This window comes from Hyperoodon ampullatus (assembly GCF_949752795.1).
Source record: "Hyperoodon ampullatus genome assembly, chromosome: X".
Taxonomy (NCBI): Eukaryota; Metazoa; Chordata; class Mammalia; order Artiodactyla; family Ziphiidae; genus Hyperoodon; species Hyperoodon ampullatus.
Window position 1 is genome coordinate 36,157,224 of NC_136913.1, and position 72,089 is coordinate 36,229,312.

The window sequence follows — 72,089 nt, forward strand, 5'->3', positions numbered from 1 at the left end:
TGAGTATACCTTTAGATCTTGTTTCCCTCTGTGGGGATTTCTGGAGTCTTCAGAGCAATTTCACACTTACTTTTGCCAAGTAGGCCCTGGACCAGTTTTAATGTTAATTTCTCAGCTTGAGTTTTCTATACGCACAGGTAGCATTAGCTCACACTTCACGTCTACAAGGAACAGAGGCTTAGATTCTTGATTTTGTCATAGATGTCTTTTTTGATTTACCTGCTTAAAGCCCAGACAGACAGCAAGGATCCTTATTGCTGGCGAGCAGTATCATTGTGTTCCCTTTTCATGAACAGGAAAGATTTCTAAGGCTCCAAGCTCTATGAGCGTGCCTCAGTTTGAGCTCTCACTTTGCATGGGCCTGAGGCCACAGTTCCTGTGTGTGGGGAGGGTATTGAAGCCTCTGTCGCAGTCACTGTGCTGAAGCTCTTATGGGACTCCATGGCACCAGCGTGTATTTACTGCCCTGGCTTTCATTTCCCTCTTCTCATCTGGAATTTGGGGGTTTCTCTTTCTTTCAAGGCCAGCTTTGTGCTTTTATAAAATTTGGGGAGGGATAGTACTGTATTTTACCTAGACTTCCTATGTGTTGTAGCAGAAAAGTTTTCTTCAGTTCATAATATTTAAAAACATATTTTGAGTACCTGTGATATTCCAGGCACTATGCCCACTCATATACTGTCATCACTCAGAGCCTATGTACTGTCTCCAACATGTTTCATTTGAAATAACAAATTAGAATATGGGGTGGCCAGCAGCACTGGCTGAAAGCTGATAACAGCAAAGAGATGAGGAAAGAAGCTATTAAAAACAAACACATAGCCAAAGAAACCATGATGTTCTGGAACCAAATAGTGTGAACAAACCAAGTTAGATGTCTGTATCACTTGATAGCATCATCTTATTACATCATAGTACAATAGCTGGTGTTCACAATGGTGTCCCTGCAGAGTTGTCACCGTATCTTTAAAGCATATTGAGATTGTATATCAGCCACTTAAGGAGTGTGAAAGCTCACACAACTAAGGGTGTGGGGTTGGGGATCGTGTGTGGCAGTGGTGGAGAAACTTGAATCGGTTACCAGGGAGAAAGTGGGTGGGAGGTGATCCACTGATGATCATTCAATGGACTTGGGTTGTGTTAATCGTATCTGTCCTACAAAGAAACTTCAGAGGCAGCCTCGTGGATTTCAGGGAACATGGCAAAGCTGCCTTAAAGTCTCAGGCTGCCAGGAAGCCTGGGCTGGTAGCTTAAAATAATAGGCAAGAAGCCCAGCTTCACCTGAGTCCAGAACAGCCTTGGCAATTTGCAAGTGAACTCTCTTCAGGCAATTGGAATGAGACAGACAGAAGGGGTCAAGAGGGAAGGGAAGAATTCCAGAGACCAGAGGATGATTGACCTCAAGGGAGCAAAGATGATACCTGCCAAGGCATTGGCAGCCAGCTAGGACAGTGCCTTCCGTGGCTGGGGCAAGGACCAAAGGAGGACACTCCAGGTCCAGGCTGCTGCAGAAGACATGGGTGGTGCTATTATGAGACTGAGTGGTGCCTGGGGAGAGTGCCGAGCTCCTTACCCAGAGGGAAGTGAAGAGGAAGCAGCCCTGAGACCTAAGTTGGTGACCAGGCTAGGTTGCCTCCAGGTGAACTTTGAAAGTAGGTGAAGGTTATTTCTAGCAACTTCCTTTGCTGCACCAGCTCCTATCTCATAGGGTCCTCTCTTCCTATCCTTAGCTCAGTTCTCTCCTCCTCTCTCTGGCTGTACTAAAGTCCTCCCCGTCTCCACCCCTTCACTGAAACTGTCCTCTCTAACATCACCAATGGATGCCAAATCCAGTGGAAACGTCTCAGTGCTCATCTTATTTGACATGGCGTTGGACAGTGGAACTGTAGTGGGTTGAGGAGAGAATGGGAGGTGAGGGTGTGGAGATGATAGAGGTATTTTATGTATTTTCCTCTGAGAAGGCACAAGAGAAACTTCTACCAGCATATGGAAAATTGGGACACGAACCCTAGGGTCTTGAGTTTAGCTTGGCTTTAGGTGGGGCTGCTTCCTTCCCTAAAACTGGTCCTGGTGGGAGAAGTGAGAAAGACAGTGGTGGGGAACTCTTCCTTCTGGTGAGGACGGGACTCAGAGACTACAGAGATGTTTACTGTGCCCTCCCAGGCCTCGGGTGACATTAAATAATGATTTCTAGTTATGTCAATTACTTCTCATTTTTGTCCGTTACCTTATGAGGCAATAAAATGGATATACATTGTTGAATGTAAGTCATTTGAAGTTGTGAGTTGTTTTGGATTTCAACTCTAAACTCTCACTGAACAAGGTAAGCCACAAGGTTAACCACAGGATCTGTGAGTTGACAGATCTATTCCACTTAGACCTGTCAACTTATATATTTCCGTCATTCCAAAATTATTCATAATAAGTGGGAATTCCCTGGTGGTCCAGTGGTTAGGACGCTGCACTTTCACTGCTGAGGGCCCAGGTTCAATCCCTGGTCGGAAAACTAAGATCCCACAAGCTGCAGGGTGCAGCCAAATAGACAAAGAAACAAACAAAAAACCTCAAAACAAACCAAAAACACAAAATTATTGATAATAGCCATAAAAACTGGAAACAATTGAAATATCCATCAACAAGTGCATGGATAAACAAAATGTGATAATTCATACAATGGAAGTCTACTCAGCAATAAAAAGGAATGAGCTACTGATACATGAGCTACATAACAGCATGGTTTCTATCACTGGATGGATTGTAAAAATGTTGTTATACTGAGTGATAGAAAACTTGCCCAAGTAAATACAGTATGATTCCATTTACCTGACTTTCTAGAATATATAAAACTAATCTATGATGGTAAAAAATCAAGATGATGATTGTCTCTTATTGTTAGGGTTAGGGTTAGGAAAGGAAAGGTATATGAGGGAACTTTCTAGATGACGGCCATGTTCTTTATCTTGATAAGGGTTTGGGTTACACTGTTTTATGCCTTTGTCAGAATTCATCAGATAGCAGTTTAAGGTGTGTGTGTGTGTGTGTGTGTGTGTGTGTGTGTGTGTGTTTCACTGTATATAAATTTAACCTCAAGAGGAAAAAAGCCCCAAATAATGAACTTCAGTTAATGATATGCTTATGGATGTACTGGGGGGAAGTGAACTGACATCTGCAACTCACTTTAAAATGTATTTTTTAAAAAAAAGATGGGCTAATGGGTGGATAAAGGGATAGATATGTAATAAAGCAACTGTAGCAAAAGGTTAATTGTAGAATCTAGGTATTGATATGGGTATTCACTATAAAATTCCTTAAATTTTTCTCTGTTTGAAACATTTTCATATTAAAGAGGAAAAAAAAAGCGCAAACCAATTCAAAACGAGCCTCACTTGGGGGCACTTTGTGTCTGGAATCCTGAGCCCACCCCTGGCTGAGTTGCCATCATTGCCGGACTCAGTGGTGCATGGATCTTCTGCCCCCTCTTCTGTCATCATTACAGTCTAGGTTATTCTTTCCAACCACCTAGGCAACCTGTCTCTTTAAGCCAGTTTTTATTCCTGGACTTGCCTGGGGGTCATCTGTCCTGCCTCCCCTTCTTCCACTGGAGTGGTGGATAACTTACAAATGTACAATTGTTGAATGGAAAATATTGGGAAGCACAATATTTCCTTACAAGCTGCCAATGATTACTCTTGATTGCATGGGGAGAGAGATGCAGGGACTTAGAGCTTGATAAATTGGCAAACGTTACTCCCACTTCTCTCCTTCCTTGCCCCCTCCTCTGAACTCTATTGAATTTGTAATGATGTGATCTTTCACCTCCCCAAATTGTATTGTAAAACCAGAAAACATACATTCTCTGGAATTGACATTCCCATCTCGTGACCTCATTTGGCCAGGGGTTCAGCTACGACTTGCCTGGAGGTTCACATCCCCCTGCGTGGGGTTGAGCTGACACCGCATAACCCATGACCTTCCCACCATTGCAATCTCTTGCACATGGATGTTACACAGAATGCCAAGTGTAGGTCAAAAGAGGCTGCCGGGAAAACATTTTTTTTAAAGCTTCCTTCTTCTCCATGCTTGTCTGCTTGCAAACAGAATGCTGCATTTGATATTTTTCCATTGTTGTCTCAAACCTTTTGTGCAGGAAAATGAGGTATAAATAAATGAACACATAAGTAAATCTTTATTTTGAGGCAGAGAATTGTAAGTTAACCCCTGCCTTAGCATGTAAAGTTGTTTCTATCAAAAGATATAGTTGAGCTAGCTGGAGGACGCGCATTTATTTTATCTAAAATCACTAGAAGAGAAAGCTGTTGGCCCACGTCTCAGTTTCTAAGGTAATCAGAAAGCATTTATGCTGACAGTTAAGATATGGCCTGGAGTACCTCTCCAAGGGTCAGAGTTGGCCTTGGAAGGAAAGCCAGGTTTCAGCAAGGAGGGCCAAATACATCTGCAGTAAGACCAGAGAACAGACATGAAGCCCTGTTTCTGTGGCTGGGCTGATTTGTATTCACTCATTCGATAAATATTTCTTGAGCACCTACTTTGTACCAGGCATTGTTCTTGGGCTCTCAGGTCCTTGTGTATGGTCTGTTATGTGGCGCTGTTAATTCTGTGTAGTTCAATTCTTCTGCCAGACTTTGACCCTTCTGGTTGTGTTTTGTTCTATTCATCCCAGCAGTTTTCTTTCACCTCTGTTGTTTCACTGGGTGAATCATCAGGCCCCTCATGGTTGGTTAAATGCTGATGTTCTGTGACTACGAGCAAAGCTTAGAAATGGCCCAGTGGCAGACCATGGGAAGGTGGCAGGAACAGCAGCCGGGGATCAGGCTCCTGACAGTTGGCAGCTGCTAACTCCTCCTTAAAAAGCCAGGCAGGACCTGATGGTGCCAATCCAAGAGGTGCCAAGCTCTGGAAAGAGATGAACTTCCTTTGCTGTAGCCTTGGATTTTGAATAACTACCTACAGTTGGCTAGTCAGCTGGCATCCCCGTGTGCATATATTGATGGCTTACTCAGGTGGTGGGCTGTGTCCTTTATGCCTGCTGGCCTGGGTGAAATGTCTCAGGTTGACTTGTTGATAGGAATTTGTTGGCAGAGGCTGTGAGACTGTGGCCCTGTGTTCAAATCTGGGGTCGGCTAATGGCCACGCTCCCCAGATGAAAACCCTTTACTCATCCTTATTACTTTGCCATCTCCTTTCTCTGCTTATCTGCTCCAGACTGCCCTACAAAAGCCAGTCAAAAATGATACAAAGGGCAACCATGAACTGGCTGTAAATTACAACCAGAGTAATATTTGAAATTCTTCCTTGAGGACCTAGCTCCTCTTGAAGCCCACTTCATGTGCTTTAAAAAAGTTTTGTAAAAGCTGGTGCCCTTTCTTTTCCCTGAGCTTGTTGAGTCTAAGGATGTATCTGCACCTGTGTACATTTGCGTGTGTTCTAGTGTGAGCATACTAGAGTATGAGGAGTGACTTTTCAAGGTTGTAAGTGTGAAAAAGAGAGGTAGTTCAGCATAAAATAATAGTAACCGTTTGTATCAGTTAGCTTTGGTGTGTAACAGATTAACTGCAAATTTAGTGGCTTAAAGTAACTGCAAATTTAGTGGCTCAAAGTAACAGTTATTGATTTGCTTAAGATTTTGTGGCTCCTGCTTTGAGCTGGCTCAACTGGGACTAGATGGTCTAGGATGACCTCACTCATATGCTTGGAGCCTCAGTGGGGATGGCTGAGACAGTTGGGACTGCTGGGGCTTCTCTGTCCACAGGGTCTCTCATTCTCCAGTAGCCTATGCTGAGCTTCTTCACATGGTAATGAAAATATTCCCAGCAATAAGAAAAAGAAAACCTCAAACTTTTGTTTACATCACTATTTGCCAATATCCCATTAGCCAAAGCAAGTCAAGTGACAAGCTTGGACTCCAGTAGGTGGATTAAAAGACTCAGTTTCTTGATGGGAGGAGCTGCAGAGAATTTGTGGCCATTCTTTATAATCTCTACCACACTGTGTATGATGATATGGGAATAAGCACAGGTTTTTTTTTTTTTTTTTTTTTTTTTTTTTTGTTGCTGTACGTGGGCCTCTCACTGTTGTGGCGTCTCCCGTTGCGGAGCACAGGCTCCGGACGCGCAGGCTCAGCGGCCATGGCTTACGGGCCCAGCCGCTCCGCGGCATGTGGGATCTTCCCAGACCGGGGCACGAACGCACGTCCCCTGCATCGGCAGGCGGACTCTCAACCACTGCGCCACCAGGGAAGCCCAGCACAGGTTTTAGAGATGGAAGACACAGTCAAATCACAGTTCATCTGCTTAATAGCTAAGTGACCTTTGACAATCAGCTACCTCTGCTGAGTCTGCTTTCTTATCTAAGTATGGGGGAAATCACCACATCTACCTCAGTGGATGAAATGAGATCTTTCATTTATCCATTTTTACAATAAGCATGTCCTGAGCCTATGTGCCAGGGCCAGGCTATGCCAGGCTCACCCTCAAAATATCAATGCTTTTACAAATATTGGTAATATTCATTATAATGTCATCTCCATGAAGGTGAGATCTTTGGGGAAGTCATTTAGCTTCTTTCTCACTTTTTTCCTCATCCCCAATAAGAGATAATATTAACAAATTTTATAGGGCTCTTGGAAGAATCAAATGAGAAAATCCTTGCAAAGCAAGTTAGCACTGTGCCTGACTCATAGTAAATGTTTAATAAATGTTAACTTTTGGTATTGCTGTTATTACAACTGCAAGGTTACCTTCCTTCTACAACCGTAAAGCCTTTCTCAAATTAAAAAGACAAAGGTGGGTGCCCTCCTGCCAGTATCACTCTCTCCCCACTGCCTTTCCTCAAGCCCAACCTCCAGGCACGTGGAGAGATAGAACTGGGCTATCAGGAATGTCCCCCTCAGCCGTCCCCAATCCCCAGCCCAGCAAAACAGAGATCAGTGGGGGAGGTTCTGAAAGGCTCTCTTTCCTCCAGTCTCTCTCTCTCCTGGCTGGATCTACAATATAATAATCAAGGCATGAAATCCCAACAGAGACCTGACGGGAGGTTACCCAGCCTCTTCTGTGTATTGAATGGAAAACTGCGTCCTTCTTAACTCAGAATAAGCCTACCGTTAGTCCAAGGCGTCTCAAACTGTAGGGCCCATCGGAATCCCCTGGAGGGCTTGTTAAAACACAGAGTGCTGGGTCCCACCCCAGAGTTTCTGGTTCGGTGGCTCTAGTGTAGGGCTTGAGAATTTGCATGTCTGACAAGGTCCCAGGTTTTGTGGATGCTGCCAGTCTGGATCACACTATGAGTAGCTTTATATCGGTTTGTTTGAGAGCCTTTCAGATAATTAAGGACAGTGAGTGGGTCCTGCACTTCTTTCCTCAGTCACCTCTTCTCCAGGTTAAACATGTTAGGCTCCTCCCTTCTCCTTATTCTGTGTCAGGCTCTGTCCGTACTCCTGAGTATCCAAAGATGGAAAATACTTAGACCCTGTCCTCAGGGAGCTTACACTTAAGTGGAAAAGAGAGAGAAAAAGAATTCACAGCAATGTGACCACAATAAATATTTCCTCTGTGCCTACTATGTGTTGTGATTGTCCCCAAAGGCTGGTGATTCAGCAGTGAGCAAGATGGCAGAGTCCTTGCCTCACAGAGTCTTCAGGCCAGTGGTGGAGACCGACCAGTGAATAGGAAATTATGTCCAAAGTGGTAAGAGTGTGGAGAGAAAAGGTCAGAAAGCTCTGGAAGCACAGCAAGGACCCCAAAGTCCAACATGTGGCCAGAGTGTTGGGGAAGGCTTCCGGGGGCAGGTGATGCTAAGATGAAACATGGAAGATAAATAGGAATGACGCAGGTATGGGATGGGGTGGGTGATTCAGACAGAGGGATGTACAGGAGCCTGGTGCAATTCAGGACTGCTGAGAAGTGCTGTGTGGCCCCAAAGAGGCTGTGCATGGGGTCCTGCGAGGTAAGGTGGGCTGGAGGAGGGATGGTGAGAAGTGACGGTAGAGCAGGGAGAGACTGCCACTTCCCAGGTGGACATTGATAATCCCTGCCTTCACTAAGAGCATCTGGTTTCTTCCCTGAGGGTGGCATTTGACATTATAGAGCCAGACTCCACATCCATTCCACTCTCCATTTGGAAGATGGAAGACAGTTTTGTTCCACATGTTATCTGGACACCTGGAAGCATGACACATGTCGGGGGAGAGTTGGCCCAGGATTAAACATTGTCTGGCGCTCCAGTAGGACATGTCTAGCCCGGGGACCTCATCCCTGCATCAGGGCCAAGTGTGCTATAGTGGGGCATGTATGCACCACAGTGTGTAAGGGGATGCTGGAGTGAGACAGTTAGGAAGAGCTTAAGGGGAATTCTATGGACAAAATCTAGAGGGGAGTAGAAAAGACGAAGTAAATGCAGAATTCAAGACATCCCATGACGCTGTAGTCTAAACTAAAAGCTGGAGAATCTGAGCTCCCTCTTCGACACTGACTTACTGTGTGACCTTGGACAAGTTGCTTAAATTTTCTGCATCTCAGAATCCTCAGCTATGAGAAGAAATAATAAACCCCAATTCACAGGGTCGTTAAGAGACTTAAATGAGGGGCAGCTCCTGGCACAGAGTCAGCAGTCAGGAAACCTGTGCTTCTGTGCTGTGTGTCCGCCCCCGGAATCCAAAGAGAAGGTGGCCCCCATCAGGCTGTGATGCCCAGCTGAAAGAATTGAAATTCCAAGGCTGAAAGAGCATTGATGGCAGGAATGGTTTCCTGCTTTAAACTTCTGCCAAGCTGAGAGTGGCCATGTTCAGTTGTTCTGTGAGCTGGGCTCAGAGGCACGTGGGCGCTGGAAGTCCTGGGGAAGAAGGCTGGTGCTGAGAGCAATGATCTTTGATGGAGAAAGTGCCCCCAATTTCAGAGCAAAGAGCAAAGCTAAGAGTCACTAATGGGAAGACGGAGCCCTGAGCCTTGTACTCAGCAAGAATGTGAAAGGGTTTCTCTTGTCATCTTTAGTGGACTATACCTTGAAGGGCAGTGTGCTACAGTACATTGCAAACTGAGGATAATGATTTCTGCCTCACTTTATACTTTGAAATTACTTCATTGACATCATTTGCTCAGTCATTCAAACCAACATTTATTGAGTGCCTAGGTTGGTGTCAGACCCTCATCATCTTGGGTATTCACCAATAGGCCTTTTAAACTGACTCCCTTTGGGGATTCTCCTTGCCTTCTATTGATGTAAATAACCAGGAGTGACCCTATTTTTCTTTCTACTTTAGCCAGGCCTGGGGAAACTTCCATTTGCATTCCTTCCCCTTTGGTGATGCCTGAATGATTAGCTCGCTGTGGTTAGTCCATTTGGTTGGTTAATGAACTGAGCAGAGAGGTTAAGGTCATAGTTTTGATCCCAGGGGCTGATTTACCTCCCCACATGTGTCCACCATCCCTCCTCCCCTACCCCGAATGTCTATGCTTCCTCCCACTTCCAGGTCTTTGTACAATTTTTTCACTCTACCAAGAATCATCTGGCTCTAGCCTCTAGATATTTTTTTTCATAGATCTTTATTAGAGTATAAATGCTTCACAATACTGTGTTAGTTTCTGTTGTACAACGAAGTGAATCAGCCACATGCATACATATATCCCCATATCCCCTCCCTCTTGCGTCTCCCTCCCACCCTCCCATCCCACCCCACCCCTCTAGGTGGTCACAAAGCACCGAGCTGATCTCCCTGTGCTATGCGGCTGCTTCCCACTAGCTATCTATTTTACATTCGGTAGTGTATATATGTCCATGTCACTCTCTCACTTCGTCCCAGCTTACCCTTGCCAATCCCCATGTCCTCAGGTCCATTCTCTACGTCTGTGTCTTTATTACTGTCCTGCCCCTAAGTTCTTCAGAGCCATTTTTCTTTTTTTTAGATTCCATATATATGTGTTAACATACAGTATTTGTTTTTCTCTTTTTGACTTACTTCACTCTGTATGACAGACTCTAGGTCCACCCACCTCACTACAGATAACACAATTTCATTTCTTTTTATGGCTGAGTCATATTCCATTGTATATATGTGCCACATCTTCTTTATCCATTCATCTGTCAGTGGACACTTAGGTTGCTTCCATGTCCTGGCTATTGTAAATAGTGCTGCAATGAACATTGTGGTACATGACTCTTTTTGAATTATGGTTTTCTCAGGGTATATTCCCAGTAGTGGGATTGCTGGGTCGTATGGTAGTTCTATTTTTAGCTTTTTAAGGAACCTCCATACTGTTCTCCATAGTGGCTGTATCAATTTACATTCCCACCAACAATGCAAGAGGATTCTCTTTTCTCTACACCCTCTCCAGCATTTATTGTTTGTAGATTTTTTGATGATGGCCATTCTGACTGGTGTGAGGTGATACCTCATTGTAGTTTTGATTTGCATTTCTCTAATGATTAGTGGTGTTGAGCATTCTTTCATGTGTTTGTTGCCAATCTGTATATCTTCTTTGGAGAAACGTCTATTTAGGTCTTCTGCCCATTATTGGATTGGGTTGTTTGTTTTTCTGATATTGAGCTACATGAGCTGCTTGTATATTTTGGAGATGAATCCTTTGTCAGTTGCTTCATTTGCAAATATTTTCTCTCATTCTGAGGGTTGTCTTTTCATCCTGTTTATGGTTTCCTTTGCTATGCAAAACCTTTTAAGTTTCATTAGGTCCCATGTGTTTATTTTTGGTTTCATTTCCATTTCTCTAGGAGGTGGGTCAGAAAGGATCTTGCTGTGATTTATGTCATTGAGTGTTCTGCCTATGTTTTCCTCTAAGAGTTTTATAGTGTCTGGCCTTACATTTAGGTCTTTAATCCATTTGGAGTTTATTTTTGTGTATGTTGTTAGGGAGTGTTCTAATTTCATTCTTTTACATGTAGCTGTCCAGTTTTCCCAGCACCACTTATTGAAGAGGCTGTCTTTTCTCCATTGTATATTCTTGCCTCTTTATCAAAGATAAGGTGACCATATGTGCGTGGGTTTATCTCTGTGCTTTCTATCCTGTTCCATTGATCTATCTTTCTGTTTTTGTGCCAGGACCATACTGTCTTGATTACTGTAGCTTTATAGTATAGTCTGAAGTCCGGGACCCTGATTCCTCCAGCTCCATTTTTCTTTCTCAAGATGGCTTTGGCTATTCGGGGTCTTTTGTGTTTCCATACAAATTGTGAAGTTTTTTGTTCTAGTTCTGTGAAAAATGCCATTGGTAGTTCGATAGGGATTGCATTGAATCTGTAGTTTGTTTTGGGTAGTATAGTCATTTTCACAATGTTGATTCTTCCAATCCAAGAACATGGTATATCTCTCCATCTGTTTGTATCATCTTTAATTTCTTTCATCAGTGTCTTATTGTTTTCTGCATACATTTCTTTTGTCTCCTTAGATAGGTTTATTCCTAGGTATTTTATTCTTTTTGTTGCAATGGTAAATGGGAGTGTTTCCTTAATTTCTCTTTCTGATATGTCATTGTTGGTATATAGGAATATCAGAGATTTCTGTGCATTAATTTTGTATACTGCAGCCTTACCAAATTCACTGTTTAGTTCTAGTAGTTTTCTGGTGGCATCTTTAGGATTTTCTATGTATAGTATCATGTCATCTGCAGACAGTGACAGTTTTAGTTCTTCTTTTCCAATTTGATTTCCTTTTATTTCTTTTTCTTCTCTGATTGCCGTGGCTAAGACCTCCAAAACTATGTTGAATAAGAGTGGCGAGAGTGGATATCCTTGTCTTGTTCCTGATCTTAGAGGAAATGCTTTCAGTTTTTCACCACTGAGTATGATGCTTGCTGTGGTTTTGTCATATATGGCCTTTATTATGTTGAGGTGGGTTCCCTGTATGCCCTTTTTCTGGAGAGTTTTTCTCATAAATGGTGTTGAATTTTGTCAAAAGCCTTTTCTGCATCTATTGAGATGATCATATGGTTTTTATTCCTTAATTTGTTAATGTGGTGTATCACATTGATTGATTTGCATATATTGAAGAATCCTTGCATCCCTGGGATAAATCCCACTTGATCATGGTGTATGATCCTTTTAATGTGCTGTTGGATCCTCTTTGCTAGTATTTTTTTTATTTAACAAATTTAATCAGTTATACATATACATATGTTCCCATATCCCTTCCCTCTTGCGTCTCCCTCCCACCCTCCCTATCCCACCCCTCCAGGCGGTCACAAAGCACTGAGCTGATCTCCCTGTGCTATGCGGCTGCTTCCCACTAGCTATCTACCTTACGTTTGGTAGTGTATATATGTCCATGCCGCTCTTTCGCTTTGCTAGTATTTTGTTGAGGATTTTTGCATCTATGTTCATCAGTGATATCGGTCTATAATTTTCTTTTTTTGTGATATCTTTTTCTGGTTTTGGTATCAGGGTGATGGTGGCTTCGTAGAATGAATTTGGGAGTGTTTCTTCCTCTGCAATTTTTTGGAAGAGTTTGAGAAGGATCAGTGTTAGCTCTTCTCTAAATGTTTGATAGAATTCGCCCGTGAAGCCGTCTGGTCCTGGACTTTTGTTTGTTGGAAGATTTTTAATTACGGTTTCAATTTCATTGCTTGTCATAAGTCTGTTTATATTTTCTAAATCTTCCTGGTTCAGTCTTGTAAAATTGTACCTTTTCAAGTATTTGTCTATTTCTTCGTGGTTGTCCATTTTATTGGCATATTGTTGTTTGTAGTAGTCTCTTATAATCCTTTGTATTTCTGCAATGTCAGTTATGATTTCTCCTTTTTCATTTCTAATTTTATTGATCTGTGTCCTCTCCCTTTTTTTCTTGATGAGTCTGGCTAAGGGTTTATCAATTTTGTTTATCTTCTCAAAGAACCAGCTTTTAGTTTTATTGATCTTTGCTATTGTTTTCTTCATTTCTATTTCATTTATTTCTGCTCTGATCTTTATGATTTCATTCCTTCTACTGACTTTGGGTTTTCTTTGTTCTTCTTCCTCTAGTTGTTTTTTTTTTTTTTTTTTTTTTTTTTGCGGTATGTGGGCCTCGCGTTGTTGTGGCCTCTCCCGTTGCGGAGCACAGGCTCTGGACGCGCAGGCTCAACGGCCATGGCTCACGGGCCCAGCCGCTCCGCGGCACGTGGGATCTTCCCGAACCGGGGCACGAACCCGTGTCCCCTGCATCGGCAGGCGGGCTCTCAACCACTGCGCCACCAGGGAAGCCCCCTCTAGTTGTTTTAAGTGTAGGATTAGATTGTTTATTTGAGATTTTTCTTGTTTCTTGAGGTGAGATTGAATTGCTATAAACTTCCCCCTTAGAACTGCTTCTGCTGCGTCCCATAAGTTTTCAGTTGTCATGTTTTCATTGTCATTTGTTTCTACGTAATTTTTGATTTCTTCTTTGATTTCTTCAGTGATCTCTTGGTTATTTAGTAGCACACTGTTTAGCCTCCATGTATTTGTGTTTTTTATGGTTTTTTTTCCTGTAATTGACTTCCACTCTTATAGTGTGGTGGTCAGAAAAGATGCTTGATATGATTTTAATTTTCTTAAATTTTCTGAGGTTTGATTTCTGACTCAAGATGTGATCTATCCTGGAGAATGTTGCATGTGCACTTGAGAAGAAAGTGTATTCTGCCACTTTTGGGTGGAATGTTCTATAAATATCAATTAAATCTATCTGGTGTATTGTGTCATTTAAAGCTTGTGTTTCCTTATTTATTTTCTGTTTGGATGATCTGTCCATTGGTGTAAGTGAGGTGTTAAAGTCCCCTACTATTATTGTGTTACTGTCAATTTCTTCTTTCACGGTTGTTAGCATTTGCCTTATGTATTGAAGGGCTCCTATCTTGGGTGCATAAACATTTATAATTATTATATCTTCTTCTTGGATTGATCCTTTGATCATTATGTAGTGTCCCTCCTTATCTCTCATAAGAGTCTTTATTTTAAAGTCTATTTTATCTGATATGAGTATTGCTACTCCAGCTTTCTTTTGATTTTCATTTGCATGGAATATCTTTTTCCGTCTCTTCACTTTCAGTCTGTAGGTGTCCCTAGGTCTGAAGTGGATCTCTTGTAGAAGGCATATATATGGGTCTTGTTTTTGTATCCATTCAACCAGACTGTTTCTTTGGGTTGGGGCATTTAATCCATTTACATTCAAGGTCATTATCAATATGTATGTTCTTATTACCATTTTCTTAATTGTTTTGGGTTTGTTTTTGTGGGTCTTTTCCTTCTCTTGTGTTTCCCACCTAGAGAAGTTTCTTTAGCATTTGTTGTAGAGCTGGTTTGGTGGTGCTGAATTCTCTTAGCTTTTGCTTGTCTGAAAAGCTTTTAATTTCTCCATCAAATCTGAATGAGATCCTTGCTGGGTAGAAGAATTTTGGTTGTAGGTTTTTCTCTTTCATCACTTTAAGTATATCCTGCCACTCCCTTCTGGCCTGCAGAGTTTCTGCTGAAAAATCTGTTGATAACCTTATGGAGATTCCTTTGTATGTTATTTTTTGTTTTTCCCTTGCTGCTTTTAATATTTTTTCTTTGAATTTAATTTTTGTTAGTTTGATTAATATATGTCTTGGTGTGTTTTTCCTAGGGTTTATCCTGTATGGGACTCTCTGTGCTTCCTGGACTTGGGTGGCTATTTCTTTTCCCATGTTAGGGAAGTTTTCAACTATAATCTCTTCAAATATTTTCTCAGACCCTTTCTTCTTCTCTTCTCCTACTGGGACCCCTATAATTCGAATGTTGGTGCATTTAGTGTTGTTCCAGAGGTCTCTGAGATTGTCTTCAAATTCTTTTCATTCTTTTTTCTTTATTCTGCTCCTTGGCAGTTATTTCCACCATTTTGTCTTCCAGCTCACTTATTCGTTCTTCTGCCTCAATTATTCTGTTATTGATTCATTCTAGTGTATTTTTCATTTCAGTTATTGTGTTGTTCATCTCTGTTTCTTTGTTCTTTAGTTCTTCTAGATCTTTGTTAAACAAATTTCTTGTATTTTCTCAAGGCGTGCCTCCATTCTATTTCCGAGATTTGGGATCATCTTTACTATCATTACTCTGAATTCTTTTTCAGGTAGATTGCCTGTTTCCTCTTAATTTATTTGGTCTTGTAGGTTTTTACCTTGCTCCTTCATCTGTGACTATTTTTTTTTGCCCTCTCATTTTCTAGTTTTTATGAGTGGGATTGTGTTCCTGTCTTACTGGTTGTTTGGCCTGAGGCTTCCAACACTGGAGTTTGTAGGCTGTTGGGTAGAGCTGAGTCTTGGTGCTGAGGTGAGGACCTCCATGAGACATCACTCCAGTGAATATTCCCTGGGGTCTGAGGTTCTCTGTTAGTCCAGTGGTTCGGACTCGGAGCTCCCACCTCAGGAGCTTCACCCGACCCCTGGCAGTTCATTTGGGGGTTCCTCCCATCTCCTTGGGTGTCAGGGTCCCCCACCAGTGGCCGGCAGTCACCCTAGCTGTGGGGAGATGCTAACTTGGCGTCTTCCCACACCACCATCTTGACTCCGCCCCCTCTAGCCCCTAGTTATTGAGATCCAATGTCGTTTCCTCAGCAAAGCCTTACTTGCCCCCCAGACATGGTCAGGTGCCTGAGTTTACATTCTCATGGTGCCCTATACTTCTCTAGTGTGGCATTTATTGGTATTTATAGTTCTGCATTTGTTTTTTTCATATTGCTTAATGTCTGTCTACTTGTGTTAGTTTGGGTAGTGTTCAGCTGCAAGTAATAGAAAACTTGACTGATTGTAGTTTAAATACATGAAGGTTTATTTATCTCCCACAACAAGACAGGATATCCAGCAATGGTCGAATGGCTCAATCATGCCACACAGGACTCAGACTACTTTTCTCTTCTTTCTCTGCTGTCTATAGCAAGTATGTTCCAGTCCTCATGTTTACAAGATGACTGCTGCTTCTCAGGCATAGCATCTGTATTCCAACCAGAGAGAAAGGAGAAGAGGAAAAGTGAGCATCAGTTGACTACCGTTTATGTCTCATGGCCAGAACTAGGTCACATGGCAACTTCTGGTTGCAAAGGAGTCTTAAAAAGTTAAGTTGTTGTTGTTGCTGGTTAGTGTTTACAACCTATAGAATAAAGCCAAGTCAGAGAGAAAGGGTAAGCCAATTAAAGTGGACCAACCTCTAGTGCCTTCCCTACTCCCTTATTGAACTTCAATAAGAGAGGAGGGACCGTGTTTCTTTTGTTCGCCATTGCAGTAGGTCCACCTTGTATAATATCTGTCCCATTGTAGGTACCTGATAAGCATTTTGTTAAATGTTAATAAATGAATTCTAGCAGAGAGCATCTCCCACTCTAGGTCTTAAGAGGGACCAGAAGAGGATAGATAGATCAATGCCATCTTACCACTATGGGTAAGAAGAATTTAAAGTGGACACCATCAGGGGTCCCACTAGCCTTTACATTGCCTTTGCATGAATTAGGAAAAGGCACCCACCCCTTCCTCAAGACACATTGCTGCCATCTACTGGAAAATTATCTTCATAAAATGGTAAATCTACCACACCTATTTTGAATGGTGCCCCCATAGATGCAGTGAGGTCATTCACCAAACAACCTGCACAGCCACATGTGGCCACCTTGCAGGAAACATATGCATGCATTACCAGTAGGGTAGAGGTGGCCAATGAAGAAGCCATCACACCTGCCTCTGGAAGCAGAGGAGGGGGGCCCTTCCTGTGGAACAAGCCTGAAGATTTTATTAGGGCTGATGACAGCTTGCCGTATGTAAAGACTTATTATTCTGAGGTAGCAGGGGTATGGTAAGAAGACCAGAAAGTGTGTTTGAGTTCCGCTCTTCACTTTCTGCCTCTATAATACTGTTAGAATCACTTAATCCTTCTAAATTTCTGTTTCCTCATCTCTAAATTAGAGACAAGAACTCCTGCCTCAAGAGATGTGTTTGAGTATCCAATGAGATAGTGTACATGAAAGGGTTTGGGAATCTGCTCAGTATTAGATAAATGTCAGCAATTGTCAGCATGGAGAGCTGAAAGGAAATACTGAGTGAGTGTTCCAATCTTATCTCTACCACTGCCCAGCTACATGGCCTTGGGCATGTTTCTTAATTTCTCTGGGGCTCAGTCTTCTCATCTGTAAAATAGGTCTGATGATATTAGAATCTACTGCCCAGGAAAGTTGTGAGGATTAAAAATAGTAGTAAGTGTTCATTAAATGTTAACTACTAACTTTAAGGCAATTGTGCCTTGTATGATACTCTGCATTTTACAGGCAGTATTTCATTGAAATTGTTAAATAAGTCACCTTTGACTTTTGAGGTCAAAAGTCACCTTTTTGACTTTTTTTCTGGAAACAAAAACCAGAAAATGAAATGTAACAAGGTTCCTAGGCCTTTTTGCAAAGAGAGTCAAGACTGTGGGAAAAGAGTGAATCAGCATATTTCTGTGGCTCAGGGTCTATTGTGATGTCTCTGCTGTGTGAAAAGGAAACCTCCTTTTGGTAGACCTTCTCCTCCCCTTCCCCACCCCACCCCACCCCACCCCACCCCACCCCACCTCCAGACACTCTTGGCCAAATCTGGACGCTGGTCCTAGTAGGTTGTAGCTAAATTTTCTCACTGAGTTGGTCAGTGAGATTGATTTCATGGAAATTTCATTATTTTACAAAGCAAAAAAGAACCAAAGGGAAGAAGGCCAGCCAGGCAGGCAGGGGAGGTCAGGCGGAATCTTGGTTCTTATGTGCTCTCGTTCTCCTTTCCACACCGTCCTCCACAGCCCCTCTGGGATAGAGCCCTGTGACTGCAGAGGAAATCTGTCAGATACTGGAACAGAGAAACAGTAGGGCAGAGGGTTTTGAAATAGAAAGCAAGCAACAAACTTGTGAATTCAAGTGCTGTTATAATAGCTGGCTTTCTCGTACACAGTCTCCGAGAGCCCAGTGGGTCTGTCTGGTAACAATATTTTATCCTGTCCTCTTTTCCATTTGTCTCCCCTTCACCACTGTAATGACCCTCCCCCTAATCTCTTCAGGGTATAGAATTATGGGGGAAACATGATGTTTTCCCTTCATTTTTTCACATCGCATTTCACTGGAGTAAATAGTACTTCATTTTCCTTCCTTCCGCCCCACAGAAGGAAAGCTATGTTGAGCACCTGAGTTCCTGGGCTTGGCTGCTACGTGGCCTGAAGCTGACATCTTTTGTGCGTGTCATGGTTTATAGCAGAGTGGTTAAAAATCAGCTCCCATTCTGGTGACTAAATTTTATTGACTTTTCCAGGGCCTGTGGTGGGACTGACGTGTCCCCCATTTAATTACTTCCTCCTTTCTGACAGCAGATTGAGTTAACCAGAGGACATGCAGGTGGCTCTGGGGCCAGGGAACTTGGAGTGGCCATGGTGAGGCAGCTGAGAGGGGGCCAGGGTGAGCACAGGCTGGGGATGTAACAACCTGCTGGCAGTTGTGAGCTGTGGTTTTACGGTTGCACTGGGGGCAATAACCAAACAGTGGGGCTTTTGGACTAATTTGAAGAATGCTTTACATAAATCCCAGCTGCTAGCCATATGTCCAACCCGTGTAGAGGGGAGGGTGTATTTCCCTGAGCTCTTGTTTCCTTCCCTGGAAGTCAAGACTAACCAAGCCTCTAAATGCCTAGCCCCAGTCTTTAGGGGAGGTCGGTCGGCCACAAAAGCTTGAGCTGATTTAATCACAACCTAAATTTATATTATGCTTTACCACATTTTCCCTTCCAATAACGTTGTGTCATTTTGCCCTAATAAAACCCCACAGTATAAGCCAGGTAGGAATCCTCCATTTACAGATGAGAACACCGAGGCCCAGAGAGCCTGTGACCAATAATAAAAGCAAACAGGTTGGCACTTACTAGGTGTTGGGCAGGTTTCTAGACCCTTGAGAGATATTAATCCATTTCATGCTTGTATCAGTCCCACAAGGCAGGTACCATTATTATCCCTGCTTCATTGAAGAGGGAACTGGGTCCAGAGACGTTACTTAACTTTCCCATGGTCACACAGCTAGTAAGTAGTGGAGCTGGAATTTAAACCCAGGTAGTGTGGCTCCAGAATCTATATTTATAACCATTATACATGCTGCCAGCCAGCTTGGCAGTGACAGCTGGAATTCACATGCAGGTACTCACATTCCAAGTTCAGGTTTTCCCCTGTGCCACACCCCTCCTCTGAAATTTGCTACTTAAAGATCCTTAATTCCTGAAAGTATTAGGTGCAGGCATCTAGATTTGCACTCTTTTCATCTGGTATTGCAAAGTCTTTCACTTAAATTTATTTGATTAATCCCACCCTACCTACTTACCATGAAATCAGAGGCATACCCAGTCCAAAGGAGCTGTAATGCGTTAGGAAATTACTCCCAAACCAAGACTTTGGAAAAATACAGGTATCTAGGTGTTGGAAGTTGTAAAGCTTGGCAGCCTAATGCCTGGAACAGGTATTTTCTCTCACCTCCTTCCCTGGGAAGACTGGGTGTGGCTGTCACAGGACTGGCTGATTTTGTGAGCAAACGCGCTCCCAACTTTCACACACCCAGAGAGTCGGCCTCTGCCTTTGGGAAAAGGTCACTCCAGGCCTGACTTCCCTGACAAGTATGGGTTTCTTAACTAAGGTGTCTCCACCAGCCTGTGGTAACTGTGAACCAACCAGGCGGAAGGGAGGGAGCTGTTTTCATGCGATAGTATCTTCAGCTGCCCAACTTTCTCGCAAGAGAAAACCAGTAAAAAGCTTTGCTCTGCATTCACTGCTGCCCCAAAGAAAACCTCTGGGTGTGTCCAGATTTTATTATTTCATAGCCAAAACCAAATGTAGACCAAACCCAAATTAGATTTTATGACTCCCACTTTCAGTTCTCAATAGCAATTTTCTTTCCTCATTTGCAAACTAACTCTGTAGCCACGTATTGGGTAACATGAAACAACACAACACAACTTTGGCTGAGAAACCACAAACATTGACTATTAGAAAGAGAAGAGCAAAATGGTTTGGGTCGTAGTCATTGTTAGTCATATTTATTTAATTTGGGGGCAATGGTCTATTCCTCTAGTCTGGATTCCCCCAGAAGCTGACTCTGTGACAAGGATTTGGGTGCATGTAGTTTCTTTGGGAGGTGATTCCAGGAAGTATCACTAAGGGGTGGAGAAGTGAGACAGAGAAGAGAAGGAAACCAACTCATAGTGTCAAAACTGGTTACCACTGTAGGAGACAATCCTGCTGGGGATCCCAGGGAGATGGTATGGAACATGCCTCCACGTCCCACCTGACAGATGGGGAAGCTGGGATCTTTCTCCACCATCTCCTGTTGCTTACTGGCTTAGGGCTGCCCCTATGTGAGTTACCTCCCCAGCACTCTGGCCTCTCCCACCTATGGGCTGAGAGCATCTCATTTGCTTACAGTAAGAAGGCATCAGGCTACATGGGGACAGCGAGTGCCAAGGAGACAAGAGCAGGACACTGACATCATCTGCTGCTCTCTGCTTAGGAGCTGAGCCAGTTTATGAAGGAGAAACGTCTGAGGGCACACAATATATTGGAATTAGGATTCTTTTGGTTGCAGGTGACAAAATTCCAGCTCAACCTAGCTTAAGAACAACAGCAAAAAGTAATATTAGCTCCAGGTGCACAAGAAATGCTGTCAGGGCTCTGCCTTCTGTCCATCTCTTGCTTCTGCTCTCTTCTTTGTTGGCCTTATGGTCTGGCTGGCTGAGAAGAGATTGGAAAAAAGATGGCACCTCTAGGCTTACATGATCCTTATTCCTCGTGATCTCAGAGGAGAAGAGCATGTTTTCCTAACAGCTCTGGTGAAAATCTTGAAGAAGGCTTTGATTGACCTGCTGTGGGTCACGTGCTCATCCCTGTACCAGATGATGTGACCAGGAGGACGGAGCACGCTGACCGAGCAGACTCAGGCCATGTGTTGTGTTGGGGAGGATGGTGTCATGCTACCCAAATATCACGGACCAAGCAGAACATGGGGGACCTGAGGGAGGGGTGGTTCTAGAAGTATGCTGATAAACCACCATTTAAACAAACAAACAAACAGAAACCAAAGGCCCCGATGTATAGCTGATTTCTATGGTGTAGATATTCCCACCATTACTAACTTCAAGCTAGCAACATGATGTCACTAAACATGGGATTGGGAGGAGATGCATACAGTCAGTCCTCATGAGACAGTATGAGCTGGCTCCAGCACTCCACTGAGTGATTCCCACACACAGGGACCCTGGGCAGACAGTGTGGCCACTACGGCTGTAAAAGACAAGGCCAAGGTCTAGCTTGTGGAGCCTTGGTAGCCATGAAGACCCGGGTTAAGAACCCACAAGACAGCTTGCTTTGTTCGGCATGTGTGATGCTTAGGATGGACTAATATACTAAAATCTACATTCTTCCCCCACAGTCTTCGCCTTGCAAGCACTTCCAGGAAACACTTAACTGACAATCTGATGATCTAAAAATAATGTTTAGCAACATGTACTCTACTATGGTGTACACTCCAGAAGGCAGGGCTCTTTGGCTGGTTAGTTTAGTGCTCTATCCTCAAGGTCTAGAAGAGAGCTCAGGATAACACATAGGCACTCAGTATTTGTCAGTTAGGTTGGATTCCCCAACAGCACACATGTACACACCTAGTGAGTCACCAGCCCCTTGCTTGTGATGTTCGAGGCGTGCAGACCTCACTGTGTATCTCAAGGCCGCCTCCACAGGCCTCCCAGACTTTGTCTTCCTAATCCCGGAAGGGCCCACAGTTGGTGACTGATGCCCACAGTCCACATGCCACACTGCTTCCTGGTGTGAGGAAATTGTGACTTTGGCCCTTTGGCCTGTAATTGCCATTTTGTTCTCCTTGCTCCTTGATTTCGCCAGTGTGGTGCTGTTTGTTGTTTTACACCAGGAGGGGCGGCTCTCCCTTCCTGCCTTGGGGCTCAGCCCTTCCCAGGCAGGGGCCGATCGTGACCATGATGGCTCCTCCTCATTAAGTCACAGGAGTGGCTGGGGCTTGTCTGATTAGAGTTTCCTAACACGTTGGTGCAGAGAACTTTCTGCCTTTGCAGTTCTTTTGTTTGAAAATAAAAAGCATAGCTAGGAAGCTGCAAGGTTAGAAAGTTGTTAACTACACACACACACACACACACATACACACACACTCACACCAAACGAGATTTGCTGATAACAGGAGAATGGGAAGGCCTGAAGCTTGAGGGAGCATTTCAAGGTCACAGGCAAGGAGGGGCCTGCGGTGGTGGTGATGGAAAAGATGAATAGACAACAGTTGAATGCATTATTTAGTGTGTTCCACATCGCAAAGCCAAGAATGGTTCCTTTGCACCAGAAGATTTGATGTATCGGGCTGGCTGTCTTCTCAGAGGACACCCCCCAGTCTCCTCTGGAGTTCATGGAGACATGGGTGTCTAGGTGACAACTGTCAGGCAAGAAGCTGCAAGCTGAAGAAGAAAATCGCCTCAGCTAATAGACCGGCGTGCTATTATGTACCTGAAGGTTTAACTGCTATATTACCCTGAAAGAGTCATTTGGAGGGGAGGAAGGAGCTGGCTTTTCCCTGGGCTACATCAGTGAATTCAATTTCTATTGAAGAGAGACTAGCATTTTAAAAACCACGGTGTATGGAGCTTCGAGTCCTTTTCTTCTTTCCGTGAGAAATGATTTAATAATGAACTTACAACTGCAGGGCCTCCAGTCAGCCCCCTGGAGTCTTGAAGAGGGAAGAGGCAGCGTGGAGGGGCTGGTGGCTGGCAGGCTCCATCCTGTTCTGTCCCTGCTCGGGCCCAGGCTCTGTGACTGAGGTTACCCCAGAGCAACTCGGTTCAGACGCGGGTAGAGCCTGAGCGATCATTTTCCTCCCTCCTAAGATTGCCTGGTGCCTCTAATTAACGGTTGTGAATTCCTTAGATGAGGTTGTTATCAGATGGAAAGGGGCTAATTGTACCGGTCACAATAGTTAACCTCTTCCAGAAGGAAGGGTGTGTGTGTGTGTGTGTGTGTGTGTGGGTGTGTCTGTGTGTGTGAGTGCACGCCTTGGTTCTTTCTGCAAATGAGGCAGAAAAGCTTGAGAATCATTGAAATTCTTTGGCATCAAGACACCAGTAAATGAAAGACCGTATTCACTAAGACTTTTTTACCAAGCAAAGAGTGGTCAGCATTTACTGGGCTCTCTCTGTGCCTGTGAGGGCACTAAGCGCTTTACCAGCTTGATCACATTTAACCCTCAGCATTCTTGAGTCTTAAGAGTGATTATTATTATCTTCAGTCTACAGATGGAGAAACCAAGGCTTAGTGAGCTTAGGAGACTTGTCCAAGGCCCCATCCATGCCAGCACATGTGAGGGCCTTTTACATTCAGAAGATCCCACCTAAGCTGAAGGCTGAGCAGGGGAACTTGAGATTCCTTCATTAAGAGGAAAGTAGATGCTCCTGTGCAAGGACCTGGACAGCTTGGCCAGGGCTATCCCGCTCTCCACTCACCCGGGCGACCTCTTGCCTTAACTTCTGCCCCAATTCCTGCCTCTGCCCTGTGTTTTCTTTGGCCCCATTCTTGGACTACACACAATAGCTCTGTTCTACTGCCTTGTGGCTCAAGTATCTGGCCTTCAATTTGCCCACAGGCTGTCACAGGCAGCCCTCCTAAGTTACACATGTGTTGTCTGGTCTCTGCCATGGGCTGGGTGCTGCTGGGAAGCTGAAGAGGCAAAGATAAATGGCATCAAGACATTGCCTTGAGGAAGCTCTCTCTCTAGAGAGAGAATGAGATGTGAAACTACACAATCAACACAGCATGATCAGAATACTACTACTACCAATAATGAAAGAATAACATTAATAACAAAACAACTGTTTTTGGAGTGCTTCCTATGTGGCAGGCCTTGTGCTGAGCACTGGAAACAAGCCTATGATGTAGGTACTATTATTATTTCCACTCTAAAGGTTAGAAAATTAAGGCATACGGAGATTAGATCATTTGCCCAAGGTCATACTTGTAGTAAATGGCAGAGCAGGAATTTAAACTAAGGCACTCTGTCTCCAAAGCTGATTCTATTAACCACTATGCTCTGTTGCACATATATAGACCAGTGAAGAAGCATGTGTATATTATAAAGGAAGCCCAGATGAAGGACAGAAATTCCTTCCTAAGTATAGTGGTTCACTGGAAGAGAAAGAGAAAAGGTATAAATAGGAGGGGGAAGGGCCATGTGTCCAGAACCCTGAAGACACAGACCAGACATTGGGCTTCTGTTTTTGACCTTATGGCCTGTATCTGAGGTTGCGTAACAAATCATTTCAAAGCTTAGTGGCTTAAAGTAACAATAATTGTTTATTATTGCTCATGGTTTCTGTGGATCAGTGATTCAAGAGTGGCTCATTTGCATGGTTTCTGACTCAAGATCTCTCATGAGACTGTATTTATATGTCAGCTGGGGCTGCAGCCATCCAATATAGCTCACTCACATGGCTGGTAAGTTGGTTCTGTAACCAACATTCTTCTCAATATGGGTCACTCCACAGGGCTGCTTGAGTTTCCTCATGACATGGTGGCTGCCTTTCCCAGAGCAAGGGATCCAACAGACCAAGGTAGAAGCCGTAATGCCTTTATGACTTATATGTAAGTCACACAGTGTCATATCTGATATATTCTATTATCTATATACACCAGCTCTGATTCAACATAGGAGGGGACAGAAGGACACAAATAGCAGAAGGCCAAGACCACTGGGAACTATTTTGTAGTCCACCAACCAGAGTTTAAAGTTCTCATGTACTGAATGCAAAAATCTATACAGTCCTTCCATCCCCTACTTGCCTTAGGTTTGCCATTCCAAGCTATAGTCTTAGGATCGAGGGGCTAAGTATTTATGAGGAGACAGTATGTTTGATATCTTAGAAGCCCTATTGTCCTGGACAAAATGGTGACTTTGATGAGGAGGAAAGAAGGGAATACAAGGCTGATGGGGAAGCTGGGAAGAGGGGCTGGAACCGGAGACACCTGTAGGTCTTTAGGTAACTAAGCCAAAGTACCAAACCCCCTGGAGATCTACTATCATTTAGACCACTGGCCAGGCCCATGTTCTGGTCCATAAATCCTATGGGGACAGAATCTATTTAGCCAGATTCTTTTGCTTCCAGATTGGATGTTTGCTTTTTGACTACATGCAGAAAGAAGTCACAAGCAGTGTTTTATGTGGGAGAACTTGGATCCTACTTTCTTTCTTCTACTCTGCATTATGTATATCTGGAAGTATCAAAGCCATTGATGAATAAGTGGCTATTCAATGGTAAGTTAAAATACTATATTGGAAACAAACAGGGATTTAATAGACTCAGTACTTTGTGGCATCCTACTGTGTGCTGGGCTAGATAGCCTGCTAGATATCAGGATAAGGGAAGGAAGGTGGTACTGCCCTTATGGTGCTTGTGAAAGACATGTATTAACCAGATAACAATACAGGTGAATGTCTCATTATGAACCGAGGTAAACACTATAAAGGAAAGGACATGACATCAGGAGATTAAAAATTGAAAACACTACGGAAGTGGTGCTTGAGCTGAGATCTGAAAGATAAATAGGTTAAAAAAATGGGAGGAAGAACATTGCAAGCAGTGGGAACAGCACGTGCAAAATGTGTTTGTGGAACTGAAAGGGCCCTAGTGTGGCTGAAACAGAGGGAGTGAAGGGGGGTATGATGTAAGATGAGGGTGGAGAGGCCATCAGGGACCAGATCACATGTGATCTTATATAGCCACATTAGGGATGTTGGTTGTAATCCTAAACAGTGGGTAGCCATTGAAAGGTTTCAAAGCAGTACAGTGACATGATCAGATTTGTGCTTTGGAAATATCACTGTCTGCCATATGGAGCTTGAATTAGAGAGGCTAAGACTGGAGGTAGGAAAAGCAGTTAGGAGGGAGGCTATGTCCAGAAGAGAGATGTTGGCGATTTGGACCAGGAAGTTGGTAATGGAGGTCAAGGGTCAGGTGAGAATATTAGGGGAGGATGAGAATTCAGAATGGAGGCTCTAAGAAGTAAGAGGAAGAATGTGGTGTGTGAAAGACAGGTTGGGTAGAGCAAGGTAGGACTTAGTCTGCAGAAGGAGGGCTGTGTAGTGCGACTTGGTCTGCAGGAGGAGGGCTGTGTGGTGCCTGGAGTGTTTGAGCAATGAACTTCGTTGCTAAGTGGCATTGGCCATTCCTATGTAGGGTTCTGGTGTATAAGTACCTTTGGAGCTGTAAGCAATACATCTGTAATGATCAGTGTTGCTATTCTATCAAACAGCAGCCATGTCATGTCACCAAGTGCTCCCTGGAGGCCTTCATTGAATAGAGCAGTTCTTCTGGCGGTTTTTTATTGTATAGTTTGTAAAACAGGACAGGTGGTGTCAAAAATGGGTTTTCAGGTGGGGCCTTTAAGAGTGAACAGTCCTCGAGAGTGACTTCAGACTGCACATCTGAAATTATTACTGAATTTAATTTAAAATATAGGTAGTCTATAAATAGGCAGACCCAAGACCAATGGAACAGATTAGAGATGGAACCAAATACATATAGGAATTTAGTTATAAATTTCCAAATAGTGTGGGAAAAGAGGGACTGATTAATAAATGGTATTGGGACAACTAGTTAACCATCTAGATAAAATTAAAAGGAATCCAGTCCTCATATCGTATAACAGGACAAATCCCAAATTTGATCCAAGATTTGAATGCAAAAAGATAAAATCTTAAAGATTACTAGTGGAAAACATAGGGAAATTCTTGTATAATCTTGGAGTAAACAAGGCCTTTCTAAGTATGACTTGGAAACTGGAATCCATAAAAGAAAAGGGTGATAAATTTAGTTACATGAAAATGAGACTAAACTCTCTGCATGGCAAAAAGAACAATAAATAAAGTTAAATAAATAAATAACTAGAAAAAAAGTTGCCAGCCAAATCACAAAATGCAAATCTCGCTGAAAAAAAAATTGATACAAACAACAACCTAACAGGAAAATGGACAAAGGATACAGACAGTTCACAGAAAGGGAAATATAAATGTCTCTAAAAGTTATGAAAAGATGCTCTACTGTGCTCATAATATGAGAAATATAAAATAGAACTATACAAAAGTACCATTTCTTTTTACCTATCAGATTTATGAAAAATAACAACAGCCTACCACGTGTCTATTGGCCAAGCTGTGGGAAACAGGCATGCTCATACCTTACCTGTGGGAGGGTAAGTTTGGTATGATCCCCTATGCCAGACGATTTGGCAATATCTGTCAAAACTACAAATGCCTATTCTATTTTGCCCACCTGTTCAACTTTAGTACTCTATCCTATAGAAATACTTGCTCTTACGAAGTGTTGTACATGCAAGGCTATTCACTGCAGCATTATTTGAAATAGCACAAGATTAGACACAACCCAGAATGTCCAACAATTGAGAACTGGTTAAATAAATTATATCACATCTACCCAATAGAATACTATGCAGCCATAAAAATGAATGAGGGCCATCTCTCTATAATGATACAATCAGATCACCAAGATACACTTTGAAGTGAAAAAAAGCAATGAGGAGACCATTATGTACTCTTTGCTATGTTGAGGATGTAGAACTGACATCTATACTCATATTTGTTTGTATTTGCGTAAAGAAATTAGGAAACATACACAAGGAGACAACCATATTTCATTGATTCTAAGAGATACCTTTTTTTCTCATCTTGACATCTGTGAAATAGGAACGTATCTTCCATTATATGGCATTTTAGAATATAATTAGCTGTATTATCTTTCTTAATGGTACATGAAATAATGATGCATCTTAAAATTGATGATGTCTTAGATTGGATGGAATACAGTAATAACAATAGTTACCTATGGGGAGAGGAGCCTGGGGAAAAGGATGAAGAGGAGTCTTTTCATTTATATGTTTTCAAATGGTTTTTGTTTGAGCATGTGAATCTATGGCCTACTCAAAAGTTGAATAAATAATATTAACAAAAATTTTACATATATATATATATATATATACACATATACATATACATATTACATATAAACAGTAGATTAGTTCCTGGGGTCTACGTCATTCTCTAGTGATGGCCTGAGTATGAAATCCAGTTCTAAGATGTTAAAATGGGATGCAAACTGACCCACACTTGGAACATGTTAATTGCTAAGAAGACAACAGCTGTGTACTGTGCTGACCTGGGTCCACCTGGAAAGCTGTTGGCCCCTCGGCATTGCAACTGGTTTTCCCAGTAGGCAGCATCACACCTGGTTTTGCCAGTAGGCAGGACACTATTATTTTTCTGATGCGACTAACGCACCTTTAGTTAGGGAACCAGGAAGACACTGGCTCATCATAAAGCTTTATGAGAGATGGAGGCATGCTCTTAAGGCTTCTGTTATGACCTCGAAGACATTTTCAGAGCTCTCAGGCAAAAATCAATGCTTGGGAGAACACACAACTAAACCAGGATCTTGCTTTTATTTTTTTCTCTCTGTGAAAGACTAGATAAGCTCCAAATTAGATAGGTTTTTCTTTTTGGCATTTATTTTAGTGATGAGAGCAATTGCTTCTCTTTCCCTCCTCCCTACTTCCACAAACCTTCATCAGCCTCTTTTGGGTTGAATGTAGTTTCTAGGTAAGACATTGACAAAAAGCAGGGTGACAAATGCCACAGGAAGGGCCAGATGTATAGCATCTTAAATTGTGTTCCAAGCTCATCTTTTTAATGAAAAAGAGAACTGGGAGAAATCCTGGAAGGGATTTTATTTTTGTGAGAGGAAAGGCTAACCTTGTGGAATGCCTAGCTTAGGTTCAAGAGACCTGGATTCTAGGTCCAGGCTCTTCAGCAAACAGATGGATGCTTTCTGTATACTCTTTTAATGGCTCTTTCCCTCAGTTTTCTTATCTGAAAAATGGATGTGATAGTGGTACTTATTCTGCTTTCCTTAAAGGTCTGCAGTGAGAATAAATGAGTTACTGCTTGGGAAGACACTTAAACACACATCTATCAAAGCTCTACAGATAGAGAGGAGCTTCTATTTTTCCCATCATTTAAAGGCCAATCAGAATGTGTGCAGAGAGGCCATTTGACAGACACTCATCAGGTCTCAGCTTGAGAGTCTTCTTTCCCAACTGCTGTGTGACAGTTAGGAAACTTCCCTGAACAATGACAGTTGGGAGCAGGGAGGGGCTAGGCTTGTCACCACCTGATGAGGTAACAACCATAATCACTGAATTGTCCTTCCCAAAGTACTTTCACATCCTTTATGTTACATCATCCTCTAACAGTCCTGTGTAGTGGGTATTAGCATTATAGTTCCCACATTACGGATGTAGAACCTGAAATTATGAGTGAAGCTGAAAGTTGGACCCAGCTCAAAACTTTGTGCTCCTTCCACAGTACTGCCCTGCCTGCTCTCCTCTTTGCTCTGAATCTATCTCAGCAACATGTCACAGAAACCACAGAAAGCTGGAGCCTGGGCTGTTCTGGGGACCAGAGATGGAAATAGGGAGGGTCAATGGAAACTTTTTCTACTTCTAACACAGGCTATTAGCACACATGTATTAGGACATATGGTGACCATCTGGAACTGGAATCACTTAGATCATTGCTGAAATTCAGCCCAACAACACACTCAGGTTAGATGGCATTATAATGCTCTAGTCCTCTAAAATTTTGCTTTCGGGGAGAATGCCCTTGGCAAATGGTGATTAAGAGGAACAGTAATCTGTTGACACACAAAATAAAATGTCAGCCAATGTATGGGGCCTTGGCACTAATTTAGTTGACCTTAAATGTCTTCAGGCAGCTTGTGTCCTAATGTAACCATAGATGTCACTGTTAATGATCTAGCCATGCAAGATTATACCAACAAAAGGGACACCCGCAAAGGGATCCAACTTAGTTCCATAAATCAGGCGCCCCTACTGAGGAGCAAAATTACCAGTTTCAGCTGGTGGTGGGTAGCGCTGGACCAGGGATGGGCAGACTGCAGACCTCAGGCCAAATCTGGCCCCTGACCTGTTTTTGTTTGTTTTTTTGTTTAATATTTATTTATTTATGTATTTGGCTGTGCTGGGTCTTAGTTGCGGCACGTGGGATCTCCACTGCTGTGTGCGGGCTCTTAGTTGCAGCAAGCAGGATCTAGTTCCCTGACCAGGGATCGAATCTGGGCCCCCTGCATTGAGAGCGTGGAGTCTTAACCTCTGGACCACCAGGGAAGTCCCCCCTGACCTGTTTTTGTAGATAAAGTTTTATTAGAATACAGCCACACTTATTTGTTAAGTGTTGTTGGGTCTGTGCTGTAATGGCCGAGTTTAGTGGTTGATGGGTTGACGGACACTGTGTGGCCTACAAAGTCGAAAATATTTACTATCTAGCCCTTTACAGAAAAAGTTTGCCAATTTCTGGTCCAGACAACAAGTGTGCAGGTGAGTTCAGACTTGTGAGTGCAGCCAAAAGCGCTGGCCATGTCTCCATCTGATGGAAGAGAAGGGCAATAGGAATCCCTGGCTAACCATGCCCAGAGAGGTACTCCAAGGGGCCTGGCTCCAGTTGAAAGGGGGCAGTGGTCCCATGGAGTCAAACATAGGGAACCCTAAACCACATGTTTATAGTTTATCAATTTCAGTTGGGGTCTGAAGAGCCTCAGAGACCTGGCTGACCACTCTCTTGGCTGCCCTCTCTACCAGCTTCTGTGGTGTTTGAATTAAGCTGGAACAGAGTGAGCCCTTGTTAGAAGGCTATTGTGAATGATGTGCCTGGGACGTTGGAGGCCTCTCTTAGACAGTTAAGTGACTTGACAGGCATTTTTCAAGGGATACTAGAGAAAGCAGTGATAGCAGTGAATCAGGTTCTCACAGCCCTGGAGGAACCTCTTGAACCAGGAACCCAAACTAGTAGACCTTGAGGGACCCTCAGAGATCATCTAGACCAAAAGAATGTAATGGCTTGCTCAGGGGCTCGCCATGAGTTAAGTGGTGAAGTGTTCTAATCCCATTCAGGGTGTTCTTACCTTTCTACTCACTGTGACCTAACATCAATCCACAGCACATCAATGTCTCAGATACCCAGTGGGCTGCGGGAGTGTTTATAGGTTCGGCATGGCCTATCCCTTATGATCTGGACCTGCTAGGCAGAGATGGTTGTTTTAGCGAAGCCACAAACCCATGGTTATCCCTGAAGCTGAGTTTCTTACAGAGGTTAAAGGGATGGGAAGGGTTGTAAGTAAGCCTTTGTGGACATATGGGAGAGGAAGGAAGGAGCTATCTGAAATGGTTGCTGTATGGCTCTTAAATAAAGGTCTGGATGAGTAAACCTGGGTCAGAGCCAAAGGGGCAGGAGTCAGGACAAGTTGCCAGGACACTGGGAAAAAAGCCAAGACATCCCAAGAATAGTGCCAGGATCTACACCACTGGATAAGAAATCAGTCAGATCAGAATCAGAATCCAAAGTCAGAGTCACTAAGAAAAAGGACAACCCTGGGAAGGGAAGGGGTTCCATTCTAAACACTGGGATCGTGCAGACAGGCTGAGGTAATGGCAACAATACGAGGCATGTTGGATTAGAGATTCTGTCAGCTGATAACATACCTACTCTCCCATAATAATGATTAGTGTGGGTTCACAGGGTTCCAGAATGTCCATGTTGTTTTGTAGGTGACTCTATAATAAAGTCTAGAAGAACTATGTGCAAGTTTGATCTACATGGTGACCACTATTGCTATAAATAGGTAGAAGGATAACCAATTAAAAACACCAAGTCCCCAGTCACAGAGTTTCAGGGTACCTACAGAACTGCCCAGGGGTCAAGATGGTTGCAGGATTGAGTGTCACATTCTGTTTGGCAAGAACCAAGCACGCACAAACGAGCACAAGGCCAGATTAGTAGAAGACCTCAGCAGTACGCTGAACCCAAAGGTAAAAAAGTGGACTAAGAAAGACCTTGAGAAATGAGTTTGGAGGTGCCCCACTGAATGTGGAGCTCTAGCCCAGCTCTCCTTACCACAGACCATTTTGAAATTCGGCTGCTCCTCTAGAATAGGGGCCTATGAGTAAAAGTGAAAGAACACGTGTGCTTGGAAATAAAATCCTGAATAAATTATGAAGCTGAATATCAGTCTAATTTGTCTTCAGTATTTGATCCAAGCCAGCTGAACAAATTTATTGCATACCTGTGGACACCATACTCTGTAATAGGTACCAGGGGCGTGAAGATGAATGGACATAGCCGCTTCCCTCTGGGGTCTTTCTGCTTAATAGAGGAAACACACACATGGACAGATCATTTTGGTATAATTTAGTAAGGGCCAGAGTGTTAAAGGAGCATAAAGGAGCATCATATAACTCAGTATAGGGTGTTATGGAAGCTTTTGGAAGGAGAGGACACTTGGTTCCCCAATGGGGTCAGTTATGGGATAGTCAGTGAGGCAGGAAGAGAACCAGGGGACATAAAAACCAGGGAATGAAGTAGTGAAAAGGCAACAGTGTCAAATACAGCAGATGACGATGAAACAGTTTTCATCGGATTTAGAAACAAGGAGGTCACTGGTGATCTTAAGAATAGCATGTTTCAGGGGAGCCAGAGTGGGCGGGGGAGCCAGGGTTGGGGGCCGAATGGAATTGAGGAAATGGATGCAGCCAGCATGGGCTTGTGACTGAAAAGGAAAGGAGGGCAATGGACAGTGGTTGCAGAAGGTAAAAGGGAAGTGTGTGTGTGTGTGTGTGTGTGTGTGTGTGTGTGTTGTGTTTCTGTCGAGTTTGGGTTTTTTGGATTGGAGAGATGTTTCTCATGTGTCATAGGCTGAGAAGAGAGTGAATAAAAAGGGCGCAATGGGGCTTCCCTGGTGGCGCAGTGGTTGAGAGTCTGCCAGCCGATGCAGGGGACGCGGGTTCGTGCCCCGGTCCGGGAGGATCCCACATGCCGCGGAGCGGCTGGGCCCGTGAGCCATGGCCACTGAGCCTGCGCGTCCGGAGCCTGTGCTCCACAACGGGAGAGGCCACAGCAGTGAGAGGCCCACGTATCGCAAAAAAAAAAAAAAAAAAAAAAAGGCGCAATGCCAAACAGAAGAAAGAAGGAAGATGGCTGCTGAAGCTGGGAGGGAGAGGCTGGCCTCGAACAGGAAGGCTGACCTCCATCCTCTGAACTAGTGGGGGAATCAGGAGCAGTATGTGCCATGGAGTTAAATCAGTAGGAGGGAAAAGGGGGGCAGCCTCAGTGGTTTCAGCTTTCTTAGTTGGCTGGGGTCTTAGCCATCTTGGTGTGGAGGTGGCACTGTTTGGCATGTTTTCCTCTCTGTCAAGGTCTCCCTATGACAAATATCTCTGCATCTTTTTGGTGATAGATTTAACTTTACAGTCATTGGTCCTGGGTCTCCCTGTGGAAGGAGAGCACCCCGAAGACCTTGGAATAACCAAGAGGCTGGCCAGTAGGGAAGAAGGTGGAATTGCAGGAATCTCCTGACTTCCTGCAGTCAAGGGTGGGCACCGGATCTGTCGTGCCATTCTTCAGAATGGCTCTGCCCTCCCTTGACAAGGGCTTATTCTGGACCGTGGCACAAGCCAGGACAGGAGTCTTGCACAGAGTAGAGGCCTCTACTGCAGCCACTGGCCCCCATGATGACTCAGTCGTACCTCTTCCTCCCAGTTTTATAGCCCACTTGAACCGCCCCATCTTCTCTGTGCAGCCCTGAATGCGTGAAGCTGTCCATGCATAGTTCCCATCCCACCTCCCCCAGGACCTCAGACTTACAGATCTCTTGACTGCCCTCCACCCTCCAACCCCATTCCTGTTATAATACACTTTGCTTCAATTCAATGCAATGGCAATAACTTTCTTTGTCTTTAGCACTCTCTTGGCATTTATTAACTACTGCTTTGTTTCTGCTAGTTTTTCGTGTTGGTATATCTTATCGCTTCCCTCTCAACAAAACAGGGACCTTCTTGACGCCAGGTATGGAATCTTGCACATTTGGTTTCAGTATTCCCCAGCAGCAGCTCCATAGTTGCTGCTAAATAAATACTGCTGATTTATTTGGCTAAACTGATGGATAAAGCAAGCATGGGTGTGCTCTGCCTTGGGGCGGGCTGGTTCTTTTCTGACCCATGGAAAACCAGGCCTTTGAGAGCAGACTCCCTCTCTGGGTGGAGCTAGGGGTAAAGTTGTCAATAAACATGACTTTCTTATTGAAAAGTGTGTGGATGGTGATTAACAGCTTCCTTGATGGTCTGGAACATACTGCTATAGGAGTGCATTTGGAGAGGAAGGATGTGGTGTGGAAACCTGCACCCTCCATGGCTCCCATGTCCCCTGCAATCCCCCAGCCACCGCCTCCTCCGCCACCCTGCCCTTGTTTCCAGATTTATTCATTCCTGTGGGCAAAGCCTGCCAGGCACACAAGCTGGCCCCACTAAGCAGAGGGCATGGTCACCCAGCATTCCTTTTGCTTGCAAGTAATTTGTCCTGTTGCAAAGGTGAAACAAGACTTTCTTTTTTCCATCTGATTTATGGAGCAGGAAAAAAACTGATGGTGTAAGGAAGAACTACAGAGGTAGCTACTATCCTTCTTGGGCTCTCTGTTGGAGAGAGTTCAAGATTTGTGCTTCATGAACTTGGGCTTCGCCTGCTGAGTCTGTTGCACCTCATTATAGGGCCAAACCATGGAGAGCTGGGAGGCTGAACTCTGTTTAAATGTTGGTCTAAAGAAAGCCCTTCTTGGAATTTTCAGAGGAGGAATGTTACTAGATGAGTAATGATCTTGAGCACGCTTATTAGGTAAGATGTTTGGATTTGGTCTTAAAACTGGAACAAATCAGAAGGCCATTTCGTTGCTTTTTGTGGTTAGCTGTGAATTAAAATCATGGATTTTCTGATTCATTCAAGGCCAGACTATCCTTCATTTTAAGCCTTGATTTTTTGCCTTTATCTTTGTTTCTTGGGTTGTTTCTCACTCTAAAAAGGACAATGTAATACTTGGGTAGTGCAAAAAAGTTTCAAGGCATTTCATTATAAAAAACTTAAATTTCCCTTTGTTCATCCTAGCTCCAGTCCAGGCCACATGCCAGGTACCCTTTACAACACACCTAGAACAAGCTTCTTATGTCACCCCTTCTGAAATAGCACTAAACGGCACCAGGGTAGAGCACAAGGTCATATATTTAAAATAATAATGCGGGGGACACCTGAAGGTTAGGAATGGCGATGTACTCATCTTAACCACCCTAATTGCTCCCTCCTCTTACCATTGGATTGGTAAGTTCCAGAGCATTGGTTTACTTCTGTGATGTTTGATCCCAAGGCTCAAACTCACTTCCCTGTCCTTGCAGACACCATCTGGTCCTGAGGTGCAAGTTCTCTTTACTTCAGGCTAAACCCAGCTTCCTGATTCAGCATAGGATCACTTGGGTAGCAATTGTTGGTCTTTCTGTAACTACAGGAACCTATTTTGCAGAGGGGACAGTCTTAATGGCAAAGACTGTCTCCATAAATATACTCATACATGTCCCGTATTTGGATTGCGATATCTGGCCGTTGATAGCATAAGACAGTAACAAAGCAACGTTTTTGTCAACTCTAAGGTAGAGCAGTGATTCTCAAATTCGAATGCACCTGTGAACCACCTGGGGCTCTTGTTAAAATGCGGGTTCTTGTTCAGTAGGTCTGGGGAGGGGCCTGCGACTCTGCATTTCTAACAAAGTGCCCAGGGGGTGCCACATATAGATCCAGTCTCACTTTAGGTAAGTACACATTTAAAAACCAAAGGCTCTAAATAGGTATTTTATTATTTTTTAAATTTATTTATTTTTTTCGGTACGCGGGCCTCTCACTGTTGTGGCCTCTCCCGTTGTGGAGCACAGGCTCTGGACGCGCAGGCTCAGAGGCCATGGCTCACGGGCCCAGCCGCTCCGCGGCATGTGGGATCCTCCCGGACCGGGGCATGAACCTGCGTCCCCTGCATCGGCAGGCGGACTCTCAACCACTGCGCCACCAGGGAAGCCCCAAAATAGGTATTTTAAATTTGGTAGAACAAAACCATGTGAAGGCATGTGGCTTCTGATTTAGTCTCACAGTCCCTTCTCCTTCGCCCTTAGTTCACCTGCATCCGACCCAAGATAACTTGAGTTATTTGGCTTTTAATTCCAGGAGACAGGAACCTTTGGGATCTGCCTGTTATTAGTGCTTGATGAATGTTGTTTGTTCTTATTGAAACTGATTATGATTGTCCTTTGAATGTTAGGTTCTAAATCAGCCTTGCAAACCTAGTGGCACCTAGCTAATTTTGGTCCTGGCTCATCTCCATTCTGTCTGGCCCCTGAGATCTTTCATCAGGCCACATTATTTACTTGGCTTCAGAGATAGCTAATATCTGTATATGTTAAAACTTTATTCTATAATTCACCTGCTTCCTGAATTCAGATAGGCTTTTCCCAATTAACCCAAGATGGAATCATAGCACGTCGAGACCAAAAGGGACTTCTGAGGCCAGGGCCTCCACAAACCCTTGTAGATCATTCTTGAGCTTTCTTTGAAATTATTAAGCTGACTGGCAGTTCCCTGCCTCCTACAGCAGCCTCTTCCATGATTGTGATGCTCGGACTGAGAGAGAGTTCTTCAGATCTTCAGCTATATGTTACCTCTCTGTAATTTCCACTGTGATGTTGCCTTCTAGAACTAACCCCTCTTCTACAGTATGGCTCTTCAACAAATTAAAGGTACTCTTGTGACTCCCTGTTTCTTATTTTCAGGCACAAATGTCCCATTTCTTCAGTTATTTCTTGTATATCAAAGTTTCCAGACCTCTTACCTTCCTGGTCACTGGGTGCTACATGCTCTAGTTTGTCAGTGTCCTTTTTTCCCTAGCCTTCTCTGACCAAACCTGGTTCTGAATATCTATCTTGGCAGCCGTGTTTTGCTGTTGGCTTATATTGAGTCAAGAAACCCCCACCCCCCAGGGGCTTTTCAAAGGGAGCTGAGTTTCACAGACCAGGGACACTGACTATTTGAATCCAGTGCAGATGCTTATAGTTATCTTTACTGGATTTCATCTTGTTTCTTTCCATCCGGTTGAGATCTTGAGTCCTGCTTCCAAAACTTCATTCCTGATAGCCTACTTGTCATCAGGATACTCACATCCTGTTGGGTCTTTCTTCCTTTCTTTCTTTTTTTCTTGTTTTTGGCCACGCCATGCAGCATGCGGGGTCTTAGTTCCCTGACCAGGGATCGAACCCGTGCCCCCCTGCAATGGAAGTGAGGAGTCTTAACCACTGGACAGCCAGGGAAGTCCCCTGTTGGGTCTTTCTGATTCCATCTATCACCTGCCAAGCTAGCCTCCCATTCCCCTACCACTTGCTTTCCTTGTAAAGTGAGGACCAAGACCCTGGGATTTGGAGGAGAAGGGCTCAGAGACATAGAGCAACAAAATGCAGTGGGCCCTACAGAGGAGAGTGAAAAGGGAAGAGGAGTGAGAGAGAAAGAGAAGTGGAAAGGGGAAGGAAAGGCCAGAGGAGGCTGCAAGGGAAGGAAATCCTTTGACATCGTGGCTGGTTGGAAGTCTAGTGTGGTAGGTCAGATGTGGTTGTATGTACATGTGAAGTCAATGTGTATAAATCAGGATGTGTCTGTGTAACCGAGATACAGACAAGCATAGCCTCGGATATGAACAAAGCAGCACTTGATTGCTTACCTTTATTCAGGAAAGACAATCTTTCCCTAAACCTGAATGCAGACTGAGCAGGTCTCATTTCTATAGATTGGTTTTGATTTTGTTTTGTTTTTACATATAGATTATCTTTTAGAACAGTTTTAGGTTCACAGCAAAACTGAGTGAAAAGTACAGAGATTTTCCACATACTCCTATACCCCCGAGTCTCCCCCAGCATCAATGTCCCCCACCAGCGTGGTTCATTTGTTAAAATTGTTGAACCTGTATATAGACACATCATTGTCACCCATAATCCATAGTCTGCATTAGGGTTCACTCTTGAAGTTGTACATTCTATGTTTTTTTATATAACAATATATTGAGTGTCTTTCTTTCTAGTTTTTATTGTATAGATCTATTTAGTTATCATAACTATTTAACTATCTAGTTTCAGTTACCAACAGTATATGCTATTTTTTTAAACAATAGTGAGAACCAATAGATATAATTTTTTTCTCCTCCTTTTTTTCTTTTTTGCTTAAGTTGTGAGCATTTGCTCATGTCACTAAGAAAAAACTTGATATTTTTTTCAGAGACCAAAGAGGAAAAAAAATGTATCAATGGATGATTACTATGAGCTAGTATACCGAGTCTTTATAATTAAGAATTCACTAATTCACTAGAAAAGGTGAGTTCAGTTGAGTAGATGCATTTGGTGTTTTTTTCCTTTGTTCATTTAAGTAACATTTTAGCCATAAAATATGTCTTCTGTTTAGCTACTCTATCCCCTCTTGTTTTCCCTTATCTTTTTTTTTAGTTTCTTCTCACCTTCACCCTCATTGATAAACAATTAGTGCTTAGCATCAGCATCAGAATCTGTGTGTGTGTTTGCACCTTTTCAGTCACTCAGCTTGTCTCCACTGGATCTTCCCTGCATCACTAGAGATTGGTAGTAACAATATTCCACAAATAATCATTTTTATGGGCTTTAAAGTGGCTTTTGGTTCAGAGCATTCATTATATATATACTTGTGCCAATTTTGCTATGATATTCTTTTACTTTTATTTTTTTTACCTTATGACCTCCTTCACCCGTTCCCCCTGCCTGTCCCCGCCTGCCCCCCACTGCCAGCCTCTGACAACCCACCATGTTGTCACACATGGCAAGATTTCCTTCTTTTTATGGCTGAATAGTATTCCATTGTATACATATATCTCAATTTATCTACCCATTCATCCACTGATGAACACTTAGGCTGTTTCCATATCTTGGCTATCGTAAATAATGCTGCAATGAACATGAGAATGCAGATATCTTTTCAAGTCAGTGTTTTTGTTTTCTTCAGATAAATACCCAAAGGTGGAATTGCTGGATCATATGGTAGCTCTATTCTTAATTTTTTGAGGGACCTCCATGCTGTTTTCCATAGTAGCTGCCCCAATTTACATTCTCAGCAACAGTGCATAGGCGTTTCATTTTCTCCACATCCTCGCCAGTACTTCTTATTTCTTGTCTTTTTGACAATAGCCATTCTAATAGGTGTGAGGTGAGATTGTTTGTTTGTTGCTATTGAATTGTATGAGTTCTTGAAATATTTGGGGTATTAACCTTTCGTCAGATATATGATTTGCAAATATTTTCTCCCATTCAGTGAGTTACCTTTTCATTTTGTTGATGGCTTCCTTTGCTATGCAGAAGCTTTTTAGTGTGATGTAGTCCCACTTGTTTATTTTTGCTTTTGTCGCTTTTACTTTTTGTGTCAGATTAAAAATATTATCACCAAGGCCTATGTCTAAGAGCTTACCACCTATGTTTTCTTCTAGGAGTTTTATGGTTTTAGGTCTTACGTTCAAGTTTTTAATCCATTTTGAGTTATTTTTTTGTGTACAGTGTATGATAGTGGTCCAGAGGTAATAGACTGTAATGGTCCCTTCAAGTCATAATTGAGCAATTAGAATGTCCCGTCCAAGATGTTAAAAGTCAAAACTCCAAGATTGGCTTAGCATTAAATTTTTTCCCTGCTTGCTTCAGACCTCTTTTAGACTGAAAGGCTGCAGTGGAGAAGTAAGGTGGGGAGCAGAACTTCTCCCCCACATCCTGCTCACTAGCTCCATTTGTTGGCTGCCATTTTGCTTCAGCCACTGTTGAAGCTGGGAAAGGGAGGAGAGGCCAGGAAGCAGACAGCTCTGACTTGCCTGAGTGGCGTTGCCCTTCCTGGATCTCATTTTCGGATGGTTACAGCTGAGGCCCCAGCTGGCATCCCTGGATGGGTACGGAAGATGAATAAAGCCAGCTCCTTCTTTCTTGTGCTATTCTCTTGGGCTTTTCCAAGGTTCCCATGGCTAGAGACCTCTCTCCTACAGTTCTCTTGACCTCGGTCTGATATGTCATCATAAAAGGTGGTGACCTTGGGCTGCTCCCCAGTTAGAAATCTGGCAGGACATCTCCAGCCTTTTGCTGCTGAGATTGCCTTGCACTACTGCTCAGGATCCAAGTGGACTCCACATCAGCTCTCTCTCTGCCATGGCCACTTTGGATCTATGGGTCACACTTTTCCATCTGTTCTCCCAACATACTCTAAGAGTCCGGGGTCACCCCAAGGCAGCGGTCTCTACTGACTTGGCCAGCAAAGCACTTAGCAGCCTTTCGCGCTCCCCTTGATGGCCCCAGGATGGAAGGAGACCTTGACCCACAGCCCACTTTAGCTCTCATGGGCATGGGTAAGGTTCCTGGGGGCTCCCAGCTGCAGGGAACATACTGCAAAGCACCTTGAAGGCCACTCACTGGGCTTGGGGTTAAAGAGTAACACCCCAACCCCTGCCTTAAAAGGGGGAGAAGAGGGCATTCACTCCGGAGCTACTGCTCTTCACCAATCTCCTTGTATGCAACCCTCTTTTCCCACCCTCTGACTCTTTTGTTTTTTAAATTTTATTGACTTTATTTTTATTTTACATATTACTGTTCTTTCACTACCCAAACATTCTTTCTACCTCTTTCCGACCTCCCATCCTTCCTCTCTTCCTTCCTATCTTTTTTTTTTTTCTTTTTTTGCTGTTACGCGGGCCTCTCACTGTTGTGGCCTCTCCCATTGCGGAGCATAGGCTCCGGACGCGCAGGCTCAGCGGCCATGGCTCACGAGCCCAGCTGCTCCGCAGCATATGGGATCCTCCCGGACCGGGGCATGAACCCGTGTCCCCTGCATCGGCAGGTGGACTCTCAACCACTGCGCCACCAGGGAAGCCCCCCTTTCCCTTTTTAAAAACATCTTTATTGGAGTATAACTGCGTTACAATGTTGTGTTAGTTTCTACTGTATAACAAAGTGAATCAGCCATATATATACATATATCCCCATTTCTCCTCCCTCTTGCATCTCCCTCCCACCCCTCTAGGTGGTCACAAAGCACCGAGCTGATCTCCCTGTGCTATGTGGCTGCTTCCCACTAGCTATCTATTTTACGTTTGGTAGTGTATATATGTCCATGCTACTCTCTCACTTCGTCCCAGCTTACCCTTCCCCCCTCCCTGTGTCTTCAAGTCCATTCTCTACATCAGCGTCTTTATTCCTGTCCTGCCCCTAGGTTCATCAGAACCTTTTTTTTTTTTAGATTCCATATATATGTGTTAGTATACAGTATTTGTTTTTCTCTTTCTGACTTACTTCACTCTGTATGACAGACTCTAGGTCCATCCACCTCATTACAAATAACTCAATTTCGTTTCTTTTTATTTTTATTTTATTTTATTAGTTTCTGCTTTATAACAAAGTGAATCAGTCATACATATACATCTGTTCCCACATCCCTTCCCTCTTGCGTCTCCCTCCCTCCCACCCTCCCTATCCCACCCCTCCAGGCGGTCACAAAGCACCGAGCTGATCTCCCTGTGCTATGCGGCTGCTTCCCACTATCTATCTACCTTACGTTTGGTAGTGTATATATGTCCATGCCTCTCTTCTGCTTTGTCACAGCTTCCCCTTCCCCCTCCCCATATCCTCAAGTCCATTCTCGAGTAGGTCTGTGTCTTTATTCCTGTTTTACCCCTAGGTTCTTCATGACATTTTTTTTCTTAAATTCCATATATATGTGTTAGCATACAGTATTTGTCTTTCTCTTTCTGACTTACTTCACTCTGTATGACAGACTCTAGGTCTATCCACCTCATTACAAATACCTCAATTTCGTTTCTTTTTATGGCTGAGTAATATTCCATTGTATATATGTGCCACATCTTCTTTATCCATTCATCTGTCGATGGACACTTAGGTTGCTTCCATGTCCTGGCTATTGTAAACAGAGCTGCAATGAACATTTTGGTACATGACTCTTTTTGAATTATGGTTTTCTCAGGGTATATGCCCAGTAGTGGGATTGCTGGGTCATATGGTAGTTCTATTTTTAGTTTTTTCAGGAACCTCCATACTGTTCTCCATAGTGGCTGTACCAATTCACATTCCCACCAGCAGTGCAAGAGGGTTCCCTTTTCTCCACACCCTCTCCAGCCTTTATTGTTTGTAGATTTTTTGATGATGGCCGTTCTGACTGGTGTCAGGTGATACCTCATTGTAGTTTTAATTTGCATTTCTCTAATGATTAGTGGTGTTGAGCATTGTTTCATGTGTTTGTTGGCAATCTGTATATCTTCTTTGGAGAAATGTCTATTTAGGTCTTCTGCCCATTTTTGGACTGGGTTGTTTGTATTTTTGATATTGAGCTGCATGGGCTGCTTGTATATTTTGGAGATGAATCCTTTGTCAGTTGCTTCATTTGCAAATATTTTCTCCCATTCTGCGGGGTGTCTTTTTGTCTTCTTTATGGTTTCCTTTGCTGTGCAAAACCTTTTAAGTTTCATTAGGTCCCATTTGTTTATTTTTGGTTTTATTTCCATTCCTCTGGGAGGTGGGTCAAAAAGGATCTTGCTGTGATTTATGTCAAAGAGTGTCTTCCTATGTTTTCCTCTAAGAGTTTTATAGTGTCTGGCCTTACATCTAGATCTTTAATCCATTTTGAGTTTATTTTTGTGTATGGTGTTAGGGAGAGTTCTAATTTCATTCTTTTACATGTAGTTGTCCAGTTTTCCCAGCACCACTTATTGAAGAGGCTGTCTTTTCTCCATTGTATATTCTTGCCTCCTTTATCAAAGACAAGGTGACCATACGTGCGTGGTTATATCTCTGAGCTTTCTATCCTGTTCCATTGATCTATCTTTCTGTTTTTCTGCCAGTACCATACTCTCTTGATTACTGTAGCTTTGTAGTATAGTCTGAAGTCAGGGGGCCAAGTTCCTCCACCTCCGTTTTTCTTATTCAAGATTGCTTTGGCTATTCGGGGTCTTTTGTGTTTCCATACAAATTGTGAAATTTTTTGTTCTAGTTCTGTGAAAAATGCCATTGGTACTTTGATAGGGATTGCACTGAATCTGTAGTTTTCTTTGGGTAGTAGAGTCATTTTCACAATTTTGATTCTTCCAATCCAAGAACATGGTGTATCTCTCCATCTGTTTGTATCATCTTTAATTTCTTTCATAAGTGTCTTATAGTTTTCTGCTTACAGGTCTTTTGTCTCCTTAGGTAGGTTTGTTCCTAGGTATTTTATTCTTTCTGTTGCAATGGTAAATGGGAGTATTTCCTTAATTTCTCTTTCAGATTTTTCATCATTAGTATATAGGAATGCAAGAGATTTCTGTGCATTCATTTTGTATCCTGCTACTTTACCAAGTTCATTGATTAGGTCTAGTAGTTTTCTGGTAGCATCTTTAGGATTCTCTATGTATAGTATCCTGTTATCTGCAAACAGTGACAGTTTTAGTTCTTCTTTTCCAATTTGTATTCCTTTTATTTCTTTTTCTTCTCTGATTGCTGTGGCTACAACTTCCAAAACTATGTTGAATATTAGTGGTGAGAGTGGGCATCCTTGTCTTGTTCCTGATCTTACAGGAAATGGTTTCAGTTTTTCACTATTGAGAATGATGTGGGCTGTGGGTTTGTCCTATGTGGCCTTTATTATGTTGAGGTAGGTTCCCTTTGTGCCTCCTTTCTGCAGGTTTTTTTTTTTTTATCATAAATGGGTGTTGAATTTTGTCAAAAGCTTTTTCCTGCATCTATTGAGATTATCATACGGTTTTTCTCCTTCAATTTGTTGATATGGTGTATTACATTGATTGATTTGCATATATTGAAGAATCCTTGCATTCCTGGAATAAACCCCACTTGATCATGTTGTATGATCCTTTTAATGTGCTGTTGGATTCTGTTTGCTAGTATTTTATTGAGGATTTTTGCATCTATGTTCATCAGTGATATTGGCCTGTAGTTTTCTTTCTTTGTGACATCTTTGTCTTGTTTTGGTATCAGCGTGATGGTGGCCTCGTAGAATGAGTTTGGGAGTGTTCCTCCCTCTGCTGTATTTTGGAAGAGTTTGAAAAGGATAGGTGTTAGCTCTTTTCTAAATGTTTGATAGAATTCGCCTCTGAAGCCATCTGATCCTGGGCTTTTGTTTGTTGGAGGATTTTTAATCACAGTTTCAATTTCAGTGCTTGTGATTTCTCTGTTTATATTTTCTGTTTCTTCCTGGTTCAGTCTCAGAAGGTTGTGATTTTCTAAGAATTTGTCCCTTTCTTCCAGGTTGTCCATTTTATTGGCATACAGTTGCTTGTAGTAATCTCTCATGATTCTTTGTATTTCTGCAATGTCAGTGGTTAACATCTTTTCTTTAGCTAGAGATGTCATTTAAGGTGATGAGTTGAGCCATTTGGGGGAGGTACTCGGTTTTCCTGTATCTCTCCCATATATACAAAAGTTATACATGTTATTAAACTTCTGTTTGTTTTTTCTCCTGATGATCTTTCTTTTTTATTACTGGGGGGTGGGTGGGGGTCTCAGCCAAGAATCTAGAAGGGTAGAGGGAAAATTATCTTTCCTCCCCAACACAGCCATACATCTCGCAAGGCAGAAGTCCAGAGGGCATAATTTCAGGACCATGGTCTCATTCAGTATGGCACCAACTCTGTCCCACAATAAATAAAAAATTCTTTCCTCCTAGCGATGCTGTGAATTAAGGCATTCTTTCTGGCATTTTCCTTTCCTTCCTTTCTTTGCATCTCACGTATGCTGACATGGGATCCTCTAGCTTTAGATTTTGATGATGTTCTCCTAAGAACATAGAATTTCTGAGAAGATCAAATCCAGCCTCCCTTCTTTTTAACAGCCGTGTTCTTCCTCCTCTTCATTTCCTTGGTCATAAATGAGAGTCTTTCTTTCTATACAATTTAATTTCTTTCAGTTTCTTTTCTGCATTTACAACTCTTTGTCTTTATTGTGTCTGGTCTTTTCCTGTCTCTCCCCTCCAGGGTACTTAATAGCAGAGTCTGCAAAGAGCATATTTTACAGAAAGCGCTCCATGGATTACAATGCCCACATTTATTTGCGGAGAAAGATTTTCATTAGGTTGTATTAGAATCACCTGGAAGGTGAACTCCTAGTGAATATGTTTGGATCCAGATTGTTAATTGAACTGTGTGCAGCCTCAAAATCTTTCTGCAACCTCCTGGGACTTCTCAGCCTGATTGCTAGAGAAGGAGGTTGGGCTTTGTCACCTGCTGCCACCACCTCAGCAGGTGACTGGGGCCAGTCCAGCAGCATGCTGGCTCTGAGGTTTCCTGCCAGGGAAGACAGATGATAATGCCTCACTCCTCTGGGCCTCGGGTAAGGGTGGGGGGGTTGGGGAATGAGGCAATCTGTGTGCGCCCACAGAACAATGACTTCCTCTGAGGATTAAGGCCAAGACGCTGGACTCTTTCCAGCCGGTGAAGACTCCCCATGTTGCAACAGCGCTCTTGGCACCTCTGCCCACAATGCGGGTTGACCTGGCTCCCCAGTGAGGGAAAAAAAAAAAAAGACCTTATCACTGTAACAAGGATGCTCGCAACAGTTTCCTTCAGGCCAAACCCTGGGTGTTGTAGGTGAGGAAACAGGCCTGAGGTCAAAGTCACTGTGGTGGCTTTGTACTGTAGTGGCTGAGCTGGAACTACCTTTCACGGAATTCTTTTCCTTTCCCTCTATGGTTAGGGTTGGCCAGAAGAGCAACGGGGTGAGATTTGGAAGGTGGAAGTGAAGGAGCAGCCATGTCTATGGTTGCCGTGGGCGGCAGCACCGGGGCAAGGCGGGCACGTGTGCAGCTTTGGGCTAGAGGCCACCCATGTCTCCCTCCCTCCCACCCACCCTGCTGGCTTCAGGCTTAACAAGGGGCGCTGGGCAGCAGCCCTAGCACACCGCTTAACAATCCCCGCAACCGCAGAGGGTTCTGCCCTCTCATAAATCCCTTACTCTGTAGCCTAGGAGGGGTTTCTGCGTCAGACCCACCCCTAACCGATACAGTCCCACAACTTTGTTTGCTGCAGAACCCAGGGCCCTAGGCTTCCAGGACAACGTGCTTCCTGCTTCCAGTGTCACCTCTGCTTAGAGGTTCTATCAGCCTGGTGCAATGCTAGTATTGATAAATGTTGAAAAGCAAATGGGGAGGTTCTGGCCAAGGAAGTCCTCAGGGCATCCAGCCAAGAATTTGTCATGAAAATGCCTGCCTCACACCCCAAGCCCCATCTCACACTGTGCAGGGTACGCCGTGTTTGCATTACTCTTTGGGCCAGAGCAGAGTATGTAAGTGTGATAGACACTGAATCAATCCTGGGTGCTTGGGCGAGAGATTCTGAGCACCATCGATGAGTCCCGGATACAGTTAATTCTCTCCAGTGGTTTTGCCATTCTTAGTGTGGCAAAGGTGGTGAGGAAAGGTCAGCCAACGTGTATTGAATCAGGCCCTGTGTGGTGACACCGTTTGCTGTGGGACTTGGGGAGTTAGAGAGGGACACCCTTAAGTCACCCTCCCTCTTTCCACACGTCTCCATCCCCAAGATGCCTCCATCCCCAAGATGAAACATTAGGAGGTCTGAAGTCCAGGAAGTCAGAGGGGTGGAGCTGAATTCACCCCTAGTCGGTTAGTAATTAAACAGAACCGTATCAGGGATTAGTTGTTAGTTAATGGGGAACCAGAGAGTCCCACAGGCCCCCAGAGGTTGCTATTGAGATGTCAGCCCAGCAGAGCAGGCTGGCCCGGTAGCCTGGGGCACCTGCTGTGCTGTCCAGTGATTCTCTACTGCATTCAGGATCTATGGCCACGCCCCTTGTCTTTCCACTCCAGCTGCATTGGCTCCCAGGGTGTACTTTGCGTCTGCCAAGCACCCTTCTACCTCAGAACTTTTGCACTCACCATCCCCTCTACCTGGGTCCCTCTCCCCCCAGAGAGCCTCCTGGCAAGACTCACTCCTTCACTCCTGTTCGTCTTTGCTCAAAAGTCACTTCACCTCGACGAGCCTTCCCTGACTACCCCACTATACATCTCAGCCCTCCCCCACTTTCCATCCCTCTCCCACGTAGTGGATGTTTGTTTTGCCTCGCCTCACTCTGCAGGGCGCTGTTAGCACTGTATTCGCCCTTGACACCTCCTGAAACACGACTCCACAGACTGTGCCCACAATAGTGCCTCCTAGAGTTGTGTAACACAGAGGTACAGAGCCCAGTATTTGTCGAAAGGAGGCCACGGGTGGCTGCCTCTCTCTGCTCACCTTCTCGACTCGCCACTGTAAAAATCCTGTCAACAGCTTCTAAGGCTGCAGCTCATATTCGAAAGCTGCCCTGTGTCAGGATGGGGAAGCTGGCATGAAGCACTGGGCCGACTTTGTTTGTTTGTGGTTTATGTTCAAACGTTGACATCTTATTTCCGAGAGATGTGAGAAGGGCACTTGATAGGCTGTCTGCTGCAGTTTCTCCTAAGGGGTCTGCCAAAAACTGCGTGTGATCTCAGGGTCTAGTTTTCTTCGCCTTCTGCAGGTAAGCTTGTTTATAAGGAGGAAACATTTGTGCCGCTCAGCAGGTTTGAGAAACCCGGTGGGAATGGCTGTTTATTTGTCTTTTGATCACAAAGCCTGGGGTTTGGCTCCAAGGCTGAAAGGTCTCCAGGCCTCTTTATCTCCTCCCCTAGAGACTTTAATCTCTCCACTGACATTCCTTCGGCCCCCAGGGATTCCCCAGCTGGCCTGCCCAGAATCTCTGTCCTCAGTCTGACCTCCCACCAGGGACTGGGGTTTCATCTGAGATGGGCTCCAGAGCCTAGCCTCTCCCTCTCCTTTGGCCTACAAACAAGCAAAAGGAAGGGTTACCCGAGCCGCCCACCCTTCCCCAAACCCCAGTGAACATTCCTTTGGGGGAAGGAATCTTTTGTTTTAAGCCACGCCTTATCACTTGCCTTTTATGGAAGCTGAGCACTGAAGTCAGGTGAAGGGGCGCAGTGTGCAGTTCACTCACTTTGTATATGAGGACACAGGGGTTCTGGGGCCTGCCAACTCACACCCGACTTCTCTGGAAACGCTGCTGGGCCAGCCTCCCAGCCGGCCTCTGTTGTATGATCCCCCAGGCGGTTTGCACGCTGCCCCATTGCCCAGTGCAATGTGAGCTGCCCACGCCCAGCCGGAAAGCCCAGCGAGCAGAGACAATTTCCTTTGCATCAGCATGCAGCACCACGCGGCGTTCCCCACAGGAGGACAGAGTGAGAGAATGAAATTCAAATCACCCCTCCGGTACGCTTTTCACTCCCTTTCCTGATAAGGCGCAGAGAGAAACTGATTCTGTGGGTGAGCAGGCGGGTGTTGATAGGGGCCATCCGGGGCCTTTCTACTCTCCCCAGGGGCCCCTGACAGGACCCACTGAGAGCAGCCCAGGCCAGGGCTGAGGACACAGGCACCTCCAAACCTTGCTCCGTGACACTGGGCTTGCTTCCCCAAGTAGCTAACCAGCCTTTCAGGGTATGTGGCTGCACCCACGTCCCGTCTCCCTCACTTGGCACCAGGCTGAGTAAGCACCTGGGTGTTGTGCGACCTCAAGAGACTGTGAACAGATTTTTTTTTTCTTTTTTTTTTTTGTGGTACGCGGGCCTCCCACTGTTGGGGCCTGTCCCGCTGCGGAGCACAGGCTCCAGATGTGCAGTCTCAGCGGCCATGGCTCACGGGCCCAGCCGCTCCGCGGCATGTGGGATCTTCCCGGACCGGGGCACGAACCTGTGTCCCCTGCATCGGCAGGCGGAATCTCAACCACTGCGCCACCAGGGAAGCCCTGTGAACCGATTTTGAACTTGCTTCCTCAGGTCATTCTGCTCCAGAGTAGAGGGCTTTACATCTTTCTCGAAAAACTAAATAAAAACAAATGAAAAGTCCTCAGCTTCGTGCAGTGACTTTGCTCATGCAGAAGAATGTAAGGTAAAAGACAAGAGGCAGCCTTTGTGCTCTCTGGGTGTCCTGGAAAAAGAGGGCAGGCAGGGTTTATGTGCACGAGGCAGGAGCTGCTTTTGCAGAAATGGAAATGCTCCCCCGTCTTTCCTTCCACACTAAGTTGCTTCATTATATTTTCAGGCGAGCGAGTCATGGGTTCCTGGTGCGCGGGGCTGTCTTTTTCAATTAATGCTTTTCACAGAAGTTCAGGTTTTAAACATCTCCCCCTCTCTTCCCAGGTCTGTTACATTTCCCAGAATGGTTCCCAGCGCTGGAGATAATTCCTTTTCGGAGAACCTACATTTCTCACCTGCTGATTGCAATTAGCCACTGCCAGCTGGGGCCTGGTATGCAGCTGAAACGCTAACAAGAAGTGGAGACCACGCGGAACCCAGACAGGGCAAAGGATGTGAATAAGTAAGGAAATGGTGCCTGTGTTTATAAGACACTCCTGTGAATTCTAGGTTTCCCGACCCTCTGGGTGGCCCTCCCTCTTTGGGCTGTGCTCATGCTCTCCACCCCTCCCCCATTTTTTTTTTTTTTTTTTTTTGTCTGTGGGCTTGTAGCCTACAGTTAACATCACGGTCACGAATTTACCACTAAATACATTTTGCTAGGCAATAAACAGCCTCAGAAGAAAAATGAAATTCGACTAGGACTTCTGTTCCAATAATATTTGTGAGCTGTGGTGGATTCAGGTAGGCCCTGCTTACAGGTCTTAGAGCTAACCTTGAACATGAGGGCTGGCTGGCAGGGCTTGGAGAGGACTAGGGAACAACTAATCAGAACCCCTCACTTTATAGATAAGGGCACTGAATCCCAGAAGGGGAGCATGGCTCGTCCGAGGTCTTAGAGGAAGTCACAGGGCTGGGCGAAGTCCGTGTCTCCTGACCCCCAGCCCAGGGCTCTAACCATCGAACTGCCTTACCTTTGATCATCTTGGGTAGCCAACCTGTAGAGTTTGTGAGGAAAACACCAAAGAGATTGGTTGGAAGGTAGTCTTTGTTGGGCAATGTGCTTTCCAACCTAAGGAAGCACTTCTTTCCTTCCGCATGAGCTAGTACCAATGTTATACCCCTGGACACTGTCATCCACAGTCCATGGATGACCATGATCCCCTGCCTGCCCCCTAAGGGGAGAATGCTCAGCCTTTGGAGCTGTTTTGGGTTTGTTCTGTAGGCAATAATAGGGAACAACCAACCAGGGGAAAATTAGCAGCTGTTCCTGGGAGCTCCACAGCGTACATGGAGGGAGGCTGGCCTGGGAAATCTGTGGCTTCTGGTGCAACCGTATCTGCTTGGGGGGATCAAGCTGAGTCCTTTGCAGTCATTCCCTACTTGCACTTAGAGGGTCGGGCATTCCCTGTCCAGCTCACTTTCCACTGGGAAAGGCCGCCTTGTAGGGTATGGTGTCAGAGAATTGGATAGGTTTCCAGGGCAGCAGGCAGTAATGAAAAGTGCCTGGATGTAGACTCTAACCCCAGCTCTGTTCTCTGGTAGATGTGTCTCTCAGCCTCTGTTTCTTTATTGGAAACTTGGAGACTCATTCTGTTTGGCTCATTGGGCTTGCTAGAGGATGAGGGAAGGAGACGTAGATAAAAGTAGGTTCTCTATAAGTATTCATTTTCCTTCACTCTAGTACTAAGTCTCCAGTTTACAGATGAGGAAAACTAAGGCCCAGGGAAGTAAAACTACTCTCCCAAGGCCACAGGCTCCTCCATTGCCTCCAGCTATCTACTATGTCTTCTGTGAGGCACTCAGAGAAAAAAACCACACCAAGTTTTACTAACACAAAGTTCGTTCTCCAAAGAGAAGTGGATCTGTGTGCTGGTAAATGTTTAAAAACTAGCTGGGGGTAGGGGGCAGGGGAAGAGAAGTGGGGAGGGAGCTCTGATTTGTAGTGTTGTTGTTTTTATTTTGAGATAATTGTAGGTTCATATGCAATTAAAAGAAATAATATAGAAATATCCCCTGTACCCTTTATCCAGTTTCCCCCAATGGTAACATCTCGCAAAACGGTCGTACAGTATCACAACCAGGATACTGACATGATATAATCCACCAGTCTTTATATTTTGCTTCCACTCATTTGTGTTTGCGTGTACTTAGATCTGTGCAATTTTATCACATGTGTAGGTTCGTGTATTCACCACACAGTCAAGATACAGAACAGTCCCATTACCACAAGGATCCCTCTGTTGCTATCTCCACTTCCCTCCTGCTCTACCTTGCCCCATGTTTAACCCCTGACAACCTCTAATCTGTCCTCCATTTCTAAAATTTTGTCATTTGTTGCATAAATGGAATCATATAGCATGTAACCTTTTCGGATTGACTGAGTGAAAGCCTCGGCATAATTCTATCAAATTTGATTCATTTTTATAGGTAACAATAGTTCATTCCTCTTTATTGTTGAACAGTATTCCACAGTGTGGGTGTATGACAGTTTGTTTAACGATTCACCTTGAGGAATGTTTGGGTTGTTTACAGATTTTGGCTATCATGCATAAAACTACTATGAATATTCATATACAGGTTTTTGTGTGAACATAAATTTCCATTTCTTTGGAAACTTTGCACTCCACCTCAGAGTGTAGTTGTTGAATTGTATGGTAGTTGCATGTTTAGTTTTATAAGAAATGGTCAAAAATAAAAAATAAAAAAATAAAAGAAATGGTCAAATTGTTTTCCAGAGTGGCCTTACCATTTTCCATTCTCACCAGCAATATATGAGTGATCTATTTTCACCACATCCTGGGCAGTATTTGCTATTGTCACTATTCTTTATTTTAACCATTCTGATAGATATATAGTGATACCTCATTGTGGGTTTTTTTTTTTTTTTTTTTGCTGTACGCGGGCTTCTCACTGTTGTGGCCTCTCCCGCTGCGGAGCACAGGCTCCGGACGCGCAGGCTCAGCGGCCATGGCCCACGGGCCCAGCTGCTCCGCGGCACGTGGGATCCTCCCAGACCAGGGCACGAACCCATGTCCCCTGCATCGGCAGGCAGACTTTCAACCACTGCGCCACCAGGGAAGCCCCCATTGTGGGTTTTTTTGTGTACATTTTCCTAATGGCTAATGAAGCTGAACATCTATTCATGTGCTTATTTTCTATCTGTCTATCCTCTTTGGTGAAATATCTCTTAATGTCTTTTGTCCATTTTCTAATTAGGCTGTTTGCTTATTTACTGCTGAGTTTTGAGAGTTCTTTATATATTCTACATTCTAGTCCTTTGTAGCTAATATGTGATTGGCAAATATTTCTCCTTAGTATGTAGCTTGTCTTTTCATCCTCTTAACAGGGTGTTTTGCAGAGCAAACATTTTTAATTTTGATGAGGTCGAATGTATTAATTTTTCCTTTTACTGATTGCACTTTTGGTGTCAAGTCTAAAAACTGTTGTTTTCTTTTTCGAAATGTTTCATACTTTTACATTTTACCTTTAAGCCCATGATCCATTTTGAGTTAATTTTTTATAAGGTGTGAGGTCTGGGTCAAAGGCTGCTTTTTTGTGTGTATGTGGATTTTTTTTTCCCCCTATGGATATCTAACTGTTCTGGCACTGTTTATTAAAAAGGCTATTTTTCTCCATTGAATTACTTTTACACCTTTGTCAAAAATTAGTTGGGCATATTTGTGTGGGCCTAATTCTGGGTTCTCTATTTTGTTCCATTAACCCATATGTCTGTTTACCCACCAATACCATTGTCTTGATTACTGTAGCTAAATAATAAGCCTTAATATTGGGTAGAATAATTCCTACCTTCATCCTTCTTTCTCAAGACTGTTTTGGCTATTCTAGGGCTTGTGCTTTTCCATATAAATTTTAGAATAAGTTTGTCTATGTCTACAAAAAATCTTGCTCAAATTTTGATAGGAATTGCATTAAATTTATATATCAGTTTGGAGAGAATTGACATTTTTACTATGTTGAGTCTTCTAATCCATTTATTGGAATGTCTTTCCATTTATTAGGTCTTCCTTGATTTCTTTTATCAGTCTTTTATAATTTTTAGCATACAAATCTTGTGCATGTTTTGTTAAGTATATACCTAAGTATTTCACTTCCTTTGAGTAAATATAAATGGCACTGTGTTTTTAATTTCAGTTTCCACATGTTCATTATTAGTATATAAAATGTGATTGATTTTTGTGTGTTGATCTTATATCCTGCAACCTTACAGAACTCACTTATTGGTTCCAGGAATTTTTAAAAATAGATATCTTGGGATATTCTATATAGACAATATGAAAATGGGGACAATTTTATTTCTTCCCTTCTGATCTTCATGTCTTTTTTTTTTTTCCTTGTCAATTGCACTGGGTAGAACTTCTTGTACTCTGGTGAATATGAGTAGTGAGAATGAACATCTATACTTCGTTCCTTAAGAGGAGAGCATACAGTTGTTCACCATTAAGTATGATGCTGGTTTTAGGTTTCTTGTAAATACTTTTTATCAAACTGAGGTAGTTCCCTTCAATTTCTAATTTGCTGAGAGTTTTTATCATGAAGAGTGCTGGATTTTCAATTGTTGTTTCTATGTCCATTGATATGATCATATCATTTTTCTTGTTTAACTTATTGGTATGATGGATTACACTGATGGATTTTTTAAGTAATTTTATTATTTATTTATTCATTCATTTTTTGGCTGTGTTGGATCTTCGTTGCTGTGCATGGGCTTTCTCTCTAGTTGCGGAGAGCAGGGGCTACTCTTCGTTGTGGTGTGCGGGCTTCTCATTGCGGTGGCTTCTCTTCTTGAAGCACACGGACTCAGTAGTTGTGGCTCGCGGACTCTAGAGTGCAGGCTCAGTTGTTGTGGCACACGGGCTTAGTTGCTCCGTGGCATGTGGGGTCTTCCCCAACCAGGGATCGAACCCGTGTCCCCTGCATTGGCAGACAGATTCTTAACCACTGCGCCACCAGGGAAGTCCCCTGATTGATTTTTGAATGTTGAACCTCCTTTGCATTCTTGGAATAATCACACTTGATCGTGGTATATAATTATTTGTATACATTGTTGGATTGTATTTGATAATATTTTGTTGAGGATATTTAAAATTTCTGAGTTCATGAGGATATTGGTCTGTAGTTTTCTTTTTTTGTACTGTCTTTTTCTGGTTTTGGTATCTAATACAGGCCACATAACGTGAGTTGAGAAGTGTTGCTTCCTCTTCTATTTTCTGGAAGAGATTGGGTAAAATGGGTGTTAATTCTTCTTTAAATGTTTGGTAAAATTCTTAAGTGAATCCACCTGGGGCAAGGGACTTTCTGGGGAGTTTTCAATGACAAATTCTATTTATTTAATGGTTATAGGAGTGTTCAGGTTATCTATTTCATCTTGATTGAGGTTTGTTAGTTCACAGTTTTTGAGGAATTGGTCAATTTCTTCTAAGTTGTCAAATTTATGAGAGCAAAGTTGTTTGTTGTATTCCTTTATTATCCTTTAATAGCTGCAGGATTTATAATGATATCCCCTATTTCATTCTCGATATTGGTGATTTGTGTCTCTTCTCATTTTATATGTCAGCTTTGCTAGAGGTTTATTGATTGTTTTTTCAAAAAACCAGCTTTTTGTTTCATTGATTTTCTCTGTATTCCTGTATTCAATTTCATTTATTTCTGTTCTTTTTTTTTTTTTTTTTTTTTTTTTTTTTTTGCGGTACGCGGGCCTCTCACTGTTGTGGCCTCTCCCGTTGCGGAGCACAGGCTCTGGATGCGCAGGCTCAGCGGCCATGGCTCACAGGCCTAGCTGCTCCGCGGCATGTGGGATCTTCCCAGACCGGGGCATGAACCCGTGTCCCCTGCATCGGCAGGTGGACTCTCAACCAGTGTGCCATCAGGGAGGCCCTCTGTTCTTATTTTTATTATTTTTTTCCATCTGCCTACTTTGGCTTTATTTTGCTCTTCTTTTTCTAGCTTTTTGAAGTAGGAACTTAGATTATTGATTTGAGATCTTTCCTTTTTTCTAATATAAGAATTTAGTGCTATAAGTTTCCCTCTCAGCAATGCTTTGGCTGAGGCCCACAAATGGTGATGTGTTCTACTTTAAGTTGGTTTAGTTCCATGTATTTTTAAATTTTTTGGAGACTTCCTCTTGGGTCCATGGATTGCTCAGTAGTGTGTTGTTTAATTTCTAATAGTTTTATTTTTGTTTTTCTGTTATTGATTTCTACTTTGATTCCATTATGGTTGGAGAATATATTCTATATGATTTCAGTTCTTTGAAGTATATTGAGGTTTTGTTTTATGAGCCAGGATAAGGTCTATCTTGATGAATGTTTCATAGGATATTATTTAGGAGACTATGTGTTTAAATCTTATTTTAGCAGGCATTTGTCCTGTTTAGGTTTAGCTTATAGGTATTGTCCTACTTTTGTGGCTTGTAGTTCCAGTGACAATTTAGTTTTCTGAGCCCTTGAAATGATATTCTGGTGTGTTTAATTCATCTGGCTCTGCTTGAGCTTCTGTTACATCTCTGCTGGTGGCATTTGCAGGGATGAACAGTGTTTTCCAAGGCCTCTCAGTATTCTTAGGTGGGATGTGAAGCATACGAGACCTATGAGAAGAAGAGCATTTCCCTTGCCCTGTTCATTGATCATTTGGTGCCATTTGGCTCCCCATTCTATTTCTGCAGGTACCTCTGAAGGAGTAAAGAGCCTACTTGAGCTGCCTTCTGTCACTGAAAAGAGAATGAGGAACTATGGGGCCTGGATGACTCTTTGCCATTAGGTGGAGGGTTGGGTGACATTGTCCCTGGGTCACCTTCTGCTGAGGTGGCAGAAGTGGATGGCTCTAAAAGATGGGGCTTGCTAGCCCTGCCGATGCCTATGTAAATGTCTATCTGATGCTGGGTGATTTGTGGTGTGGGGTGGATTGGTCTACTCAGGACCCACTCTTGCCCCCACCATGGACAGATTGAGCCAACTGCTATTGTTGGATGTGGGCAGGGGATGGGTCAGCCTCCTGAGCTCCACTGGTACCATTGCTGTGAGTAAGCTGGCCTGCCACTGCCACTGCCACTGGATGTGGGTGTCCCTGCTAAATTCCTGCTGGGCTTACCTTTTTGTGTTTAAAAATGAAGGCGAAAAATAAAAACCCAGGGAACTTACCACAGTATTGTTCTTTAAGTCCTGAGGTCCCTAACCAGTCTGTCTTCTATCCAGCATTTATAGTCCATTTATCATTGTTTGTTGAATTATTTCTGGGGTGTTTAGCTATAGTTAGAGGGGAAGAGAAGAGAAAATTGAGTCTATGCTATCTTGTCCCAGAACCAGAAGCCAGTTATTTAAAAACTCAAAATTACTGCTCAGAAAAGGAGTCTTTTCTGGTGATAGATATACAGTATTCATTTTTTTTCTTTTTTTTTGCGGTATGTGGGCCTCTCACTGTTGTGGCCTCTCCCGTTGCGGAGCTCAGGCTCCAGACGCGCAGGCTCAGCGACCATGACTCACGGGCCTAGCCGCTCCGCGGCATGTGGGATCTTCCTGGACTGGGGCACGAACCCGTGTCCCATGCATTGGCAGGCGGACTCTCAACCACTGAGCCACCAGGGAAGCCCTACAGTATTCATTTTATAATATTCTTTATATATTCCTGTGGACTTAGAATATCAAAAATAGCTGAATGTAAGGCTATGCCAGGTGTAAGCTAATCTCCCATTGACATTACACTGTGTATTGTGGTTTACTCTCTATTATATTTATTTTCATCAACAAAATACTTGTTTGGTCAAGACACATTAGCTAGGAATTATTTTAATCAGTGCTAAATTTGGATGGCCATCTGACAGAATAGACTGAAAATGAGGCAAAGAAATTTAATGCAAATTTAGTCATTATGCAGGAGAGCATGGCCTCACAATTGCAAGAGTTAATTGTTGATGTAAACAAGCCTTTTAAGGATTGCTTTACAAAGCAATGAAGTAAGTGGTTACCTTTGGGGATAGTAAATATAAACCTATAGGAGGATTAAAAGAAAAATTGTCCTAATTCAAAGATGGGAACTTTCATTCAAGTAGCTTTAAAAATTTTCTTTTTGTCCTTGATGTTCTGAAATTTCAATATAATATGTTTAAATTTACATTTGTTTTTATTCATGCTGTTTAGAATTTGGTTTAACTTTTAATATGAATACTTTCTATCTTTCTCTAATTACCATAATTCTGGAAAATTCTGTTCCTTTGTTTTGAACTCCAATTAGATGTATATTGGAGCTTCCTCTCAGTATCTCTCTCAACTGCTCTTTCATTGTATCCTTTTATCTCTTTGTACTGTGTTTTATAAATTATGCAAGACTATCTTCCAATTCACTAATTTTCTCTTTGATTAGGTCCAACTTAGAACCAACCTCATTTATTGATTCATTTTCCTAATTATATATTTTTTATTTCCAAGATTGCTAAATGGTTCTTTTTCATGTCCACTGAGCCATTTTTCATTTTAGCTACTTTGCCTAGTTACATTTCATAATAGCTTGTTCTCTCTCTAATATTATTCTTTCCTTTTTCTCTTTGGGGATTGGAGCTATACCAACATTCTAATATTAAAGTCATTTTTTTTTTTTTTTTTTTTTTTTTTTTTTTTTGCGGTACGTAGGCCTCTCACTGTTGTGGCCTCTCCCGTTGCGGAGCACAGGCTCCGGACGCGCAAGCTCAGTGGCCATGGCTCACGGGCCCAGCCACTCCACGGCATGTGGGATCTTCCCGGACCGGGGCATGAACCCGTGTCCCCTGCATCGGCAGGCGGACTCTCAACCACTGCGCCACCAGGGAAGCCCTAAAGTCATTTTTATATTACTATGTTAGTTTCATTTTATCTGGTGTAAATTCATTTCCTATTATTGATTTTGTCAACTGTCTTTCCTAATGTTCTTTTTCTTCATGTATTTGGAATTTTTGTTTTCAGGCTTATCTTGAATGGGAGTTGATGCTATTTTTTTCTTATTCTGTTTATGCAGTCACTTCTCCTTGTCTAGAAGTTTTGGAGTTGCCTCTACCTGACCCAGTAGACCCCCATGACTTATATCAGTTGCTCAAAGCTCCCATTTATGATGACATTGAGATATCATCAGTTCAGTCACAGAGCCATGAGTAGCTTCAACCAGATCTGAACTATTAGGCACTCTTACTCCCAGTTTAACCCATAGTCACTGAGCCCCACCCTTCTCCCCTCAACTTGAACCTGATTCTGGTCTATTGCCAACCAGGCCCATAGCTTTTGTTCAGTTACTGCTTTGAGTTTCTGTTTTATTTCTGTTTCCCAGAGATGTTTTTATTATTGATATTTTAGAACATAGTTGGGTTTCTTTAATTTTACCTTATAATATGTGATCTATCATCCCTACTGATTTTTTGGGAAAAGAAATAGGTATCATCTTGACTTTATTTTATTTCCTTACCTTTATTTTCCCTTGACCTGATTTCTACATCTGCTTAGATTAACTTATTATATCAAATTTATACAAACTACCTCTAACCTTTCCTGGCTTGATGAAGAGTATAAATAAATAAACAAATAAATACAGAGAGAAACATAGATAGTACACTTACATTCCACCTACAGACTATTGTAGTTGTTAAGCCATCAAATCTCCCTTACTTCAGCTTTATATGTTCACCTGCCAGAACCAGATCTTCCAGAAGTGGTTCTGGGTTGCTCTACCTCCTTGGTTTAGTCCTGGGGTTTGGTGCTGGCTCTGGAACCCCTAACTATCCTTTCATCCCCAAGATAAGAACACATCCATTGTGGCTTTTGATCTTATCATTTTGACTATATGAAACTTGAAAGAATATTCATTCACCAAACACTTGTTGGGTGGTTTATTATGTGTCATGTACAACGATAGGCACCGTACTTATGTAGATGAATGAGATAGATCCCTACCTTTGATGAATCCCACATCTAGTCAGGGAGAGAGGCAACTTAAGAAGCAATGTCACATGGTATCTTAAGTGTTATGACATAACCATGGTGTTTTCTAAGTATTGAGGGTGGGTACCTAGAAATCAGAGAGGGCAACCTTAGGTAAAAGCTCTCCAAGATGAACCTTACAGGCCAGGTAGAAGTTTTCCAGGTGAATAAAGAGGTGGAAGTACATGCTTGTCAAAGAGAAAAACTGTACAAAGAGGAACAGGAACTGCTGTGTCTGTTAGTAACTGAAGAGGAGGCACAAGGAAATCTAAGGGGAGGGGTGAGAGGTGAGATTAGAGAGGTAGACAGGGATCACATCATGAAGGGCCTGGTACACTCTGTTCTTGAGTGTGAATTCTTTCCTGAAAGTGATAGGGAGTAATTTAGACATTTTAAGCAGAGGACTTAGCATGATTAGATTTGTTTTTTAGGGCTGTCACTCCAGACTGTAGGAACTTGGGGCCAGATACAGGAAATGATGAGGATATGGATTCTGGCAGTCATTAGAGGAGTTGGAGAGGGCAAGACGTGTGGGGGAGATGCTTAGGAGGCAGACATGACTGAGCTTGGTGATGGTGAGGCTGAGGAGTGTGAGGAAAGCCAGGAGTTGAGGACAACTCACAAGTTTGTGACTTCTGTAATTGGGTAGATAAGATGTTGTCACTGGAAATAAGAAGGAGCAGATTCGTGGGAAGGGTATGGGAGTGATAATAAATAGGGGTTGGGGCATGTTAAATTCTAGAAGCTTTGTGGGTCTTACAGATGAAAATGTGCAGTAGTAGGCGGACGTAAAAATCTTGAATTCACAAGAGAGCTGTGAAAGGCAGGTGGAGAAGGCTGTTGATAACATTGGCTCTTTGCATGTATACAAGCTGTTAGAATCACCTCAGTAATAGGGGCAAATGCAGAAAAATTGTCTGTTTTCCATGTATCATCCTTCTCACAAAGAAAGGCTGAAGATTTCCACCATCACTGATAAAAGAACGTGATAGGACCTATCATTGATCCAAGGAAGAGAAGACTTGGGACAGTCTTCCTATCTCTTGGAATGCATTGGGATTCCATTATTACCCAGTCCCTATTTACTGGTTGTATTAGACCCCTTGTCATTGAAACTACCACATGTAGCAAAATGCCTGATATCAACCCAGTTAACTTATAGCACAGGAATCTGACCTATTCCCTAAGACTTTTCTACTGCATGGAAAAAGCACAGAGAATGGTAACCAGTGTGTTTTAGGTTAAGTAAACAACAAAAAAGAAATATACTTTAGTTAAAGAAAGAGCTTTAGGTTAGAGACAGAGGAACTTTCCATGAGGATCTTGGCTAAGTGCAGAAATGGTTTACCCAAAGTGTCAGGGAATTTCCTCCCTCAAATGCATCTAAGAATAGAACAAACATTCATTTTATTAGAAAAAAATTAAGATAGATTAGTAAAAGCACCAGCATTGTTTAATGGCCCTTCTACTGCCCTCAGGATGAAATACAAAATCTTAGTATGGCTTACACAGCTCATCATGATCTCTTCCCTGCTACTCTAACCTAATTCTCTCCTCCTAATTCCCTCCAGATCCAAACCTATTGCATATTCACTGTTTCCAAAGGTCCATGTTCTATCCCCTTGGATCTTCTCTCTATTTGGAACCTTCTTCCTCCTGCCTTATACCTCTGTTGACTCTGATTCATCCTTCAAGTCTCACCATAGATACTACTTCCTTCAGGAAATCGTTACTGATTTCTAAATTATAGTTGTCTCTCCTGTGTGCTCATATTTATTAAATCATTCAGTATATATATATATATATATATATATATATATATATATTTTTTTTTTTTTTTTTTTGCGGTGCGCGGGCCTCTCACTGCTGTGGCCTCTCCCGTTGCGGAGCACAGGCTCCAGATGCGCAGGCTCAGTGGCCATGGCTCATGGGCCCAGCCGCTCCGCGGCATGTGGGATCTTCCTGGACCGGGGCACGAACCCGTGTTCCCTGCATCGGCAGGCGGACTCTCAACCACTGCGCCACCAGAGAAGCCCCATTCAGTATATTTTTAAGGGCTTACTTTTGTGTCAGGCACTGTGCTAAATTCTGAAAAAAAAAACCCCAAAACCTGGCCCAATGGAGTCTATTGAGGAAGAGAGACAGTAAAAAGTCAACCAATGGTATTAATTAGTACACAAGGTAAGCTGCTGTACTAAAAATATCCACCAATAATGTAGCATGAAGGACACAGATGTTTATTTCTCTTTCAGCAGTCAGGGGTAAGTGCTCCAGGTCAATGGGCAGCTCACCTTCAAGCAGTTGTGCAAGAACCCAGACCAAGAGTGGCTCTGCCATCTTCAATGCATGGCTTCCAAAGTCACTGCAGTCCAGTGCTGTCCAATACAATATTCTATAATGATGAAAATGTTCTATCTGAATCTGTGTGGTCCAGCATAGTAACCACTAACCACAAGTGACTATTGAACACTTGAATTGCGACTAGTACAACCAAGGAACTGAATTTTAACATTTAACTAATTAAAATGTACATTTAAATATCCCCATGTGGCTAGCTAGTGGCTACCGTATTGGACAGTGTAGCCTTGTTGTCACTCCAGCCAGTGGGGTGGGAGAAAAAGTGGAATTCCAGGGCCTGAGATCGTCTCTTAAGCAAGTGAGGCCAACTTTATACCCACAGCTTCGGCTCACTTTTCTTTGGACCAACTGTGTTTCCTTGCATCTAAGTTGGCATCAGTTGTATGACAGATCATGATTTTATTGTATGTGCCACTAAGAAAGAAAAAAATGCTGCCAATTAAGCTCTTACAATGTTTTTTTTAAAAATCACATGGACTTTTATTTTTTTGCACATTGAAAGAGCCTTTTAGATATACTAAGTATACATGAAAAGGAAAATATAAATAAAATAAATTCCGAAAACTTGAGTTTAACTCTTCTGAAATGCTTTTCAACTCAGAATTGCTGATGTCAGTGGTCTTCCACAGAAGATCTTCCTCTCTGCCCCCTAAAACATCCATTATGTAGAATTTCTTAAAAGAGTACTCTACTATTATATCCAGGATTTTCTTCCAAGATGCAGAAACCCGTTTGGCAAGTTTTGATTCTGGTGCCAAATTGCCATTCGATCAAATTAATAGTATTATTTTCCCCTCAATTGAAACAAATGTTGCTAGAAGTTGAGAAGTTTTGACATGGATATTCAGTCTTAACAATGGTCCTGCTTGACACATGAGTTGGTCATATCAGCCTCTCACAGCTTTGAAATTTCTTTTGTCCATTCTGAAGGGTTTGGCAATTTCTCCTGCTTTCAGTTGCATTGTTCAACATGAGATAGGCAATCCTTTTGCTTGTATCTCAGAAGCGAAATGTTAATTCAGCTTCATCTACTTGTAGATGTCTTCCTTTCTTAGGTCTTGTAAACACTTGGTTGTTACTTTGCAAGAAAATATGAAATCGCTGCCATTCCTCCAATGATGAATGTTTGCTTCACTGATGTCAAATTTATGCCCCATTGCTCTGTTTACACGCCTTTCTGTGTACATGATACCTTTTCATTTCAATGCTAAATCATAGTATAATCTTTCTGAAGACATTTTGAACAACAGTTCAATTTAGCATGTGTAGCATCAGTGATGCACAGATCTCAATTGAAGTGATGACAGTATGAATAGCCATGACCATCGTTGCATATATGAGGGCAATGACAACCATTTCATGAGTGGCATCTAGCCTACAGCAGTGGTAACATGCCATTGACTGGGTGGCAGTAATCAGTGCCAGGACAAACCAAAGCCAAAGCCAAGCCAGTTACAGGTGAGCTAAGAGGATTCTGGCCTGTGGGGAAATAGAAGAAAAACCCATGGATGGGCAGAGAGAGGCAAAAATGAGAGCCCGCCTGGGACTTCCCTGGTGGCTCAGTGGTTAAGAATTCACCTGCCAATGCAGGGGACATGGGTTCGAGCCCTGGTCCGGGAAGATCCCACATGCCGCGGAGCAACTAAGCCCGTGCGCCACAACTACTGAAGCCTGCACGCCTAGAGCCCGTGCTCTCCAACAAGAGAAGCCACTGTAGTGAGAAGCCCGCGCACCACAGCAAAGAGTAGCCCCTGCTTGCTGCAACTAGAGAAAGCCGATGCGCAGCAACGAAGACCCAACGCAGCCAAAAATAAAAATTAATTAATTAATTAATTTAAAAAAATGAGAGCCCACGATAACCTTGAAAGGGAGGAAGGAGGGAGGGAAGGAGTGTTGTTTTCTGAAGACTCCTTAGCTCGAGGCCAATGGTATATACATGTATGTATCTGTTATATGCATGCACATGCACATGCATATACATACATACACGTTTGTGTTTTAATCTACTAATTCTTACTTGACCTAGCTCAAGTGGGTTTCTGTACTTGTAAAAAACAAAGACTAGAACACGAGCCTTTTGAGATCTGTTCTGGTTCAAGGGCTGACCTTCCAGAAAAAGTCCAAAGAAGCTGATCTGACCACAAAAGGAACTGCATTGGTTGGGTCAGTGTGAGGGATTCTGACTAAAGAAGAAACATGAATTTCATGCAGCTTAATATGAGCTGACACTCAAGCACGTACCCTCTATAGGATTTCACCCATGACTAACAAGCCTTTTAATCATGGCAAGAAGACACGGAGATTTTGCAGACATGCTTTTGCAGTATCCACATTTAGTGTTCCTGACCCTGTTTTCTTGCCAGATTCTGAGAAGCACCTGCTTCTTTTCAAGCAGTTGTCAGATCAATATTTAATCAATTGCCTTTTGATATTTGGTAGCGCTGAATAAATGGGATGCCAATATTTCTGCTCAGAGCCTTTCCTCTGGTGTACCTCATTCCGTTTCTGTGAAAGCCTTCAGGAACCTCTGAGCACTAAGTGGCACGTCCTCCGAGTTCTGTGATATCCCCCTCTCAGCTGCAGAGGGTCTCAGTGGCACAAGGAGATGCAGGATGCTGGTGTCAGTGCCACTCTTATTAAAGCAGCGTCCTAACTGAGTCATGAAAGCGGGAGTGCAGAGCTGCATTGGGGACACTGGGGGGCTTTGCCAGGTGAGGGCTATTTAATAGACCAGCCACATTAAAGACAGGCAATGATGTAGTGAAAGGAGCCTAATGAGCAGAAGTGAGGCTACCGTATCTAAAGAGAAAAAATAATGAGCTGCGAAATATCCCCCAAGGCGAGATTGCCAGCCTTCTGCAAGGAGGTCTCAGCCTATAGGTAAAAAAGGCTCATGTGGTCCCTTATCCTTGCATGGTAAACAGAAGTTCTGTGGGCAATTAGGGGCTGAGCTGAATGTGGGATTTGAGGAACGAGAATTATGTTGCTGACTCTTTGGAGATTTCCACACCCAGGACCCCAGCTTTAATTCCCAAAAGCAACAGGGACATACTCGAGCTGTGAATAGAAATTAGGAACATCACATCATCAAAAACAACCCTCTCAGTGTCTGTGCAGCAGATGGACATCTGGATGTTAGTTTTAGAAACCTCAGGGATTGGCACCTCAGGATCTTTCTAAACCTGTCCTCAGGGGCCATGCCATGGGGCTGCCTTGAGGGCGAAACCACCTTCTAATGAGACCCTCTTGGTCTTTCAGTAATGACTCTTCCTAGAATGGGATCCAAGCTGGGCATGCCCTACCCATGATTTTATTTCTTTTACAGTTTGTGTGGGAATTCCAGGCTAGATTTGGGTACATCTGGGTGGGAAAAAATTATTAAACACAAAGTGTGACCGCATTACTAATGTGAAGGAAATAAAAGAAAGTTTGGTTCCTACCCTTAAGAAATATATAAACCTCTGTCTTTAGACAATGGATCATTTACAGAGCAACTTTTCAAGTTCACATAGTGGGAAAGAGGATGATACCTGTGCTTCCCAGCTGAGGAAGGGGACAGGACAATGAAATATATATATATATATATATACACACATATAATGAAACTGTAAAAATAATACAACTTTATGATAATAAATCCTAATTACTTATGAATATTTTCTTCAGTATTTTCTAAATAGATGTTCACAGCAACCCTATGAGATAGGCAGGGTTAGTGTTGTCCTGCCATCTTACATGTGGGAAACTGAAGCTCAGTGGGATTGAGTCAGGAGTTCTTAATCTTTTAGCTACTGGAATGCAAGGACGAGTAGAGTTTACATGCATGATGCACTCCCACAGTCATATCCAAATTTAGAAGAAATTCACATTTCTAGGGTAAATAAATAGTACTATAACCTTTTTTGGAGGGGGGAAGTGAGGCAGGGATAGACATTATATTCATAACAATTTTATAAATATGTGAATAATGAAATCATTTAAAAATATCAAAATTTTATCAGAAAAAGAATCCAGAAAGATGACCAATTAGAGTTAAGATTACTATATTATTTTGAATCAGTCAAGCAATCCACAGAACCATTCATGAACCAGTGATGACAGTGCATGTTCATTAAAATTGTTATTTAACAAATTACCCCAAAACTTAGTAGCTTGATACAATAGCAATTAGCTTTCACTGTTTTTAGGGGTGATTCATGTGATTGCAATCAGATAATGATTAAGGCTTGGACAGCTGATGTTTCTTTCTCTTCATATTATCTCAGGATTTCTCCATGTAGTCTTACCTGGTGGGTTAGTTTGGGCTTCCTTACAGCATGGCTGCTCCAGCCTGAATGTTCCAGGGAGCAAGGCAGAAGCTGCATCACCTTTACTGACCTAGACACATTCTGTTGGTCACAAGCAAATCACAGGTCCCACCTAGTTTCAAGGGGTGGGGACAGAGATCCTCACTTCTCTCTGAGAGAAGTGTTCAGGTCACATTGTTGTACATGAGAGAGAGTCATTATTATATGTATGTGAGAGAGTCATTATTATAGCCATCTTCGAAAAAGAAAATCTGCCAGAGTATGTCTTGAACTAAGGATTATGATTAATTTAATTTTGTTCCCCCTGAGGTCCACACAGAGAAAAACTGTGGTCAATCAAATTTTCTGTAATGGAACTTATTTTTGAAAAAAATGAGGCTTGAATTTTTCCAAACTTTCATTCCATACATAAATTTAATAAAGTAGTAAACATGTAAATTGAAGGAAAAATAGAAAAAAATCTTATTTTATTGTTAATATCACAAAAGATAGAATTTATAGAGAATTAACATCTTATTATAAACATGAAGAGCATTTTACAACTTCACTTGTGTTATCGCTTTGTCTTGTTTTTTATTGGGAAGTTAACTATTGTCTCATAGACAGAAATGTTCCTAAGATTCTTTTCATTCATGTGCAATATAGAAGCCCACACACCACTTTTTTTTCTCTTGTCTTTCCTTGCAGTTTGTTATTTAAAATGTATTATTGTATGAAATAGAAAGGGAATGGAAGCAATTGTAGAATCACAACTCGTGGGCACTGTAAAAATCCATAATCATTATTGTAAATACTGATAGAACAATAACTGTCTGGTTTGGCTGGGGCATGGTTTAACAGTTTCACAAACTTTTCCACCTCAGAACCCATAGCAACCAAGGAGAAAGGATATATATCCCTGAGTCCTTGGATACATATCCAAGTAGCCTCAAGGCTATGGGTGATCTTGAAAATTCATGCACATTTTACATTCTTTTCAGGCATCAGTACTTTTGTTTTAATATATATTTAAAAAGGATGTTCTAGATACCATCATTTAGCGCTGAATGACAATGTCTATGACTTCAAGCACCTCTGCACAACCCCTCATAGCAGTTTGAGAGGCAATGGATGGGTCATGCTTAGTTTCCATAACGCCGGCTATAATTTCCCTAATACTTTCTCTGTTTGAGCAAACACATCAGAATGCAGGAAAATTAGAATGATGTAATTATTGGCATTGCTTTAAATTCACTCTAATTTATGTATTTTAAATTGCTTTCAAACTTCAGCACTTGGCTATTATTGTTAACTAATTGCTTGAGGCACACCTCCCAGTGATTATGACACCCTAGAATGTTCTAGGCACCTCTGCTAAGAATTGCTGGGATTAGTGACTAACCTAAGGTCATGTGGTTAATTAATAACAGTGCTGGTATTCAGACCCTATCTTTGAACTCCTTATCTTGTGTTTTCTCTCCTACACTTGAAAGCCATAAAAACTCCTAACAAAAATCCACATTCCTAAAGAAGGCTGGGGGCCCAAGTTAGGCCTAAAAGAACATTTGGAAAAGAAAGTAAATTTAGTAACTTACACTATTATTTACACATTCAATTACTTATTTATTCCTGAGAGGATTAGAGAAGAAACATATGGTACCGAAGAGTCTCTGTTTTTAAGCCAAGCCAGACTTCACTCTCTCTGCCCCCCCGAAGTTCCACAGCAGAGCTGCTCCATTCTGGCCCCGCACCCCATGCCTAAGGGGCTAGGCAGGTGCTGGTGATGCTGGAACTCCACTGAGCCTTGATATGGTGAAGCAGAAATGCCGTGTCATGGGTCTTGCGAAGTGAGGAGTGTTATAATCAGTGGGGGTGAGGGTCCCATGGCAAGGTTACTTGGGCCACATAGTGCTGTAGAGGTGAGTTATGGGGGGGCACTCACATCCACAGGGTGTCAGGATCCCACCACTGCTTGCCATCATGTTGTACCCAGATACCACCATTTGCCTCAGAGGCATAGTTCTTGTTATTGAATGGGCTTCACTTCTTTCTTTATGGGGAATTCCCTCTCAGGGGCTCTGTTGCCCTCCATGAGATCATGCTTCTACCAGAGACCCCCTAGATAAATATCATGTATATCCATGTGTCCAAACCCCAAGATTTTTTTTTACCCAGCAAACTTCTTAGCTTCTATGAAAACAGTGGATGTATATATAGTGGTGGAGAGGGAGGATGTTACCTGATTTCATTCACCATAAGCATCCCAGTCCCAGCTTTGTATCGTCCAATAGAGCTTGTCACACTGGCTTTAGGAAGATCTTTGGTGAAAGGTCTGAGGGAGAGAGGGAGACTGGTGCTAGGACAGAATTGCTAAACTAGCTCATTGCATGCACTTGGATCCACCAAAAAATACTGAACAAAAAAAATCAATATAATATAATCATTATATTCATATATATATATATCAGAATATAATCATTGTTATTGTTGTTTGCTTACTTGTGTTTTCTTTTCTTTTTTTTTTAAATCTTTTTAGGCCAACAAAGAAACTTGAGATGTTAGAAAAATCCTGGAAGCCAGCAGACCTGGATTTCAATCCTCATTCTCCTTAACTGATCTGGCTATTCACTTCCCCTTCCTGAGCCTTGGTCCCTCATGTTTCCTGGAGGGTTAAACTAGACCGTCTCCCAGAGACTTTCCAGCACTAACATGCTATGCTTCCATGAACTTGTGAATTCTGCCAAGTGATCGTAATTGTGAGGTGCCAGCACCATTACTCCCAGCAAAGTCTCCTGTGAACTCTACAGGAGTGGAGTTGGCAAACTGCCCAACAGACTCACAAGGAAAGCGCACTGGGCTCGAGTCTCTAACGGAGGGCCCCTTCAGCATCCTGGAACTTAGACCCATTGGTTGCATGCCCCTTCATAAGTCTTAATGGATAAAAACAGAAAGAAATTACTGGGCTTCTGATACCTCAAAAAAGTCTGAAGCCAAGACAATGCAGGCAATCCAGAAACTCAAGTCCCTGAAAGTGTGAGTAAAATACTGGTTGTTTGTACCCTCTGCGGAATTAATAGGCTGAGTCAAATGCCTTTGTGGCACAGGTTTTATCGAAACTGTTAACAGGGCGAGAGAGTAATGCAGTGAGTTGCTGAGGAGAAGACCTGAATGAGGCAAGTGGCCACTCAGCTTGCACCTGGGTCCCAAGTCCCCAGAGGCTCCTGGCTCAGGTAAGGGTCAGCAGGTGGAGGGGAAGGGGAAAGGGCTCACTTTGGTGTTCAGTGATCCAGCTCTGGGTTTATAGGGCTTCAAGAACACTTTCTGATGACAAGCCAGGGATCAGCTCTTTCTTCAGGAAGTCCCAGGTCTTACATCAGTAAAGGGTTTGCCAATCTTGCTCAAGAAAAGATCCCAATTCCCTCACTAGCACCAAAACCATCTGGGTCTTCCAGGTCCTATATTTAAAAGGCTTATTATATTTAAAAGCCTTTTCTCCATTCTTCTCCTTGATCACTTCTCATTCATCCACCAACACCCAGCTCAATGTCATATCCCCCTGGAATTCCCCAACTCCAGATAGAAAGAGGATTCCAAGAGATGAGATAGCCTCTTCTCCCAGAGCACGGAAATCTCACCATAACCCATCCCTCTGTTACAGGGCAGGTCACCTTATAGCGTAATCATTTGCTCTTATTTTTGTATCAGTTAGGATATTTTGATTGCAAGTGTCCAAAAAAAACAAAGCAAAACAAAACAAACAACTGGCTTAAACCAAAATGAGAATTTATTGGTTTGTGCCACTGGAAAATTCACCTTCAGTTGCAGCTTAATTCAGCTGCCAATACAGTTACTCCAAGATCTATTTGGGTGAGCTCTATTCTCAGGTTTCCTGTGCTTTCTGGCTTTTATATGTTGCTCCTCAGGAGCTATCAAGCTTAAATAATCTCAGAACTCCTGCCAAGAACAGAAAGAGACTCCTTTTCCCTGAAGCTAGAGGAAAAATTTGAGACATGAGTCTTCTTGATCCTGATTGGCCTGGCATGTATCATGTACCCATCTCTAACAAATCACAGTGGTCTGGAGGATTGAAGTCTCTAATTAGCTTAAAAGAGGTCACATGTCCCATTCATATTGTCCAGAAGTGGAGGTGAGTTTCTTGAACCTTGTAGGCTGAGAGCAGCAGCAGAGGGGTAGTTTTTACTATATATGAAGTATCTACTGAGGCTGGGTTGCAAAAATAACAAGTGTCCATCCCTGTGCTGTGAGCTCCTCAGGGCATAGCGCTGTCTGGCATACAGTAAGCACTTAATAAATGCTGAATGGGTTCATGAATGAGGAAGAGAATGAACACAGCCTGGCCCTACCTGCTTTTCTCCGCTCCACTCTCGTCCATTGCCCACCCATGGCCAGTGGAAGACATCAGCCTTTTGGGGACTGGGGATTAAACAGTTGATATCTTCCTGCACTCTTCCCCCTTCTACAATTCTAGCCAATATAATTTTGACGGGTCATGATTCAATTGCTTTTGTTCAGAAGCTACAGAAAGAAATTATTTCATGCTAATATTCTTGAAAGATTTTCCACAATATGACTAGATTATAGCTAATCTAATAAGACACCATATAATGGTGATATTAATAATATTATATGATTTTTCCAGCAATCACATTGCTCACTGAATGAAGATTTTGAAAATTTTCTTTCTGAAAAGTTTTGGATGACCAAGATATAGATATAGTTCATTGTGTTGCTCTGTAGCCTTCTATACATTCATAAAAATAAGCAAATTTTAAAAAGGCTATCACTTTTGTGGTACAGATTATGAGTGTTTTATTTCTTTATTTATGTTCCTCTGTATTTGTACTTTCTCTACAATGAGCATTCATCAAAATGTACTTTGGATACTTTTTTTTTGAGAGGGGGAACTTTACAGGAGATTCCATTTTCCTTAACTATCACTTTGGGGCAGATTCCTTTCAGACTGAGGAGGTGGATTGGATTCAGGGGTTCCACCCCAGACCCAGGCCTATCCCTAACATATGCAAAAATCAGGGCACAAGTCCAAATGGAGGCCTGCATAGCATTTGTATACTAGTTACAAGGTATAATTAAGTTTATAAAGTGTTAAATAAAATAGGTCTGTCTTCCTACCTTGACAAATATACCTTCATAACGATCCGGAGGTTCAGCTTTGAGTTTAGAATCCTTGGACTCCTTCAAGTTGTGTGCTGGAACATGGTGGCATGGGAGGGTGGACCTCTGGCCCTTGTGCCACTGTTCTTCTCTTCCTATCCCTGGCTCCAGCCCACATTGCAAGAGGTCCCACGAGCCTCCATGTCCAAATTGCATCACCCCACTTTGGAAACAGCCACTCCATGGCCACTTCTTGGGGCTAGGGGTGCACATCAGTTATGTGGTACACCCTTGGGGGAAGCCCTAGGGAAGAAGCCTGTGCAGGCCCTAGGTACATTTTCTTGCCCTTCTGAACTCTTTACCCCATGAGAAAGGGTATAGCCAGTGGAAGGCCAGAGTGGGAATCTTCTAAAGCACAGGGCCCAGGGCAGGGGATCTCTTATTTGGGGCCAGGAGAGAAACTGCCCATGATTGAGGATGCTGGGTCACAGATAAGATGCAGTGGCCCCCTCTGTGAAGTAGAAGATGGCAGAGCAGAGTGACGTGAACTCACTCCCTCTTGTGGGAGCACCAGAATCAGCAACTAACTGCTGAACAGTTGTCGACAAGAAGACACTAGACACTCATCAAAGGTGATACCCCACATCCAAAGACAAAGGAGAAGCTGCAGTGAGATGGTGGGGGGGGGGGCGCAATCACAATAAAATCAAATCCCATAACTGCTGGGTGGGTGACTCACAAACTGGAGAACAATTATACCACAGAAGTCCACCCACTGGAGTGAAGGTTCTGAGCCCCATGTCAGGCTTCCAAACTGGGGGTCCGGCAACAGGAAGAGGAATTCCCAGTGAATCACACTTTGAAGGCTAGCGGGATTTGATTGCAGGACTTTGACAGGACTGGGGGAAACAGAGACTCCACTCTTGGAGGGCAACAAAAAGTGGTGTGTGCATCAGGACCCAGGGGGAAGGAGCAGTGACCCCATGGGAGACTGGGCCAGACCTACCTGCTAGTGTTGGAGGGTCTCCTGCAGAGGCGGGGGAGGCTGTGGCTCACCGCAGGGACAAGGACACTGGCAGCAGAAGTTCTGGGAAGTACTCCTTGGTGTGAGCCCTCCTGGAGTCTGCCATTAGCCTCACCAAAGGGCCTGTAGGCTCCAGTGTTGGGTTGCCTCAGGCCAAACAACCAACAGGGAGGGAACTCAACCCCACCCATCAGCAGAAAAGCAGATTAAAGTTTTACTGAGCTCCGCCCACCAAAGCAACACCCAGCTCTACCCACCAGCAGTCCCTCCCATCAGGAAGCTTGCACAAGCCTCTTAGATAGCCTCATCCACCAGAGGGCAGACAGCAGAAGCAAGAAGAACTACAATCCTGCAGCCTGTGGAACAAAAACCACATTCACAGAAAGATAGACAAAATGAAAAGGCAGAGGACTATGTAC